The sequence below is a fragment of the Aotus nancymaae genome, unplaced genomic scaffold, assembly GCF_030222135.1.
Source record: "Aotus nancymaae isolate 86718 unplaced genomic scaffold, 86718_ANA_hifiasm-v0.15.2.pri h1tg000115l, whole genome shotgun sequence".
In the NCBI taxonomy this organism is placed as follows: Eukaryota; Metazoa; Chordata; class Mammalia; order Primates; family Aotidae; genus Aotus; species Aotus nancymaae.
Window position 1 is genome coordinate 13420664 of NW_026988530.1, and position 60948 is coordinate 13481611.

Here is a 60948-nt window from a genome sequence, read left to right on the forward strand (position 1 = left end):
TTTAAAAGGAAAGCAGAGCATAAAAGTTTGATAAAGAATTGCAGCCTGGCCATGTGGTATGCAAGAAAAACTCATTTTCTGGGTAGAAATCCAAGTTCACTGCAGAAATTTGCATAAGTAATGAGCCCAATGGGAAAAAAATGTCTCCAGGGCATTTCACAGATCTTTGTGGCAGCCCCTCCCATCACAGATCCTGAAGCCCAGGAGAGAAAAATGGTTTCATGGTCGAGGCCCAGAATGCCACTGTTCTGTGCAACCCTGGGACATGGCACCTTGCATCCTTGACTCTCCTGTTCCAGCCATGGCCAAAAGGGGTCAAGGTAAACTCTGGCCAGTGCTTCTGAGGCTGCAAGCCCTAAGCTTTGGTTGCCTCCATGTGGTGTTGAGCCTGCTGGTGCACATAAGGCAAGAGGTGAGGTTTAGGAACCTCTTCCTAGATTTCAGATGATGTATGAAAATGCCTGGATATTCAGGCAGAAGTCTGATGCAGGGGCTGAGCCCTAATGAAGTGCCTCTACTGGGCCAGTGTAGAAGGACATTGTGGTGTTAGGTCTATCACAGAGTTCCCACTGGGGCACTGCCTAGTGGATCTGTGTGAAGAGGGCCACAATCCTTCAGATCCTGAAATGGTAGATCCACCAACAGCTTGCACAGTGTGCCTGGAAAAGCCATAGAAACTCAATGCCAGCCTGTGAAAGCAGCCATGGGGACTGTACCCTGCAGAGCCACAAGGGTGGAGTCTCCCAGGCCTTGGGAGACCACCTCTCGCATCAGTGTGTCCTAGATGTGAGACAAGGAGCTTTACAATTTAACGACTGCCCTGCTGGGGTTTGGACTTGCATGGGGCCCGTACCCCTTTTGTTATGGCCAATATCTCCCATATGGATATTACATGTTTTTGATTTTACATGTTTATAGGCAGAAGAAACTTACCTTGTCTCAGAGGAGATGTTAGATTGTAGATTTTTGTGTTAATGATGAAATGAGTTAAGAATGGGTGACTGTTGAGAAGAGATAATTATATTTTACCATGTGAGAAGGACTTGAGATTTGTGAGGGGCCAGGGGTGGAATGATATGGTTTGACTCTGTATTTCCACCCAAATCTCATGTCAAATTTTAATCCCCAAGCGTTGTAGGAAACGTCTGATGGGGACCGACTGGATCATGGGGGCGACCCTCCCCTTTGATGTTGTTGCGATACAGTTCTTTGAAGAACTCATGGTTTAAAAGTGTGGCATACCTCCTCTTGCTCTTTCTCTCTGTCTCTCTTGCCAGCATGTGAAGAAGGTCCGTGCTTCCCCTTCACTTTCCACAAAAGTTTCCTGATGCCTCCCAGTAACGCTTCCTGTTAAGGCTGCAGAACTGTGAGTCACTAACCCATTTTCATTCAAAATTTCCCAGTCTCAGGTAGTTCTTTATAGTAGATTGAGAACAGACTGATACACAGGTTGAAGAAGTTCTGGAGATGAAATGCACACTAATGTGACAATGCTAATGAATATGACATTACAAATTTATCTTTTGCCAGAAGAGTAGATCTTAGGTGTTCCTATCACACACACACAATAAATTAAAGGCATAAAATAACTCTCTGAGATGATAAGCATACCAATTACCTTGATCATGATGAGCATTTTCCCAAATACATCAATACATCAAATGTTGTACATTAAATACATAAAATGTTATTACTCAGCTATAGCTCCATAAAGCTAAAAAGGTGATGCATACTTATATTTCTACATATTTTATCAATAAAATTGTGAGAATATAAGCAGAAGAACTTGTACAAAGATATTTATAACAGATTCGTTTAACATATTTATAATGGAAACATTTAAATTCCATCAATGGAAAAATAGATATACATATTGTCAGTTATTTTTTTACTTTTTATTTTTTTTGGAGATGGAGTTTCGCTCTTGTTACCCAGGCTGGAGTGCAATGGCGCGATCTCGGCTCACCGCAACCTCCGCCTCCTGGGTTCAGGCAATTCTCCTGCCTCAGTCTCCTGAGTAGCTGGGATTACAGGCACGCGCCACCATGCCCAGCTAATTTTTTGTATTTTTGTAGAGACAGGGTTTCACCATGTTGACTAGGCTGGTCTCGATCTCTTGACCTCGTGATCCACCCGCCTCGGCCTCCCAAAGTGCTGGGATTACAGGCGTGAGCCACCGCGCCCGGCTACTGTCAGTTATTAACTTAATGAACTGATTTATTTACTTAGTAAACTGTCATTTATTAATGTAATGGACTGATTCAGATATGAAATACCTATATGTGTATGAGTACATACATATGTACATATATGACAAAAACTTGATAGATGCAATTACATGAATGAAGCTCACAAATAGCAAAAGTAGTCCCTTACAAAAAACATGATCTGTGATATTTGATTCCATTTTTATGAAGTTCAAAACAAGAAAAATGGACATAGAGTGACAGAAATCAGAAACTTTATTTGCATTTCTCTGATGATTAGTGATGCTAAACATTTTAAAAATATATTTACTGGCCACTTGTGTGTATTCTTTTGAGAAGTGTCTGTTTGTGTCACTTGCCCATGTATTATTCCATTTTCAAACTGCTGATAAAGACATACCTGAAACTGAGACGAAAAAGAGTTTTAGTTGGACTCACAGTTCCACATGGCTGGGGAGGCCTCAGAATCATGATGGGAGGTGAAAGGCACTCCTTACATGTTGGTGGCAAGAGAAAATGAGGAGGAAGCAAAAGCGGGAACTATTGATAAATCCCTGAGATCTCAGGAGACTTAGTCACTATCACAAGAACGGCATGGGAAAGATGGGCCCCAGTGATTCAGTTGCCTCCCTGTGGGTTCCTCCTACAACACTTGGGAATTCTGAGAGATAAAATTCGAGTTTCAATTTCGGTGGGCACACAGATAAATTAGCCAGTTTTTAATGAGGTTATGTTTTTTGCTTCTTAATTTGTTAAATTTCCAATAGATTCTGAATGTGATGTTAGGACTTCGGTGGATGCAATGTTTGTGAATATCTTCTCATGGTCTGTAGGTTGTCTGATTGCTCTGCTGATAGTTTTGTTTGCTTGTTTGTTTGTTTTGCTCAGCAGAAACTCCTTAGTTAATTAGGTCCCAGTTGTCTATTTTGGTTTTTGTTGCAATTACTTTTGGATACTAAGCCAAAAATTCTTTGTCAAAACTAGTGTTGAGAAGAGTATTTCTAGGTTGTCTTCAAGGATTTTTACGGTTTGAGGTCTAACGTTTAAATCGTTAATCAATTTTGAGGTAATTTTATACATGTTGAAAGTAGACGTCCAGTTTAAATCTTCGTCATATAGCTAGCCCGTTGTGCCGGCAGTATTTATTGAACAGGGAGTCAGTCCTTTCCTCATTGCTTGTTTTTGTCAGCCTTATCAAAGATGAGATGACCGTAGGTGTGCAGCTTCACCCCATTCAGAATAGTTATCACTAAAAAGTCAGAAAACAACGGATGCTGGTGGGGCTGTGGAGAAAAGAGAACACTTATACACTGATGATAGGAATATAAATTAGTCCTGCCACTTTGGAAAGCAGACTGGAAAGTTCTCAAAGAACTTAAGACAGAGCTATTTTACACAGCAGTTTCACTACTGGGTACACACTAAAAAGTAAGTAATTCTTTATTTGTGCACACTGTAAGGCCGGTCGCCTCGCCGGGAGCTTGAACAAACCCCCTCTCTCTCCGGGAGCTCGGACACAACCCCCTCCCTTGCTGGGAGCTCAAACACACCCCCTCTCTCTCCGGGAGCTCGGGCACACACCCCTCCCTCTCCGGGAGCTCGGGCACACCCCCTCCCTCTCCGGGAGCTCGCGCACACACCCCTCCCTCTCCGGGAGCTCGCGCACAAGCCCCCTCCCTCGCGCCGGGAGCTCTGACACACACCCTCCCTCGCCAGGAGCTCGGACACACACCCTCTCTCTCAGGGAGCTCGGACAAACCCCCCTCTCTCGCTGGGAGCTCTGACACACACCCTCCCTCGCTCGCTGGGAGCTCGGACACCCCCCCCCCCTCTCTGGGAGCTCGGACAGACCCCCTCCCTCGCCGGGAGCCCGGAAAAGAAGCCCCGCCAGGACCTACCCGATAGCATTTTGTCCTATCCGGGCCCCACTCCCCGCCCAGCTCATTCAATCCCTCCCGGGCCCCACTCCCGCCCGGCGCATTCCGTCCCACCCGGGCCCCACTCCCCACCCGGCGCTTTCCGTCCCGCCCGGGCCCCGCTCCCCGCCCGGCGCATTCGGTCCTGCCCGGGCCCCACTCCCCGCCCGGGCCCCGCTCCCCGCCCGGCGCATTCCGTCCCGCCCGGGCCCCGCTCCCCGCCCGGGCCCCGCTCCCCGCCCGGCGCATTCCGTCCCGCCCGGCCCCGCTCCCCGCCCGGCGCTTTCCGTCCCGCCCGGGCCCCGCTCCCCGCCCGGCGCTTTCCGTCCCGCCCGGGCCCCGCTCCCCGCCCGGCGCTTTCGGTCCCGCCGGGCCCCACTCTGCGCCTAGCATTTTGTTCCATCCCGGCCCCACTCCCCTTGGGATCAAGCAATCAAACGTCTCCACTCCCTATAAAACCCCACATCTGAGAGGAGTCCGTGCGACTTCTCAGGCGCCTCCTGTCGGACCGTAGACTCTCTCCTGGGAGCGGAATAAATTCGTATTGGATCTTCTTGTGCTGGCCTCAGTTTCTTCATGTATATTACGTTTTCTGGGAGTCAGTGTTTCTCCATGTACAGATGTGGAAGTACACCACACATGGGAAAGGGGCTGTGTGTCTGTCTAAGAGCTCATGTCTGGATGAGTAAGCCCTGGTATCTGGGCCTGTGCTCCTCAGCACTGGCCCCAATTACTCCCTGAGCCAACTTCAGGACAGAGCGTGGTTTGGGGAACCCACTTTCTGTAGTGAAAACGTGTGCTCCATTCTAGAATTCACTAAAACTATGATGGGAACCATGGTTCAGGCAGATACATTCTTAAGAATTTCTGAATTCAATATATCCTTTTCCTATGTTTCTCTCATTCCTTCCTTGTCTAAGTTTCAATCTGTTTACTTGTAATAAATTGTGTAAGTTTTGGTTTACAGATAGTAAACTTCCACATATTTAAAGTGAACAGTTGTAAACATGATTTAACCATCATTGTCAAGGTGGACAAGAGAATTCTCAGCATTTCCTTTTGTTCTTCTGTGTTCTTTCTCCTTTTTCCTCGTTTCTTCTACCATTCCCCTGGTGACTACTGATTTTTACCTTGCTGCACAGTCATTTTAATTTATCAGAATTTATAAAAATCAAATAACATAGTATACATTCTTAATTGTCTGGCTTATTTTACTTAACATAAATAATTAGATATTTTACCTTGTAGTTGGGTATATCGGACATTTATTTATTATAAATGTTGGGTAGTATTGTAGCAAAAATTTACCATAAATTGTTTTTCTAGTAAGCACCTTAAAAATTTGACTTTTTAAAAATTATTTTGGGTCTTACTAAAAATCTGCTATTAAACTAGGAAACGTACATAGGAAAGGAATATTTTTCTTATTTTTTACAACTGCATCAACAACAGCAGATAAACATAGAATATGGAATTTTGCAAATTTTCTTAATATTTCCAATAATTAAAGTTTGAAAACAAACAAGAAATCTGACTTTTAGGGAGAAGCAAGTGCTTGTAGAGCGGAGGAAAGCCAGAGTTTGAAACTACGTAAGGCAGGTCTGGAATATGAAACATGGGCTATTCTAAGAAAAAATAGAAATATATTTTGGATTGCTTGAAATCGAGTATGGTAAATGTATTGTAGTGTGAAATTTTGAGGAACCATATACTGAAAAGCTTTCCTATCCTCTTGAATCCCTTTTCTCAAGAAACAGGACAGTCACAAAAATCTTCCTTTCCTGAACGTCTGTCTGGAAGAGAACAAGAACTCCCACTTCTAAAATGTATTCAGACCCAACTCCCTTATTGCCACTACAGAACTAGGAATCTACTCTGCAGGGGCAAGCCACTGAAACCAGAGTCCTAGGGGCACTGGTTCAACTCCTCAGGTTTTGTCATGGGAACCACGGTCCCCACCAAAGATCTGTTGAGAAGCAGCTCCCCTCTCTTTCTTATGAAATCAGACCCTTAGCCTACAGTGCAGGGCAGCAGATCTGGAGGGTGATGACACCAATGGAGGACACTGGAGCTGTGGGAGGAAACATCTGGGGAAAACAGGAGGACTCTACCCCAGGGGAAGGGGCAAGAGCACACAGACCAGCATCTCATCTGGGGAAGGGTCAGGAACACTTGCAAGGTCACGCCCAGACTCAGGGTCACAATGTCTTTTTAGGACTATGGACCTAGGAATATTAACTGTTTAGTCTAATGCCTTTTACCATTTAAAAAAGCATCAGTTAAATAAAACACTTGAATGCACCTGATGGAGCAGAAAGAGATTCTTGGGAAGACAGAACACAGTGAAGAGACAAGACAAAGAAAGTATCATTGGAAGATTTGTAATCTGTGGTGGGCATAGAAGAACAGACTTCAGTTAGTTTTTAAAACCTTTATATCTGTTGGTAGTAATTTATATGATGAAATTGCCAGCCTCAGCAACGGAATCTTATTATCCCCTTCAGGGATGAGTGTCCATTGGGCATGTGGTGAAGTTCTAGTCATGGGGGCAGGGGAGATGGTCTGTTGAGGTGTTCCTGGTCCTTCAGAGGAGAATTGCAAAAATGTCTCTTCCCCCACTTCCAGGTAATATTTAATACATGTGTTACTCTTGGGAATGTTGTCTCCATGTCATGGCATGATGGGAGTCACCTGATGGGTGAAGCTGAATTTCTGGATGCATCAGTGTGGAAAATTGAGAAAAGAAACTGCCTGGGCACATGAGCTGTCAAACTATTCAATCGTGGAGGCTCTCACATCCAGGCTTCTTGTTTCATTAGGTTGTGATTTTCCTCATTGCTTGGTCAGCCTAGGTTGTCTCTCTTCCCTCTCTGCTGAAATAGTCACACATAATAATCTAGAGGCATTAAGAGAAATAAGTAACTAATTTTAAAATTAGAACAAGTCCCAAGTGAAGTCAAAGTTACCATGTGGTTAATAACGTGATAGGCAGGAGACATGACTGGATAATAAGAGTGTGCTCATGTCAATTTCTTCTAGATTAGCAAAATATTTTCTATATCCCTTACATAATATTCCCATTTTGACCCTTGACTTAACATTAATTCTTGATGAGTAACATGTAAATAATAAAGTGGTAGTTATTAACTAATAATTTATGTTACTAGTACAAACTTTCATTTAAGATATATTCCTCTACCTGATGTAAAATCAGCCCAAAAGGCAGAAGTTATTGCACTTAATTAAATTAAATACAGATGTTCTACAGTGGTGCATAACTGTAAAATATGCTTCAGGCAAAGGAGGATTTTAAATCTTCAGGAAGCTCCATGAAAATGAACAACAAGAAAACACACTTGGAAGTAATTCCTGTATTCTAGAGACCTGACATAGAAATTTGAAACGAAATACAAACAAAGAAAAAAACAAAAATCCAGTATGGAAACTAGAATAATGCTATGTTGCATCACAGCCTGTAGGAAGCACTGGCTGTGATGGGGATGCAGAGACGGCACAGGTGAGGGGAGGGTCTGTGAGGGCTTCACCAGGCCAAGAGTGCACTGAGAAACATGGCTGTTGGCATGTAGCGGTTCTGAAAAACACGCCAAAACTCACAATATGCACGTTTTAATGCATAAATGAAAACAGGAGGGCATTGGCATTAACATATAGAGAGAGCTCAGAAATAAAAGGATATGTCAATGGCAAACTGATTTTCAGTGTGTGAGCCAACAATGTAAAATGTACAAATCAAGGTCTCTCCCTAAGAGGGTGTTAGAAAAACTGGATCTACACATGCAAAGAATTAAGAATTTTAGTTTAGAATGAACACAAAAATCACACCTAAATGGGATAAATAGTTGAACATATGGCTTGTAATTGTAAAATTTCCCCCACCCAGAAAATAATATTAAGAATGATTTCCTATATTTCAAATTGAAGGCACAGACAACAAAAGCAGAAGTGAATGGGTGGAATTGCATCACAACAGAAAGATTCCGCAAACCACGGAAACAATTCCAGCCTACAGAATGGGAGAATGTAATTGCATGCCATGAATCTGAAAATGTGTCAAAATCCAAAAACAACTCATTAGCAAAATCATAATTGCCTGATTGTGAAGTGGTCAGTTTTACACCTTAACAAACTTAAGAACATAGATCTCATGTTAAAGATTTTTCCCTCTGGGTAATGGTGTTATGGTACACTTGGTAATGGTAGACTTTGTAATTATTCAATCCAACACTAATATAGGTGGTGTTAGCCAGGCAAGGTGTCTCACGCCTGTAATTCCAGCACTTTGGGAGGCTGAGGCAGGTGGATCACACGAGGTCAGCAATTTGACATCAGCCTGACCAATATGGTGAAACCCTGTCTCTATTAAAAATATAAAAATTAGCTGAATGTGGTGGCATCCACCTGTAGTTCCAGCTACTCAGGAAGCTGAGACAGGAGAATTGATTTAACCTGGGAGGTAGAGGTTGCAGTGAGCCAAGATCAATCACACCATTGCACTCTAGCCTGGGTGACAGAGTGACACTCCGTCTCTCTCTCTCTCTCCATATATATATATATATATACTGCATATGTATTATATATACATGTTATATATGATGTTGTGAATTTATTTAATAGATGTTATTAAAACTGTCATCAGCTGACTCTAGGTTAGGTAGTTTGCCATTGATAAAATTTGTGGGCCTGATTCCATCAGAGCAGAACTGGAGAAAATGAAATTCCATGGTGATTCAGCAGCTTCACCTCCCTCTGGGACTCCCAGCATGTGCTTACTGATGGATGATCCTATGGACACTGGATGTTCCTAGCCACCTCCACAAACTGTCATCCTCTACGTATCTCAGAAATGTGGCCTGTCCATCTGTAGCTTGTCAACCCTGAATAATAAACAGAGAGTGACTCTAAAATACAATAAAATTTATTTAAGGATTGGTATTGAAATTGAAATATGTATGGGTGCATTCAGGTTGGTAAAAGAAAGATACATAATTAAGGAAAAATGAGGAGGGTTATATCCGCTGTTTTGAGGCAATTATCCTGGGCAGGAAGGATCAGTCACAGGGTTGACATTGGTGTGAGTTTGAACAGGCAGTTGCTGGGCAGATACACTTGGAGAAGTAATTATTTGAAGTCTGTGGTGGCCTCTGTGCAAGGTTGTGGCTGTGCAGAGTCTACTTATGACAGTTCTTGCTATCAGGAATATGTGTGTTAGACCCTCCTTCATGGCCTTCCCCAACTTCATTCATTAGAGTTTTAACACAAGTGGCTCCATTTTGATTCTAATACATTTCACAAGCTCTTTCTAACACTACTTTTGAAGCAGATGACTCTGACAGTTTGCGTAGAACAGGGTTAATTCCACATCCACACCCCATTTTGATCAAATAAGTTCATCCCCTTCACTATTAACAGCCAATTTCTTTCACAGATGAGTCTACACACAACACAGTGGAGTGTCCTGAGCAAATGGGGAGAGAAGGAAGCCCCATCAGCCTCTCCCACGTGGCTGCAGGAGCCACAGCCTGAGCCCCACCTGCGCTCCAAGAAAATGCCTTGAGGCCTGGAATGTAGACCATGGAGACCATCTGTTTCTTTTTCAGGAAGCAGGAAAAGCAAATAAAAAAGGGAGAACAAACACTGCAAAGGAAGGATATGGAGTGGGAGCAAAAGGAGCCCCAGGTCACTGCTGATGCGATTGGCTTTAGTGTCAGGAGAAGGGTCAGACGTGAAACCTGTGAGGTTCTACACGACACCGAACCTGGCCCAGCCTCTCTATTGTCTGAGGCCAAAATTCTGAGACTATTCTAGTCCGGGAATCTCCCTGAGGTTTCTGTCCTGGGTCTGATTGGAGAAGACTCACCAGGTGCTGCTGAGCTTCCTCAGGACTCTGATGCTGGTGACCACAGCTGAGGACTTTTCATCTCTGTAAGCGCCATCTGCATTTGCTGCATGTGAAAATAGGTCCACATGTTGAAATGATCTTTTTAAAAATATGTAGAGATGACTTTAGGAAACACAGAATTCTAAACTTAGAGAGGTTCAGTAGAGAAACTGTCAGAAGATGAAGTCCACATCGTGACAGGAAATCAGCCTCCATCTGCACCTGCCTCTGGGATTGACTCTGATCAGTGGGTCCTGAGCGCCCCCTGCAGCTGATTTCCCCACAGTGTTCCTGCAGGAGGTTTGTGCCTGGGCTCACACTGACTTCCCCTCACTGTGTCTCTCGCACAGTAATACACGGCCGTGTCCTCGGCTCTCAGGCTGTTCATTTGCAGATACAGTGTGTTCTTGGCGTTGTCTCTGGAGATGGTGAATTGGCCCTTGATAGAGTCTGCATAGTATGTGCTACCATCAGTACCAATAGTTGAGACCCACTCCAGTCCCTTCTCCGGAGCCTGGTGGACCCAGCCTATGGAATAGCTACTAAAGGTGAATCCAGAGGCTGCACAGGAGAGTTTTAGAGACCCCCCCACCAAGGCTGTACCAAACCGCCCCCAGACTCCACCAGCTGCACCTCACACTGGACACCTGCAAACAAAAAGAAACCTTTGTCAGAAACTGTTACACACATTTACTGTTTATCTCACTCATTCTTCATGAATTATCTTTTACAGTAGCAACAAGGGAAACCCAGCTCTGCCCAAACTCCATGGTGAATCTTCCGTGTTTAGTCCTGATCACCAAATGGAAACACTTGAAAATCCCAGGGCTGGGCTCCTCTCCCAGAGCTGCAGGGCCAGGGCTGGGCTGGTTTTCATCAGCAGAGGGAGGGCTCTATTTGCATGTCTCCTGCTATATAGCAAGCTGTGGGCTGAGAGGCCTGAGGACAGAGTGGGGCTCAGAGCACAGGACAGTATCCTGGGGGAGATCTGTGATACTGATTTGTGATATGCATTTGGAAATTGTGGTTTCTTATTGTAACTTTGCTCTGTGATAAAGCCTGAAAACCTATAAAAGTTATAATTTTGTAATTTTTATTTTAAAACAGTTTTGAGGTACCCCACATATATTTAAAGTTAGCACCAATCATCATTTATTTTTACATATGCAGAGAAATCATGACGTGTAGTGTCACTGTTATTTCCATGTTAAAGATGAAAAATTACCAGGAAAAGCACAGATGGGTTGTACAATGTCCCCAGAGCTCACATTTGTTCAGAGTGAGCCTGGGTGTCTGGGCCTGTGCTTCTCACCACTGGACCTGACTTCTCCCTGAACCAAGCCCAGCACACAGTGGGTGGCACCTAGTGAGGTTTGCAGAACCTTTTCTTTGTAATGAGAACATGGTGTGATGTGTATTCACTGTTGTGATTACCTAACAAATGTAAAGAAAAGCACGTTTCCTACAGTTTCATTTTCTTGAGTGTCATACATTTCTTATACTGGTGTCCATCTTTCTATCAATCTTTAACAAATTACCCATCCACTTATTGGTAATACCGTTATTGAGGCATTATTGCATTATGATAAATATTGCATAATTAATGTATGCAGTTGAATAAGCACTGAAGCTGAGCATGGTGGCACACACCTGTGGTCCCAGCTATGCAGGGAAGAGGGAGGAGGATTGCTGCAGACCCAGGGTCTGAGGGTGCAGAGAGCTATGATCTCACCACTGGGCTCCAGCTTGGATGACAGATCAAGACCATGTCTCCAAAGGAAACAGTCATTTCACATGTGCTCACCTGTGCATCCAATATAACAATCAAGATACCAATGAATTACACTTAAAAGCTTCCGTCTGTTCCTCTAATTCCTGCATCTCAGTGGTTTTCCTCTCACCATACTGAGTCAATCTTTCATCTTTGTTACTTTAGATCTATTTTTCAAGATTTTGTTAAGGTGAAATCTTGAAGCTTCAATTTCATTTGTGTGGCTTCTTCCTCAGTGTAATTACTCGTGAGTCTGTACTTTGGTTGTGTATAAAAAAATGTGTTGATTCTAATGAGGAACAGGATTCCAGTTAATGAGTATACTCCTACTATTGTAGAGCTCTCTAATATTTTTGTTATTTCTAGTTTCTGAATATTACATATAATTTTTTACCCATGGAGACATAGGTATCCAATAAAACTATGTTATTTTTACAACAACTGACATCATTGAGCTGCAAAGTAGCACCTTTTCTTTAATACATTAGATTGTTGGTGTTATAGGAGAAACAAATGACCTTACATCTTCCCAAAGTCAGTGACTTGCAGGAAGAAACAGGAGGAGAATATGACCTTATCTAGGGCAGAGGCCAGCAAATGTCATATAAGCTAATGCAAGATTAAATTAGACATATGTACTGGATTACTTAAAACTCAGTATAATAAAGAAAGCTTTTCTCCCAGGATTGAGGATACCTCACAAAAATCTCCACCCTCTACCTCCTGAGATGCTTCTGTGTGGGAAAATGGACAGCAGCTGTGGCTGAAATGCATCCAGACCCACCTCCCTTGCCACCACTACATTACCAAAGAATCCACATGCAGGGGCAAAGATGCTAACACCTCTGTGTTGCTGGCACTGGAGGAACTCATAGAAACTGGGATAGAAGAAAGAAAAACTCCAAAGCTCTGTCCATTCTCTTAGGAATGACAGCCTCCTCTCCCGCCTCCTCTCATTTCCTCAGGAATAGCAGCCTCATCTGCTGGCAAGGGCAGAAAGGAGGCAGCTGAAGACATCAGTGGTAAGACTTAGTGGCTGCTGGAAGAAAATCTGGGAAAAAACAAGGAGACCCTCTATCCAGGAAAGGGAGGAAGACGCATGGATCAGCATTGCTCCTGCAGGAGGGGCAGGGATACTTGGAAGGACACACCCTGAGCTGGGACTGTGATGTCTGCCTGGAGTATGGCCCCCTCCGAAGGACAGAGAGTGCCCATTCAGTGCAACGCTTCCCACCTCACTGACAACTGTCAGGTCCACGTGGCTCTGGCATGACCTGGGGGATCTGAAAGACAGAGTTTCTCTGGATAGCACAAGAGAAAGGCCCAAAGCCAAGCAGGAAACAAAACTAAGGTGTCACTGGAGGAATATGAATGTCTGGTGGCTCCAGAGGAAATGCAGTTCAATTCTGGCAGCCACCGCAGAAATGACTTTCAAATGTAGGGCTGACTAGTTTCACACAGCTTTCTACAATAAATGCCTAGAAGAAGTAGGGTATAATCATCTACAAAAATTATAAAACAATTAGCTGACATAAGGAATCTGAGAGAAACATCTGTGGAACGTAAATTTTAAAATAACTTGTGTAAATACTTTTGAAACATTTACACTTGATCCTGTAGTTAGTCTACGTGTAACTTCACAAGATAGTGCCAATATGTGTTTATTTTTAATAACTAATACTTTATTGATATCATGCTTGTGAATGTAACACAGACCACAGAGTAGGTTCTATGAGAACTATTGATAAAAATGCCACATTTGCAGAGTATTTAGAGAGATTTATTTTGAGTCAAATGTGAGGACCATGCCCTGGGACACAGCCCCAGAAGATCTTGAGAACACGTGCCCAAAGTGGTTTCATTGCAGCTTCAATTTAATGTCTTGGAGAGACTTTAAACATCAACCAATACATGTGAGTTATGTGTTGATTTGGTCCATAAAGAGGAAACAGCTACAAGTGAGGCAGTGTGGGGAGGGGATGACAGCTTCAGGTGAATTAAAATACTTTCTGATTGGCGATTGATTCAAAGAATTAAGTTTTTATCTAAAGACCTGAAATCAGTAGGAAAAAAAGGGTCTGGGTTAAGATAACAAGTTTTGGAGAACAAGATTCTTATTACGTAGATGAAATCTCTTATGTGGCCACCCTTAGAGGCAATAAACAGCAAATAATTTCTATTAAGACCTTTAAAAGATGCTAGACTCTCAGCTAATCTCAGTGTAACAAAAGGTCCTGCAAACGAAAGGAGATTCTCTACAGAATGTAAATTTCTCTCACAAAAAATAACTCTGCAGGGTGATTTTAAAATATGTCAGAGAAATACATTTTAGGTTAAAAGACATTTCAAGGCCTGTTGTCTGTCATGTGAGGCTAATCTTGAGTCAGGTTAGAATTTGGCCTGTTACTGCTACAAATAATCTGTTTTCTCAGCCTCGTGCTTCCATTTTAATGAAAATGCTGGTTAGTTGTGCTTGAATTCCAAAGGGAGGAGTGTATAATGAGGCATTTCTGATCCTCTGTTTTTAACATGGCCTGAGCTAGTTTTTCAAGTGTCTCTGGAACTCCTTGGTGAAGAGAAAGAGTCCATCCAGTCAGTGGGGGTGCTTAGAATTCTACTTGTAGTTTATAGGACATATATGAGACTTATCCTCGTCAGGGGTGTGGGAGAATATTTACTGAGGTAATCACATGGAGGTTGAGACTTGAAAGACGATATCAGATTCCTCCTTGGAAACCTTTTCTCTAGACACTAGAACAACAAATCTTACCAAAAACAAATGTTAATATTCTTCTGTGTTCAAAATCACCACCCATTGGGAAAATAATTAAACTTGAGGGACTCAATGATTCTGATTAGTTGTTTGCATCTTGTCATCTTCCAGAGGGCACCCCTCATGGGTTTGACACTGACAAGCAGGCAGATGGCCTTGCTCAGCTGGAGGATGACAGGCATTTTTGTAACCCGTGACCCCACTCAGGCTCTCCCACTGCAAGACCAATCGGGCTGAGGCTTCTGGCTGAAGTGCAACCAGCAAGGAAGGGGTCCAGTGCCCAAACCTGAAGGCTCCTTCCAGGTGTCAAAGCACTTTGTAAGGGAAGCTTTGTTCCTGCCTGGATCCCATGCATGTGTTTGCATTTTCTGCACAAAGGGCTTTATCCAGGAACACCCTCAGGAGCTTATAGTGTTTGGACTCCAACTGAAGGGAATTATTCACAAAGTCTCCACTGCTCATTAAATGACATTAATTATGGGATTCACTAGAAGCTGCTGGCCTTTCAGTCGCACAGACCTGCCTCTACACCATTGGTTCCTAACATTTGTGGCACCAGGGAACAGTTTCATCGAAGACAATTTTTCCATGGATGATGATGGTGGGTGGTTACGGGATGAACCTGTTCCACCTGCATTCATCAGGCATTAAATTCTGGTAGGGAGTGCTCAACCTAGATCCCTTGCATGCACAGTTCACAATAGAGTACGGCTCCTAGGAGAATCTAATTCAAAGCTGATCTGACAGCAGGCAGAGCTCAGTCAGTGATGCTCCCCCACCCCCACTTACCTCCTGCTGTGCGGCCCAGTCCCTAACACACTGCACACCTTAAAGCATCCACAGCTGGGGAGTTGGGAAACCCTACTGTAAATGCTTGGAGACTTTACCCTCCAGAAAGGGACATAGAAAACCAGGAGAAAGAGGATCCCCAAGTCGATGTGCATTTTTTGGACCCTTGAGGAAAGAGTGTGAAGGGGATTGGCCCACCCACCGTCCCTCTGCCTAGCATCATTCCCAGTAACCCAGATGAAGAATCTGGGGTACTTCAAGATAACTGGGGCTTGCTGTACCAGGGAGCACCAGAAAAGGACACAACCAATGTGTCTGTGTAGATTCATCCGCTGTAACTGCTTTATGACTCTGGCACAGGGTGTTGATAGCAGGGAAGGCTGAGCATGTGTGGGGCAGGAGTGCACGGGAAATTTGCTGCTTCTCAGATCTGCTGTGATCCTAAAACTGCTATAAAATGAATTCAATGTAAAAGGAGGGGCTAAGTCATGTCACTCTGGGAAAATTTGGCCACTTCTTATAAATTATATTTAGTCTTACCGTGTGATGCAGCAATCCTGTTCCTAATGATTTATACGTTTGATTTTAAAACCTATGCCCCACGAAGCCTCCAGGGGGATGTTTGCATCACCTTGATTGATTGCTGCCTTTCCCCACTCTGTGAGTGTTACTTATAGGGTGACAGTTGAAATACTGTTTGCTATATAATTAGAACATATGCATCTTTCTATTGTTTCTTTCCCTCGATTACTTAACCCATTTTCTAAACACATTTAAACCTCACACGTCCTGTCAACTCTTCAGCCCCAGCATAGCTGCCTCCTCCCTCAGGGTTTCTGACACTCTCAGGATGTGGTTTTCACACTATGTATCTTGCACAGTAATACACGGCCGTGTCCTCAGATCACAGGCTGCTCAGCTCCATGTAGGCTGTGTTCGTGGACGTGTCTGCAGTCATGGTGACTCTGCCCTGGAACTTCTGTGTGTACATTGTATCACCATTTTCAGGATCAATATGTCCCATCCACTCAAGCCCTTTTCCAGGAGCCTGTTGCACCCAGCTCATGTAGTAGTTAGTGAAGTTGTATCCAGAAGCCTTGCAGGAGACTCTCACTGATGACCCAGGCTTCTTCACCTCAGCCCCAGACTGCACCAGCTGCACTTCAGAGTGGACTCCTGTGGAGAGGACACAGGAGTGGATGAGATCTCTCTGGACTGGACCCAGTTCCCATGTCAGCCCTGGAACTGAGGATTCTCTTACCTGTAGCTGCTGCCACCAAGAGGAGGATCCTCCAGCCCAGTCCATGGTGAGGTGCTGTGCTGTGGAGTTTCTGTAGGGGAGGGATGTGGTTGGTGTGTGATTCTCTCCGGGCAAGGACAGATCTGTATTTACCTCGGTAGACACCAGTGAATTTGCATATTCATGAGGCAGGTATTTCATAGCTCAAGCCACCCCAACCTGAGGAAGAGAGGTGGCACCTGGACCATGCCACAGTGGGATGCTGAGCTCCCTGCCCTGAACTTTGTTTCGTGATATTTGTCCTCTGGCATGCTCAGAAGTCCAGGAAGACAGAATCCCTCTCACAGAAACCCAGGGTCTCACAGGGCATGGTCCTCAGTGTGATTCCTTGTTCCTATGGACAACCTGAGCAATCAGGTTGGACAATCACCTCAGTGTGATTCCTTGTTCCACACTGACAACCTGAGCATTTCCTGGGCCTTGCCCTCTGCACATCTGACTTCTGGGATGAGTGTGTCTCCCGATAGTACCACCCATTGAATAAAACCATCCTCAATTTCTAACTATAATTACCTTTGAGAGGCTTACACATTTCTCCTTTTAAGTGTGGTTTGCACTAAATTATTAGGTTAGGTATAGGCTGCATATACAAGGTAATACCTAAAGACAGATCAGTACTTGCTAAATTCTTATTGAAATTTTATATCATTATTGCTTTGAAAGAAGGAATATTCAATCCCAGAGGGAAAAAACCCTCCTCTCCTACTGTGCACCTGCCCCAGGGCTGGGTGTGTGCTGAGCGCCCCCTGCAGCTCAGCTCCTGCCCTGCAGGGAAGTTCCTGTCTGGGTTCCCCTAGAATTCTCCTCCCAGCATCTCAAGCCCAGTATGAAGCGGCTGTGCCCTGGCTCAGAATGCTCTTTCTGTAACAACAATTGCTTCTCACACCCATCTTAAAATAGGACACCCACTTTAGAAAACCCAACATAATCTACAGGGTCACCTTAGCACAGCAAGCAAGGAATTCAATTTCCAGAAAATACACTGCTCCCCTGCCCAACACATCACCTCCTCACCAGTACGATTAATCTGGATTAAAGAGAAAAGTGTGGCAATGCACAGACTCTGCCTGAGGACTAGAATTAGGGAAACAGCTTTGCTGGAGCTGCAGATGCACCGATACGGTCCAGACATATGGCGAGTCCAGGAACTGTTGGGGATTTTGGAGGAAGCCACTTTTTTTTTAGGATTCTTTGATAGAAAATCACATCAGATTTTAACTTTAATCGGGGACCCTATGTTTCAAAGCTCACCTCACACACACTCACAGTGGCATATTTGCACAGTAATGAGCCTCAAATTTTCCATCCTTTCTAGTGTGCTGCCAATGAAATGTGCTTCTGGCCAGGTGTGGTGGCTCACACCTGTAATTCTGGTACTTTGGGAGGCTGAAGCAGGTGGATCGTGAGGTCAGGAGGTCACGACCATCCTGGCTAACATGGTGAAATCCCGTTTCTACTAAAAACACAAAAATTAGCTAGGGGTGGTGGCACATGCTTGTAGTCCCAGGTACTCAGGAGGCTGAGGCACAAGAATTGCTTTAACATGGGATGCGGAGGTTGCAGTGAGCTGAGATCGCACCACTGCACTCAAGCCTGGGTGACAGAGCAAGACCCTGTCTCAAAAAAAAAAAAAAAAAAAAAAAAAAAAAAAAAAAAAAAAAAAAAAAAGTGCTTCCAAAACTGAGCTTAGTCCTGGTTATATTTGTGGTTGTCGTTGTCTTGTTTTTCCAAACAGAGCTAAGGCAAGCTCAGTACTACTGGAGATTTGGAAAGTGTCTTCACCTTGTTTTTGCCCCTTCTCACTCGGGAACCCTGCAGATGCCCCATGAGAGGTAGATTTAAGGCCATTGAGGGAGGGGCCGTGACCTTGGTCCTGAAGCTGTTGGTCTCAGAGGCTTTAGATCCCTTCACTGTCCTTGACTCGTTGTCTCCCACTGCCTTGGGTTTCCCTAAGTTCTAGTACTCAGGCAGAGTCTTCATTGCCACACTTTTCTCTTTAATCCAGATTAATTGTATTGGTGAGGAGGTGATATGACGGGCAGGGGAGCAGGATATGTTCTTGAAATTGAATTCCATGCTGTTTCTTCTCTGTGCTGCGCCCTTTATGAGGGGTCTCCAGTGGTTCAGCTGATTCTCCTCCGTCCTCTACTCCCCCTCCTGGCTGCAGCATCCACAGATTATTCTGTTGAATCTCACCCCAGTTGTTTTATTAATTGTACCCCTTCTCATGACACAGGAAGGCTAAGATGAAACTGTCTGTGATGGAGGAGAATCCCTTCCGCTCACATAGAAGAGAGATCTTGAAAAGTATTTTTTCTCTGTAGGATCTGTCTGGATAAAGTTCTGGGCTTTTCAGAGAAAAGTTCTGGTGACAGAGCCATGAGGGAATCTGTTTGGAGTCTTGTGAACCCGAAAGTATCCAGAGGGAAATTCCATGGAAGTGTGGGGTGTGCACCCCACCTCAGGATTTCTTACCCTATCCCTGTCCACCCCTGTCTTCCAGACATTTACAGAATTAATATGTAATATTGCCACCAACTTGTGCTTTCAACTGAAGAATCACCCAATTCATAAACTTAGAAAGGAAACTTTATTTCTGATAAAGGGTTGAAGCTGCAGGAGGGCCATCTTAACAGGCTGGGGAGCAAAGCCTCCCACAGAGCCTGTGAGCAGGCACTTCAAGAGAGGGGAAGAGGAGAAATGAACTCATGTGAATGGATTGACCAGTGTACACACTCAGCAGCCTATAGAAGGAGCTATGGATATTCAAGTGGTGGGCAGGCTCTCATGTGTAATAGGCAAACACACCTGTCACATGCATTTCATGTTTGTTTTAGGACGAGGACTTAAGAACTAAGCGAATTACAATTGGGCCCTGTACATTGAAAGGGCTTTCTGCAGGGGCAGAAAGACACAGTGCACAGCCTCCGTAAATTGGCAGGACAAGGTCATGGTCAGTGGTCTCTTCTCAGGAGAAATGTACTGAAATCAGTCTCTTGTCCAGTCGAAGCTCTATTTATGGCTGTGGAACAGGGGCAGAGTTACCCTGTGTCTCGAGTTCCATGAGCTGCAAATGTTTTAATATTGCTTATCTCAAGACCAGTGCTTATACGGCTACTAGAGAAAAAAAAGCCCTGTGACAGTTACAACATAGAAAGAAATTTCTTTCTTTCTTTTTTTTTGAGACAGAGTATCCCTCTGTCACCCAGGCTGGAGTGCAGTGGTGTGATCTAGGCTTACTGCAACCTCCACCTCCCAGGTTCAAGCAATTCTGCCTCAGCCTCCCAAGTAGCTGGGATTACAGGCACCCGCCACCATGTCTGGCTAATTTTTGTATTTTTAGAGACAGGGTTTCACCGTATTGACCAGTCTGGTCTTGAACTCCGCCCGCCTCAGCCTCCCAAAGTGCTGGGATTACAGGTGTGAGCCTCCATGTCCGGCTCTGCTATGCAGATTTCTAAACCCATCACAGGAAGCAGTTCCAACTAGGAGCCACCCCCAGCTCTAGGTCGGCCTGCAGGAGAGCCGGGAGCTGCTGTTGTTCAAAACTCCACCTGCTGCAGGGATCACGGCAGCAGCCACACCTGGGGGTACCAGGTAAGCAAATGCAGGGTGAGGATGAGGATCCCCCAGCCCTGGGAGAGACCTGTGGCCATCCTTCTCCCTCGTCACTCACCCCGCGGGGACACAGCATCTCCCCAAAGATGGTCTTGATGCAGGAGATCAGGTACTCGTGCAGGTCCTCACTCAGCCCCTCGAAGTTCCTGCAGGCCAGGATGACCACCTCACGAGGGTGCCGCTCCAGCCACTCTGAGATCTCCGGGAGCGTGTCCTGGGGAGAGGGAGGGGGCGGGGCAGAGTCCTTCACGAGTCCCACAGCTCGGGGAAGGCTGGGCTCCATGGGTCACACCTGTCATTCCAGCGCTTTGGGAGGCCAAGGCGGGCGGATCACCTGAGGTCAGGAGTTCAAGACCAGCCTGGCCAACATGGCGAAACCCCGTCTATACTAAAAACATTCAAAAAAATTAGCTGGGTGTGGTGGGTGGGCGCCTGTAATCCCAGCTACTTGGGAGGCTGAGTCAAGAGAATTGCTTGAACCTGGGAGGTGGAGGCTGCAGCCAGCCATGTCGGCCAGGCACGTTGGCTCACAGCTGTAATCCCAGCACTTCAGAAGGCCGAGGGGGAACAGATCACCTAAGGTCAGGAGTTCAAGACCATCCTGGCCAACATGGCAAAACCTCTGTCTCTACTAAAAATACAAAAATTAGCCAGGCGTGGTGGTATGCACCTGTAATTCCAGCTACTCAGCAGGCCGAGGCAGGAGAATCGCTTGAACCCAGGAGGCGGAGGTTGCAGTGAGCTGAGATCAAGCCACTGCACTCCAGCCTGGGCAAAAGAGCAAAACTCTGTCTCAAAAAAAGAGAAAAGATGAGGCCAGAACAGTGGCAATCCCAGTGCTTTGCGAGGAGGCTGAGGCCGATCCCAGAGAATTGGCTTCAGTCCAAGAGTTTGAAATTAGCCTGGGCAACAGGGCTACAAAAAATAAGAATTAAAGAATTAGGTGTGGTGGTTCACACCTCTAGTCCAAGCTAGAGGTAGCTGGTAAGCTTAGACAGGTGGATCCTCCTGCAAACAGGAGGCTGCAGTGAGCCAACTCAGCCCGGCTCGGTGGCTCATGCCTGTCATCCCAGCACTTTGGGAGGCCGAGGCAGGCGAATCACCTGAGGTCAGGAGTTCGAGACCAGCCTGGCCAACATGGTGAAACCTTCTCTAATAAAAATACAAAAATTACCTGGGCGTGGTGGCTGGTGCCTGTAATCCCAGCTATTTGGGGGACTGAGGCAGGAGAATCTCTTGAAATGGGAGGCAGAGGCTGCAGTGAGCCGAGATGGCGCCATTGCACCCCAGCCTGGCAAAAGAGAAAGACTGTCTCAAAAAAACAAAAAGTCCAGGAACCCTACCAAGCTCTGGCGGGGAAAGGAAGAGGTGGGCAGGGCAGGAAGGGGCCAGCGTAGGGGGCAGAGCAAGTGGAGAAAGGGGGAGCTGGTCTGGGTGCTGGGGGTCACACCTACAATCCCAGCACTGTGGGAGGCCAAGGCGGGAGGACTGTGGGAGGCCAGAGGTGGGAGGACTGCATGAGCCCGGGAGCTCAAGACCCACCTGGGTAACACGGCAAGAGCCCATCTCTACAAAAACCTGGAAAACGAGCCCAGTGTGGTGGTGTGTGCCTGCAGTCCCAGCTACTCAGGAGGCTGAGGCAGGCAGATTGCTTCAGCCCAGGAGGCTGAGGCTGCAGTGAGCTACCATTACACCACCCTATGCCAGCCTGGGTGACAGAGCAAGACCCTGTCTCAAAAAAAGCAAGCATGTGGATGTGTGTACATGTGTGCATGCATGTGTGTGTACATGAATATGTGTGTGTCTGTGTGGGTGTCTTTGCATTTTTTTTTTTGAGATGGAGTCTTGCTCTGTTGCCAAGGCTGGAGGGCAATGGCGCCATCTCCACTCACTGCAACCTCCCCCAGCCAGGTTCAAATTATTCTCTTGCCTCAGCCTCCCAAGTAGCTGGGACTACAGGTGCGTGCCACACCGCCCGGCTAATTTTTGTATTTTCAGTAGAGACGGGGTTTCGCCATGTTGGCCAGGCTGGTCTTCAACTCCCACCCCGGGGTGATCCACCTGCCTCAGCCTCCCAAAGTGCTGGGATCACAGGTGTGAGCCTCAGCTCCTGGTCTCTCTGCCTGATTCTGTGTGCACATGTGTGTCTGTCTTCAAGCGTGTCTCTGCACAGACACCTGTCTATATGCACGTGTGTGTGTGTATGCAGGCATGTCTGTGTTTCTGCACACATGTCCATTTGTCTGTGCACACCTCAACTGGAAGCCACTTCATATGCAGACTTGTGACGTCTGGAAACTCCAGGGAATGAGTCAGATACCGCAGGTGCAGAGTAAGTGAGGGGGATGGTGTGGGACAATGCCTTTGCACCCCGAGGCCTCTGGGTGCCTGCCATGGTGTCACAGGGAGCCACAGGCAGGCCTTAGGACAGTGACTTCTCATGTTCAGATTTTAGAAGTCCCTCTGGCAGCCAGGAACAGAACACACTGAAAAAAGCCTGGACGGGGGTCAGGGAGATAACTGACTCCATTCTGCAAAAGACCAAGAGGGCTGGACATGGAGGCTCACACCTGTCATCCTGGCACTTTGGGAGGCCGAGGCGGGCAGATCCTCTGAGTTCAGCAGTTCGAGACCAGCTGGGCCAAGCTGGTGAAACCCCATCTCTATTAAAAATACAAAAATTAGCTGGGCATGATGGCGGGCACCTGTAATCCCAGCTACTCGGGAGGCTGAGGCAGAAGAATTGCTTGAACCCGGGAGGCGGAGGTTGCAGTGAGCCGAGATGGCGCCATTGCTCTCCAGCCTGGGCGACAGAGCAAGACTCCGTCTCAAAAAAAAAAAAAAAAAAAAGTGCAGACAGCCTGACAAAGCCTGGGGGACCAGTGCTAGCCAAAGTAACTGGTGAAAAATGCAGGAGGAACCCATGCAAGCTCAGAAACGCACATTGGTGCAGAAGTCCCCGTAAGCCAGGTACGGTGGCTCACGCCTATAATCCTAGGACTTTGGGAGGCCGAGGTGGATGGATCACGAGATCAGGAGATCAAGACCATCCTGGCTAACACTGTAAAAACCCATCTCTACTAAAAATACAAAAAATTAGCCCGGTGCATGCTTATAATCCCAGCTACTCCAGAGGCTGAGGCAGGAGAATTGCTTGAACAGGAAGGAAGACGTTGCAGTGAGCTGAGATTGCGCCACTGCTCTCCAGCCTGGGTGACAGAGCAAGACTCTGTCTCAACAAAATAGAAAGAAAACAAAAAGAAAAAAAGAAATGAAGAAATTCACACTGGTCGAGAACCCCCCGTACCCCAGGTGTGGTGGCTCACGCCTGTAATCCCAGCATTTTGAGAGGCTGAGGCGGGTGGATCACCTGAGGTCAAGAGTTCAAGACCAGCCTGGCCAATCTGGTGAAACCCCGTCTCCACTGAAAATATGAAAATTAGCCGGGTGTGGTGGTGGGCGCCTGTAATCCCGGGTACTTGGTAGGCTGAGGCAGGAGAATCCCTTGAACCTGGTGGGCGGAGGTTGTCGTGAGCCGAGATTGAGCCACTGCACTCCACCCTGGGTGACAGAGTCAGACTCCATCTCCAAAAGAAAAAAAAATAAGTGCTCCTAACAGATCAGCAGGCGTCAGCATCTCCTGGTCTCTTGTCTGGCCCTGAAGCTGACATCGTCATCCCACTAAGGGTCAGGAACCTCCCGTCCCTATGGCAGTCTGGTTCCCCGTGGGAGGCCGGCCGCCTCCTGAGCGCTCCCCGTGCATCCCCCCAGCCTGGTCGTACCTCCACCGGTGCCATGGTGTATACCATGTGAACAAAGTGCAGGTTCTTCTCAGAGCCGTCCAGCATGAGGGCAATCTGCAGGTCTAAGTACCGCACGCCGGCATCCAGCTGCTCCGTGATGTCCAGCACCTGTGGGCAGAGGGGCTGTCACGTCTCCCTGCTGGTTGCCGTGGCTTCAAAGCTCATATTGCACAGGCTGGTTTCTTTTATTTTCTTCAGACGGAGTCTCGCTCTCTCATCCAGGCTGGATTGCAGTGGCATGATCTCGGCTCCCTGCAACCTCCACCCTCCAGGTTCAAGCGATTCTCCTGCCTCACCCTCCCGAGTAGCTGGGATTACAGGCACCTGCCACCACGCCTGGCTAATTTTTCTATTTTTAATAGAGACGGGGTTTCGCCGTGTTGGTCAGGCTGGTCTTGAACTTCTGACCTCAGGTGATCCACCTGCCTCAGCCTCCCAAAGTGCTGGGATTACAGACATGAACCTCCATGCATGGCTACGAGTGGCAAAATTATTAACATATAAAGGTGAAAGAGGGGCTGGATGCGATGGCTCAGGCCTGTAATCCCAGCACTTTGGGAGGCTGAGGTGGGTGGATCACGAGGTCAGAAGTTCAAGACCAGCCTGGCCAACATGAAGAAACCCCGTCTCTACAAAAATACAAAAAACAATCACGTGTGGTGGTGGATGCCTGTAATTCCAGATACTCGGGAGGCTGAGGCAGGAGAATCACTTGAACCCAGGAGGCGGAGGTTGTAGTGAGCAATTGCACTCCAGCCTGCTGACAGAGAGAGACTCCGTCTCCAAAAGAGACAAAAAAGTTGAAAGAGTGTGGTGCTATGTCCTATACACAAAATATTAATTTAAAAAGCCAAAACTGGCTGGGTACCATGACTCACGCCTGTAAATCCTAGCACTTTGGGAGGCCGAGGTTGGAGGATCACCTGAGGTCAGGAGTTCGAGACCAGCCTGGGCAACATAGCTAAACTCTGTCTGTATAAAAAAAAATTTAAAAATTAAAGAAAGGTAGCCAGGCATGATGGCACACGCCCATAATCCCAGCTACTCAGGAGGCTGAGGCAGGAGGATCGTGTAAACTGGGAAGGTGGAGGCTGCAGTGAGCTCTGATTGCACCAAGTACTCCAGCCTGGACAACAGAACAAGGCCCTATTCCCAAGAATATAAACGCAGGCTGGGTGCAGTGGCTCACATCTGTAATCCTGGCACTTTGGGAGGACGAGGCGGGTGGATCACCTGAGGTCAGGAGTTCAAAATCAGCCTTGCCAACATGCTAAAACCCAATCTCTACTAAAAATACCAAAAGAATGCTAGGTGGGCATGGTGGTGGGCACCTGTGGTCCCAGCTACTCAGGAGGCTGACGTAGGAGAGAACCACTTGAACCTGGGAGGCGGAGGTTACAGTGAGCTGAGATCGGGCCATTGCACTCCCGCCTGGGGAACGGAGCAATACTCCATCTCAGAAGAAAAATAAATAAACAAATATAAATGAAAGAAAGAAAAGAGGCCAGGTGCCGTGGCTCATGTCTGTAATCCAAGGACCTTTGGGAGGCTGAGGTTGGTGGATCATGAGGTCAGGATGTCAAGACCAGCCTGGGCAAGATGGTGAAACTCTGTCTCTACTAAAAAATACAAAAATCAGCCGGGCGTGGTGGCACACGCCTGCAATCCCAGCTACTTGGGAGGCTGAGGCACAGAATTGCTTGAACCCAGGAGGCAGAGGTTGCAGTGAGCTGAGATCGAGCCACTACACTCCAGCCTGGGCCACACAGCGAAACTCCATCTCAAAAACAACTTAACGTAATACAACGTAGCAACATGATGACCCACTCTTCTTCCTTCGGGGAGGGGGCTCTGGGTAGGCAGAGGTTCTGTGTTTAATCCTGTCTCCCTGCAAATGTGCGGCCACACTCTGCCTCTTGAGCTCCTGGGGACTCACTCAGACCTTACCTGAGTGACGGAGCATTTCAGCATCACGGGGTGCAGACCCTACCTGGGTAATGACAATATCGGCAACACTCACACCCTACCTGGGAGAGGGACCATGTCAGCATCACTGACACCCTCCCTGGAAGAGAGACCATGTCAGCATGACTCACATCCTACCTGGGAGAGGGACCATGTCAGAATCACTCACACCCTACCTGGGAGAGGGACCATGTCAGCATCACTCAGTCTTGACCTGGGACAGGGAGCATCACAGCATCACTAACACCCTACCTGGGACAGGGAGCATCTCAGCATCACTGACACCCTACCTGGGAGAGGGACCATGTCAGCATGACTCACACCCTACCTGGAAGAGGGACCATGTCAGCATCACTCAGTCCCTACCTGTGACAGGGAGCATCTCAGAATCGCTGACAACCTACCCGGGACAGGGAGCATCTCAGCATCACTCACACCCTACCCATGTCAGCGTCACTAACACCCTTCCTGGGAGAGTGAGCATCTCAGCATCACTCAGTCCATACCTGGGACAGAAATCATGTCAGCATCACTCACACCCTACCTGGGAGAAGGACCATGTCAGCATCACTGACACCCTACCTGGGTCAGGGAGCATCTCAGCATCACTCACACCCTACCTGTGAGAGGGAGCATCTCAGCATCACTGACACCCTACCTGGGAGAGTGAGCACCTCAGCATCACTCAGTCCCTACCTGGGACAGGGACAATGTCAGCACCACTCACACCCTACCTGGCAGAGGGACTATGTCAGCATCACTAACAACCTACCTGGGACAGGGAGCATCGCTAACACTCTACCTGGGATGGAGAGCATCTCAGCATCACTGACACCCTACCTGTGACAGGGAGCATCTCAGCATCACTGGCACCCTACCTGGGAGAGGAACCATGTCAGCATCACTCAGTCCCTACCTGGGACAGGGAGCACCTCAGTATCATTGACACCCTACATGGGAGAGGGACCATGTCAGCATCACTGACACCCTACATGGGAGAGGGAGCATCTCAGCATCACTGACACCCTACGTGAAACAGGGAGCATCTGAGCATCATTGACACCCTACATGGGCCAGGGAGCATCTGAGCATCATTGACACCCTACGTGGGCCAGGGAGCATCTAAGCATCACTGACACTACCTGGGACAGGGAGCATCTCAGCATCACTGACACCCTACCTGGAACAGGGAGCATCTCAATATCACTCACACCCTACCTGGGACAGGGACCATGTCAGCATCACTCACACCCTACTTGGGACAGGGAGCATCTCAGCATCAGTGACACCCTATCTGGGGGAGGGAGCATCTCAGCATCACTCACACCCTACCTGGAACAGGGAGCATCTCAATATCACTCACACCCTACCTGGGACAGGGACTGTGTCAGCCATCATTCACACCCTACCTGGGAGAGGGACCGTGTCAGAATCACTCAGTCCCTACCTGGGACAGGGAGCATCTCAGCATCACTGACACCCTACCTGGGACAGGGAGTATCTCAGCATCAGTGACACCCTACCTGGGAGAGGGAGCATCTCAGCATCACTCACATCCTAACTGGGAGAGGGACTGTGTCAGCATCACTCATACCCTATCTGGGAGAGTGAGCACCTCAGCATCACTCAGTCCCTACCTGGGACAGGGAGCACGTCAGCATCATGCGGTGCAGAGCCTACCTGGGTGACGGACCATTTCAGCACCACGGTGCGCGTGATGCAGCGGAACGCCTTGTTGAGCAGCTGCAGCAGCCGGGACTCCTCCTGGGAAATGGGTGACTTCTTGTTGAGTCAGTACATCACGGTGTCGTAGCTCCCTGCGGGCAGAGCACACGCAGGCACGTCACCCATCAGCCCCGTCCCCGCCACCCGCTGTGCATCCCTCAGCATCATGTTTACAGCGCAGGCACAGGCATGGCGGGGCTGGGCGGATGCTGTCCCCAGAAACTCACGTCCACCGGAACCTCAGGACAAGACCTGTGTGGAAACAGGGTCTCCTGGGATGTCATTCAGTTGAAGTGAGGTCATGCTTGAGTAGAGCACGTCGCAAATCCAGTCACAGGTCTCTATCTGAGAGACAGATAGCCTGGGCGCAGTGGCTCACACCTGTAATCCCAGCACTCTGGGAGACCGAGGCAGGCGGATCACAAGGTCGAGAGATTGAGACCATCCTGACAAATATGGTGAAACTCCGTCTCTACTAAAAGTACAAAAATTCGCTGGACGTGGTGGCGGGTGCCTGCAGTCCCAGCTACTCAGGGGACTGAGGCAGGAGAATCACTTGAACCCTGGAAGGGGTGGTTGCGGGGGGCTGAGATCACACCATTGCACTGCAACCTGGGTGACAGAGCAAGACTCTGTCTCAAAACAAAAAAAAAAACAGGAGGAAACAGAGACACAGAGAAGACCTCATGAAGATAGACGCAGAGCTGGAGTGATGGGGCCACGAGCCCAGGACACCTGGAGCCCCTAGGAGCTGGGAGACGGAGGGAGCAGCCTCCCACCAGAGCCTCAGGAGGGTGTGTGGCCCTGCCCACAACTTGATGTCAGACTCCTGTATCCAGAGGTGGGAGAGAGTAAATTTCGGTCGCTTGTGGCCTCATAACGTGTGGTCACTTATTACGGTGGCCACAGGAAACACAGACCTTTATGGGGACCTTTGTGCAGTCTGATCAAGGGCTGGGCACCAGCATTTCCTGCCTGTGAAACATAGCTGTTCCTAAATATATGTATATATTTAAATATATATAAATATAATATATTAAATATATGTATATAAATATATTTGAATATATGTACTCATAACATATAAATACATGCATATAAATATATATGAATTTATATACACATATAAATATATGTATGTAAATATGGCAATATATATACACATAATATGTAAGTATGTGTATATAAATATGCATGATATATGCATATAATATGCAAATATACATATATAAATAAGAAGATACATATGTAACTACATGTAAATAACATGTAAATATATATACACAAACACACATATAAATATATATATAAATACATACAAGTATATTCGCAGAGATAGGGTCTCACTATGTTGCCCAGGCTGGTCTCAAACTCCTGGGCTCAAGTGATCCTCCCACCTCGGCCTCCCAAAGTGCTGGGATCAGAGGTGTCAGCCACCGCGCCTGGCCTGAATGTATTTCTAATTTCTGACCCTCAATGCCTATGGTTAAAGCCCCCAGCTTAAACATTGCACAGATGGACCACACCTTCAGCTGTAGCCAAAACGTGGAAACAGTCCAGGTGTCTGTTGACGGATGAGTAGATAAACAGAGTGTTGTCCCCTCGTGCTGTGAAATATTACTCAGCCATGAAAAAGGAACGAGGCTCTGACATAGGCTGCAACGTGGATGAACCTTGAGGATGTTAAGAAGCCAGATATGAAAGACCACATATCCTAAGATTACATTAACATAAAATGTGGAGAACAGAGAAAAACACAGTGACACAATGTGGATTTGTGGTTGACTGAGACTGGGGTGGCAATGCGAGAATAAGGAATTATTATTTGGAGATGGAGTTTTGCTCTTGTTGACCAGGCTGGAGTGCAATGGGGCAATCTTGGCTCATCACAACCTCCGCGTCCTGGGTTCAAGTGATTCTCCTGCCTCAGTCTCCCGAGTAGCTGGGATTACAGGCATGGGCCACCACGCCTAGCTAAGTTTGTGTTTTTAGTAGAAACAGGGTTTCTCCATGTTGATCAGGCTGGTCTCGAACTCCCGACCTCAGGTGATCCACCCGCCTCAGCCTCCCAAAGTGCTGGGATGACAGGCTGGGATCCACCATGCCTGGCTGCAGGTATGCCTTTATTAGCAGCATGAGAACAGACCCACACAGTACACACATGTGTATGTGTGTATATGCATGGGCATGTGTGTATGTGTGTGTGTGGGTGTGTGCCTATGTGCACATATGCATGTTTGTGCATACCTATGTGTGTGCATGCTATGTATGTGTGCACATGTACGTGTATACCTGTTTACATGTGCCTGTGTGTATACATGTGTGCATGTGTACCTGTGCATATGAGTACATACATGCATGTGTGTGCTTGTGTGCACATCCATGCCTCTGCATGTGTGTATATATACATGTGCATACATGTGCTCATTGTATGCACATGTACGTGTGTGCTTGTGTACTTATGTGCATGTGCATGTACCTGTGTATATGTACATATGTATGCATGTGTGCATGTTTCATGCCTATGTGCATGTGTATACGTATGTCCATGTGTGCCTATGTGCACGTGTGCATACTTATGTGTGCATATGTACATGAGCACATGCATGCATATGTGTGCTTGCATGCATGTGTGGATACTCATGCCTATGTGCATATGTGTACGTGTATATATGTGTGCATATGTGCACAACTGTGTATATACATGTGTGCTCATATGTGTGCATTCTTCTATGCACATGTACCTGTGTGTGTGCATGTGTACCTATGTGCATGTGTGCACATACCTGTGTGCGTTTATACGTGTGTGCATGTACATGTGTGCACCTGTGCATGTGTGTGCATGCCTGTGTGTACACGAGTACCGGTGTGCACGTGTGCACACCCATGCCTTTGTATGTATACACACACGTGTGCACTGTGCACATTATGTGTCCGCATCAGCAGGCTTTGTGGGATTTCCCTACACCCAGGATTGCTCCTACAGCGGGCACCTCCACTGGGGAACACAGGGGCAATAGCCCCTGCCCCTCCCACCCTCACCTGGGGTGGAGAGGTGGTGGAGGGGCACATCCCAGAGCTGGGGACACAGCGCCGACATCCAGTCCTCATTCTCATTTCTGAAGCGAAGGCCTCAGAAGCTGCTGGGAGCACTCGCCTGCCCGACCATCAGAGGTGAACCCCGGGAAGCAACCTGAGGAAGAAGAAGAGGAAAAGAGGTTTTCCGTGGTGAAATTTGTGCTGTTGGCAGGCACAGTGGCTCATGTCTGTTATCCTAGCACTTTGGGAGGCCGAGGTGGGCAGATCATGAAGTTAGGAGTTCAAGACCAGCCTGGCCAAGATGTTGAAACCCCATCTCTACTAAAAATGCAAAAATCAGCTAAGTTCCTGCAGAAAGGGTACTCCCACTAGCCATCGTGGCACGAAGAGTACAACGAACAAAGGAAAACATACACATTTATCCCTGACACATTTGGGGTCGTCCTTACTGCTGTGTCTCATCTCCGTTGGCTGGAGCCAGACCTCAACATCTAAACTAAAACCCGACTGGCTGATAACTTAAAACTTTTCTAAACAGGTGAAAGCCATGCAGAGCTGGGGCATGCCGGTGAGCACGTCCAGCACAGATATCTCTGTTAAAATACAAGGACATAGAATGTACTACGTGCCTGTGAGCACGGCATCTCTTAACAGCTGCTTAGGATAGGGCTTCTAGCAAAAAGTCAAGAAGGCTTTTGAAGGAAGTGTTTAAAACGATTATTCCTAACATTTATGAATCTTTCTTAAACAAGAAACAAAACTTTGAGGAGGAATTTTTTTTCCTTCCCACAGTTTAATTTGCAGGGCCCCGGTTGCAGAACCCAACAGTGTAGCAGAAGAGTTCTCTTTCTTTCCCATGCATATGGAACTGAAAGAGAGAGAGAGAGAGAGAAACAGAGAGAGGTCCAGAGCCACCCAGGGCAAACCCCACCCCAACAAGGAGTTCACAAAGCCTCTTTCCTGGGGTGACTGCAGCATGTCTCTTGCCTTCTGGGGAGCCCCCACCCTGAGATCATACGTTAAACCCTCCAGCCTAGGACAGTGAAAAGGTCCCCACAGGTGATTCCGTGGGGTCTCCCAGCTGTGGGGTCTACCAGGCATGGGGGCCTAAATTCTGGGTGTGTCAGAGCCACGTAATGCACTGCCTGGGAGGGGCCCAGGTCCTGCACCTCCCAGCCTGGCCCCCACAGGGGCTCCGCCTCCATCTGTTGGGGTATTGAGCCCTGGTGTGGGAAATCTGATGAAGTTTCCCAGGCTTATATAACAAGGAAAACAAGGCCAGGCACGGTGCCTCACGCCTGTCATCCCAGCACTCTGGGAGGCCGAGGCGGGCAGATCACGAGGTCAAGAGATCGAGACCAGCCTGGCCAAGATGGTGAAACCCCATCTCTACTAAAAATACAAAAAACTTAGCTGGGCCTGGTGGTGGGCACCTGTTATCCCAGCTACTCGGGAGGCTGAGGCAGAACTGCTTGAACCCGGGAGGCGGAAATTTCAGTGAGCCAAGGTCGCAACACTGTACTCCAGTCTGGCGCCTGGTGATGGAGTGAGACTCTGTCTCAAGAAAAAAAACAACAACATGGAAAACACGTTTTTGTGTTTTGTTCTGTTTTGAGATGACATCTCGCTGTGCTGCCCAGGCTGGAGTGCAGTGGCGCGATCTTGGGTTCGAGCGATCCTCCTGCCTCACCCTCCCAAGTAGCTGGGATTACAGGCGCACACCACCACACCAGGCTACATTTTTTTGTATTTTTAGTAGAAATGAGGTTTTGCACCATGTTGTCCAGGCTGGTCTTGAACTCGTGACCTCAGGTGATCTACCCACCTCAGCCTCCCAAAGTGCTGGGATGACAGGCATGAGGCACCGCACCTGGCCAGGGTTTCTCGTTATCAGCATCCCCCTATGTCTCTGTAGCCAGGAGCTCTTTTCTTCTCCCCTCCTTCTTTCTGGCCTAATAAACTCTGCTCCTTAAAACCACTCCACCTGCGTCCCGGTCATTTCACCTAAACTTGTTCATGCTCTGACCAGCGCGTGGTATTTCTAAGCCAACAGCGCCACCTAGTGGAAACAGAAATCCTCTTCATAACACACATCGCCAGTCCTCTGCCATCCTCTTCATTCCCCTCTCATACCGTTAAACGGGAGGGTCTGGCCACGCCATGGCTCACGCCTGTCATCCCAGCACCTTGGGAGGCCGTGGTGGGTGGATCACGAGGTCAAGAGTTCGAGACCAGCCTGGCCAACATGGTGAAACCCCGTCTCTACTAAAAGTAGGAAAATTAGCCGGGTGTGGTGGTGGGCGCCTGTAGACCCTGCTACTCGGGAAGCTGAGGCAGGAGAATGCCTTGAACCTGGGAGGCGGAGGTTGCAGTGAGCCGAGATTGCACCACTGCACTCCAGCCTGGGGGACAGAGTGAGATTCTGTCTCAAAATAAAACAAAAAGTGTTACAGCTCTTTTAGAATTTGTCTAGCAGCCTTTCCGTGTTTTGCCGGAAAGCCCCTAAAAAATTTATTTAAAAAAATAATAATAAAATAAGGCCAGGCGTGGTAGCGCACACCTGTAATCCCAGCATTTTGTGATGCCGAGGTAGGCAGATCACCTGAGGTCGGGAGTTCAAGACCAACCTAACCAACATGGAGAAACCCGTCTCTATAAAATTAAATTAAATTAAATTAAATTAAAATAAATCAGGCTCTAAGCTACTTCTCTGATGGGAGAGCTCTGCTTTCAACAGTTAGGAGGAAGATGGCTTCTGTAGCCACATTTGAGTCTGGATATTGTCCCATCAGCAGGAGAATGGCCATTCTGTTCCTACTTTTTTTTTTTTCCTCTTTCTTTCTTTCTTTCTTTTTGAGACACAGTCTTGTTCTGTTGCCCAGGCTGGAGTGCAGTGGTGCAATCTCAGCTCACTGCAACCTCTGCCTTCAGGTTCAGGCGATTCTCCTGCCTCAGCTTCCCAAGTAGCTAAGATTACAGGCACACGCAACCACGCCCAGCTAATTTTTGTATGTTTGGTAGACAGAGGTTTCACCATGTTCGTCAGGCTGGTCTTCCACTTCCGACATCAGGTGATCCACCCATCTTGGCCTCCCATAGTGCTGGGATTACAGGCGTGAGCCACTGTGCTTGGCTTTCTGTAAGATTTTTAAGGACTAAATTAGCCTGTTGACAGTTTCAGATCTGAGGAATGTTCCAGATGGACCTGGGGTCTCCTCTCAGAAATGGGACCCAGAGGGGCAGGGCATAGTGGCTCATGCCTGTAATCCCAGCACTTTCAGAGGCCGAGGCCTGAGGTCAGGAGTTCAAGACAAGCCTGGCCAACATGGTGAAACTCCGTCTCTACTAAAAATACAAAATGTAGCCGGGCATCATGGCACATGCCTGTGATCCCAGCTACTTGGGAGGCTGAGGCAGGAGAATCATTTGAAGCCCGAAGGCAGAGGTTGCAGTGAGCTGAGATCACATCACCGCATTCCAGCCTGGGTGACAGAGGGAGACTCTGTCTCAAAAAAAAAAAAAAAAAAAAAAAAAGGGACGTGGAGGAAGGGAAGGAGCCCCCATCTCCTAGAGAAGAGGCTCACCTCAGCAGACTCCAAACTGCAAACCCACCTTGGGCCCCAAACACAGGGGGAGTTAGGAATTAGTTGCTCTTAGCTGGGTGCAGGTGCTCACGCCTGTAATCCGAGCACTTTGGGAGGCTGAGGCGGGTGGATCACCTGAGGTCAGGAGTTTGAGACCAGCCTGGCCAACACAGTGAAACCCCCATTTCTAATAAAAATCCAAAAAATTAGTCTGGGTGGCAGAGCGGGACCCAGTGTCTCTAACAACAAAAAAAAGAGTTGTTATTAGTACAAAGGAATATCTGCATTAAGATAACGGCTATAGAGACCAAGGGTTTTTGTTTGTTTGTTTGTTTTTAGATGGGAGTTTTGGTCTTGTTCCCCAGGCTGGAGTGCAATGGTGCTATCTCGGCTCACTGCAACCTCTGCCTCCCGGGTTCAAGTGATTCTCCTGCCTCAGACTCCCGAGTAGCTGGGATTACAGGCGCCTGCCACCACGCCTGGCTAATTTTTGTATTTTTAGTATAGACAGGGTTTCCCCATGTTGGCCAGGCTGGTCTCAAACTCCTGACCTCAAGTGATCCACGCACCTCAGCCTCCCAAAGTGTTGGGATTAAGGGCGTGAGACCCCCGCACCCAGCCAGACCTGCGTTTTAATCTCCACCTCCTGGGTTCAAGTGATTCTCCTGCCTCAGCCTCCAGAGTAGCTGGGATTACAGATGCATACCACCATGCCCAGCTAATTTTGTATTTTTAGTTGCGATGGGGTTTCACTGTGTTGGCCAGGCTGGTCTTGAACTCCTGACCTCAGGTGATCCACCCGCCTCGGCCTCCCAAAGTGCTGGGATTACAGGCGTGAGCAGCTGCACCTGGCTAAGAGCAACTAATTCCTAACTCCCCCTGTGTTTGGGGCCCAAGGTGGGTTTGCAGTCTGGAGTCTGCTGAGGTGAGTAACCTCTTCTCCAGGAGGTGAGAGCTCCTTCCCTTCCTCGACGTCCCATTTCTTTCTTTTCTGAGACAGAGTCTCCCTCTGTCACCCAGGCTGAATGCGCTGATGTGATCTCAGCTCACTGCAACCTCTGCCTCCTGCCTTCAGATGATTCTCCTGCTCAGCCTCCTGAGTAGCTGGGATTACAGGCACATGCCACTGTTTCCAGCTAATTCTTTGTATTTTTAGGAGTGCTGGTGTCTCACCATGTTGGCCAGGCTGGCCTCGAACTCCTCCACTTTGGCAAAACACACTTTCCAGGCTGGGTGTAGTGGCTCATGCCTGTAATCCCAGCACTTTGGGAGGCCAAGGCGGGCACATCACCTGAGGTCAGTAGTTCAACAGCAGCCTGGCCAACATGGCGAAACCCCATCTCTACTAAAAGAAAAAATACAAAAAAAAGCCAGGTGTGGTGGCAGACTCCTGTAACACCAGCTACTGAGGAGCCTGAGGCAGGAGGATCGATTGAACCTGGGAGGCGGAGGTTGCGGTGAGTGGAGATGGCACCACTGCACTCCAGCCTGGGCAACAAGAGCAAAACTCCCTCTCAAAACAAACAAACACTTTCCAAACTGTCTGAGACCTGCCTCAGAAACTTTACGGCCACAAGCCACCGCACCCAGTCTAATAATAACCAATTGCCAGTTAGAAAATGTTAAAATCTACCTACGAGCTGGAATTAGCTGGGAACGGTGGCAAGTGCCCATCAGCCCAGCTCCTCTGGAGCCTGAGGCAGGAGAAACATGGGAACCCAGGAGGCGGAGGTTGCAGTGAGCTGAGATCACGCCACTGCACTCTCATATAGTTTTTGGGTCAGAAGACTCGAGGAAATCGGTGTCTCCAAGGAGAGGCCAGGCCCAGAGCGGCAGAGGCTCATCCTCTGGAGCATTCCATCAGCTACGGCTGCTGCCATACTCCCTCCCTCCCATCTCTGTCCATCCCCTCTGGCTGGAGATGCCTCCAACACACCCCAGCTCCCCTGAGCATGAGGGGCATCCCCTCCTGTGCCCACAGCTGTCCCCATGTCCCCCCAAACCCCTCCATCACACCCCAGGTCCCCTGAGCACTGAGGGGCATTCCCACCTGTCCCCACACCTGTCCCCATGTCCCCCTGACCCCTGCATCACACCCCAGCTCCCCTGAGCATGAGGGGCATCACCTCCTGTGCCCACACCTGTCCACACATCCTCCCAACCCCTCCATCACACCCAGCTCTCCTGACCGTAAGGGGCATCCCCTCCTGTCCCCACACCTGTCCCCACTTCCCTCCGACCCCTCCATCACACCCCAGCTCCCTTGAGCAAAGAACGGCATCCGCTCCTGTCCCGACACCTGTTCCCACATTCCCCCCCAACCCCTCCATCACACCCCAGGTCCCCTTAGCACTTAGGGGCATTCCCACCTGTCCCCACACCTGTCCCCATGTCCCCCCGACCCCTGCATCACACCCCAGCTCCCCTGACCATGAGGGTCATCCCCTCCTGTCCCCACATCTGTCCCCATGTCCCCCCAATTCCTCCATCACACCCCAGCTCCCCTAACCATGAGGGGCATCCCCACCTGTCCCCACACCTGTCCCTATGTCCTCCACAACCCCTCCATCACACCCCAGCTTCCCTGACCATGGAAGGGCATCCTGTCCTGTCCCCACACCTGTCTCCACATTCCCCCAATCCCTCCATCACACCCCAGGTCCCCTGAGCACTGAGGAGCATCACCTCCCGTCCCCACACCTGTCCCCACATCCCCCCACATCCCCCCCCTTCCTCCATCACACCCCAGGCCCCCTGACCATGGAGGGGCATCCCCTCCTGTCCCCACAACTGTCCCCATGTACCCCTGACCTCTCCAACACACCACAGCTCCCCTGAGCACTGAGGGGCATCCCCACCTGTCCCTAAGTACCCCCGACCACTCCCCACATGTGAAACTAAAATTTAGAAACTAGGCCTTTAATTTCAAATAAGGTTGATTTCAGGAATTTTTGATGCTGTGGCTATCTGGTGAAACAATTTATATTTGTGACTTCAAGGTTTGTAAGTTTTCTATTTTAACATTTTGAGTTGATTAGTAATTAGAAATAACTTCAGTTCTAGCTGCTAATGTCTTATGTTTTTATTATATCTAAATATTTGAGGAATCTTAGGGACATTTCCCCCAATTTCCTTAGCCACTCATCTGATTTATGAATCCTTAAATCTCTCTTCTAATGATATCTTGCAGCTTATGATTTTCAACTTCAGAGGAAGTCCTAATAATAAACAGCTTGTGCCCCAGACAGCCACAGGATGTCAGACAGCCACACTCAAACCACCTATGATTCTAATCATAGCAGAGCTGCAAATTTTTGGGCACCCTGAAATGCTCTGTAGAGGGGTGGCGAGATGGTGCTAACTTCACTTTCCTAATCCCATCATTTGGTTAGGTACCCCGATACATGTTTTATACTACCCTATATTTTCCCTTTATAGCATTTATCAAAACCATAATTATTTTCCCAAATCTTTAATGTCAGCGAGCACCATGAGAGTAAGGACAAAAATTATCCTAGGATGCAGGGATCCTCCCACCTCAGCCTCTCAGAGTAACTGGGATAGCAGGTGCATATGACCACACCCGACTAACTGTCGTAATATGCGCTTGTAGTGATCTCAAGTGATCTGCCCACCTGGGCCTCCCAAAGTGCTGGGATTACAGGTGTGAGCCACTGTACCCAGCTATTTTCTTTCTAAATTGTAAAAATTATTTATGGCCAGGTGCAGTGGCTCACACCTGTAATCCCAGCACTTTGGAAGGCTGAGGCAGGCAGATCACAAGATCAGGAGTTCAAGACCAGCCTGGCCAACACAGTGAAACCCTGCCTCTACTAAAAAAATAGAAAAAAAAAAAAAAAAAAAAAAAAAAGAATAGCTGGGCAAGGTGGCAGGTGCCTGTAATCCCAGCTACTTGGGAGGCTGAGGCAAGGAGATTTGCTTGAACCTGGGAGGTAGAGGTTGCAGTAAGCAGAGATCATGACACTGTCACACCTGGCAACAGTGTGAGACTCCATCTCAAGGAAAAAATAAAAATAAAAAAATAATAATAAATATTTTTATGCACATGAAAAAAAGTTTTATTTAACAAAAGGATGGCTCGGTGCGGTGGTTCACACCTGTAATCCCAGCACTTTGGGAGGCTGAGGCAGGCGGATCACCTAAGACCAGGAGTTCAAGACCAGCCTAGTCAACATGGCAAAATCCTATCTCTACTAAAAATATAAAAATTAGCTAGGTGTGGTGGCCCATGCCTGTAATTCCAGCTACTCGGGAGGCTGAGGCAGGAAAATCACTTGAACCTGGGAGGCAGAGGTTGCAGTGAGCTAAGATTGTGCCACTGTACTCCAGGCTGGGTGACAGAGTGAGATTCCATCTCAAAAAAAAGAAAATATAAGCAAAGGATGTAATTTTAAAGTCAAACAATAACGTAAATACAAAATATCCCTCAGCCTGAGGACATGAACGGTGTGCCCTTGTCTGTGTAGACACCTACCAGTCTTTTGGAACTGCTCCAGCTCCTCATTGCTCAGCTGCTTGATGGACGTCATCACTGCCTTAAAGGCTCCCTTCAGATGCTTCCCCAGGACCATGTGATCTGGTTCTGCCCTTAGCCGAATGCCATACTTCTTTTTATCTGCAGACAGTGTAACTTTTCGAACATTCAATTCCTATAGTTAGTGCACAAGAGGAAACAAAAATGAGAAATGAAAACATATGTTCACACAAAAACCTATGTCCACAGCAACATTATTCCCATCAGCCAGAAAGTAAGAACAGTTCAAGTGTCCATCAACCATGAATGGATAAAATAATACTGTAGACACACGCAATGAAATATTTAGCAATATGAAGGACTGAAGCACTCATACACACTACAACATAAATTAATGTAAAACATTATGCTAGCCAAAATATGCCAGACATAAAAATTACAAATTGTACGATTCCACTAATATGAAATGTCCAGAGAAGGCAAACCCAGAGACAGCAAATAGGTACGTGGATGCCGGGAAGTGGTCAGGTATCGAGGGGAAAACGGTGTGTGAATGCTAATGAGTACTGGGTTTCTTTCCGGGATGAATGAAAATGTTCTAAAACTGTGGTGATGGTTGCACAATTCTATAAATATGCTTAAAAGCCAGTGACTTGTACGGTAAGAAAAAAATGTTTCTTATGAAGATCGACCAAGACAGTTGAGCATAAAAGAAAAAGGACTCCAGAACCAGAAATATAAACTTCATCCCTCAGAGGTAACCTTTGTGCAAGCAATTTCAGAGTACTGCAAGGTTAACTATCAACCAAGCAGATGAATCAGTTAAACAGAACACTTCATGCTTCAGTCATGCTACTGAGGATTACTGATGCAGCAGGGATGGTGATGGCACAGTAGATGGGAAAATGAGATCTCATGAGAACAATAGTTTGAAGCAAATACTATGGAATGTTTAGTTTTGCCATTATATGTAGCTACATTAATGTCATTTTAAGTGACTGAAGTAATTTATTTAAAATGTTTCCAGTGGCGCACACCTGTAATCCCAGCACCTCAGGAGGCCGAGGTGGGAGGACTGCTTGAGCTCAGGAGTTGGAGACTGGCCCGGGTAACATGGTAAAACCCCATCTGTACAAAAGCCTATACTACTATGCCTAATCTCAGCTCTCTGGGAGACTGAGGTGGGAGGAGTGCCCGAGCCCAGGAGATGGAGGTTGTAGTGAGCCAAGATCACATCACTGCACTCCAGCCTGGGTGACAGAATGAGACCCTGCCTCAAAAAAAAAAAAAAAAAAAAAATCCTATTTTATGCATAACCACAGGCACTAATTTCAGAATTTACAATCTAACTTTTAGTTTCTAGTATTTCTCTGGGATTCTCAAGCAACTGAAAACCAAATACAGAAATTGATATTTTCTACAATAATGATTTTAAATATTACCTGTGAAAAGAATAAACAATGAAATTTAAAAAAAAACATGTTTTCTATCATCATAAAGAAGATGAGGTAAAATGTTATTCATTTTGTAAAAACCATGGAATAAAGATGTTTAGGAAGACAACTGACACTGTAATTTAAACTTTGACCCCAAAACTCCACTTCTGGTATCTACCCAATATCCATACAGTGATATATGCATATATGTACACATATAGCTTTTGTTTGTTACCAGAAACCTAAATTTCAAACAGAAGAGTAATTATATAAATTATGAAGCAGTCAGGAAGTGAGACTCCAGGAGAGATGGAGTGGAAAGAAGCTCACTACGCTAGTGCCTTGACTATTTATAACCAAAGCGAGGGCACCTGTCACTTGTATAATTTGGAGGAACAAAGTTTCTTTGGTAGTTATCAAAAAGTACTTCAGAAGGCCTGGCAAAGTGGGGCTCATGCCTGTAATCCCAGCACTTTGGGAGGTCAAGGCGAGCAAATCACTTGAGATCAGGAGTTTTAAGACTGGCCAACATGATTACACTCCACCTCTACTAAAAATACAAACGTCAGCCGGGTACGGTAGCAGTGCCTGTAGTCCCAGATACTCAGGAGGCTGAGGTAGGAGAATCGCTTGGACTTGGGAGGTGGAGGTTGTGGTAATGCACCACTGCACTCCAGCCTGGGTGACAGTGAGACTCTGTCATAAAAAAAAGAAAGGAAAAAAAAAAGTACTTCAACACAGAAGAGATGCAAATAAAGATGATAGCTGATAGGTAAAAAAAAAATTCATTGATCTTGAAATATTTTTAAAAGAATTATATAAAATTTGTGCTGATTCCAAGCACAGTGTAAAATATGATGGATTGTTAAATTTTTTATGAATATACTAATGAAAATAAATTATACAGTCAATATGTACTTTATTGAAGATTATTCATCAAAATAATGTTCTCAAGGGAGGTCTATTTGTACCCAAAACAGACAAATCATCCATCTCACCTCAATGACATACTTCTCCAAAGACTTGATATCTTTAAGAGCTTCTGGATCTTGATGGATAACCACAATTTCTTTCAAAGGATACTAGGAGGAAAAGGGAGGGGGAAGGTCACTCAGCAGCCAGTCCTCTAGACTGCAGAAAAATATTAAATGTTTATTTGAACCTCAAGCTCTAGACTAGTCAGGCTGGACTAGTACTAAGTCATTCACACCCTCACTGTAGAAAAGAAAAAAGGCCATTGCTGTAAGCTCTCTATATTAAGAAAACACCCCGAAGACTTAAATATTTAGATCGGTGCCATGTAAAATAGAAGTAAAATTTCAAACCTTTATGGGAATAGTTTTGCGGTCTCTGATCACTGGCTCAAGTTCAATCACAGACTGTATCTGAGATATTGCACTCTCTGTTTTCTTATCAATCAATTCTTCTCTGAGTGGTAGAGGTAGGAATATGAAAGCGATTAGATTTAAAAGGAAAATTCAAGACATCAGGCATGCTTACGTGAGGAAGAGGGTCAGGCTACAGAAGTGTGGCCAGGCCCTCCTGATGAGGCACTGGGGGAAGGGCAGCGCAGTGCCCACCTGGGGGACAGAGAAGGAGGCAGCAGCCTGAGCCTGCCTCAGCACACGGCACCTCCCCAAAGGGCCCCCATCACCCCACATGCTGCAGCTCTACAACGGGGTTCCATACCAAGCATCCCTGCTACCATGTACCAACGTGGGCCCCATCATGCAGCCTGAGGAGGGGTTCATGTCAGCTGGGGGCCAGGGTGGGAGGCAGGGCACAGAGGGAGCTGGAACAGGGAAATGCCTCCTCTCCCCCAAATGCTTGAGCAACTCTCCCTCCTTGGCACAGGTGAGACTTATTTCTATTTGATTCCTACCGAACACGGGGCAGCATGAGGTAGTAGATGCTGAGTGTGTCCTTGTCTTGAACAGAAACAGGGTCAATCAGCACCTTCAGATTCTGGTACATCAATTCAGTGAGAAAAGGCGTGTAGGGAGCCTGTATGAAGACACAGGACGTCATGTCAGTCATATGCAGTCATCAACAACTGACCTCATTTATACTGAGAAACAGCTAAACATGTTAGCGACACAGTAATATGCACTGAAATGGGCATGAGGTTACAAAACATGCCCTATGAATGAGAAATGGCCTCACAGCCCTGAAGCATAGTTGTAGGACTGGAGCCAGAAAAACCCAAAGCATCTCAAGAATTCTGAAGGATGTCTAAAATAGAAACAGGAGCACCTAATGATATATCAGCCAAGTCAATATGCACAGAGGACTGACTGTCCCAAACCTCAGAAACCTCATCTGCAAACTGAGGAACACACCCCCTGCTTCACGGGATGAAGGTGATGAGATGAGGTATGGAGAGGATCAGGCACAGGACCTTGTACAAAGCAGATTTTCCTTCAGTTAAGGAATAAATAGGAGCCTTATAACATATAGAGTAGCAGAAACAGGATAAAAAGAAAGTTGAAGGCTTTCCACTTTTACATTATTTAACTAATATTTGAACTGATAGGAACATATATCAAACAATTACTTGCACATTTTCCTCCCAATGCTAAGTCAAAGTATTTTTTGTGATATATCTGCTAGGACAGGTATTAGCTAAAGAACTTCCCCATTATTTGCAATTATGCCAATCCACATTAAGATGAGGTATGTCTTACTTCGCACTGTAGATCCTCCTTCCCGAGCCAAGGGCCCTGACTACACTATACTACCAGAGATTGGAAGGAAAAAATCCAGTATTTCTTAGTCCTTACTTAACATGTATAAGCTAGTTAAGATTTCTGAAAAGAAACTACAGCTATAAGCTGTTATAAAACATCTATTTCTGCTTTTGGTGGAATAATAGAGAATAGATATAAAAGGAGGACGCTGCAGCAAGTGGGTACCGAAGGCGGCACACAGGCCAAAGGGTACTAGAGAGAAGTCAACCATCTTACTACAAGTCTGCAAAGAGAAAGCAGAACACTAAACAAGGTTTCTAGGACAATGACACAATCTTCCATCCCAGTTTCACCCTAATGAATAAAAAGGAAACATAAACTTTGAACTGCTAAAATAAGTGTTTATCATTAAAAAAATAAGTTGATTAAAAAGAGGCAACCCTCAAAGAGCATGCAGTACACAGCCAGAACACGAGGCAGAGCAGGAAGAAAGGGCCACGACCACAGGCTGTCTAGGGTGGCCCTGCAGAGCAGTGCAGAAAGCCTGGCCAGGATGTGCAGCTGCTGTCCTACTATCCCCACCTGAGGCAAGCCGATAGGAAAGTAAAGCCTGACTGTAGGACCAAAAGGCTGAGGGCAGAATGGATCTACCCACAACAGACAGAAACAGCTGCTAACTGAAAACTTTAAAGTGCCTTTAAATAAGATATTTTATGTTAAAAAAGTATATACTGTGTATTTAAAAAAACTAATTCATTGTAGCAAAAACGAAGATAATGAAAAAATTTCTACCATGAATAAGTTATCCAGAGATAACTACTATACACATCTTAGCATATGTCCTAGATATGTGTGTGTGAGAGACACCTGCACAAAAACGAAATTATAGTTGTGTTGCAGGGTTTGAATATTAATGCATTTTAAGCCACGACTGGCTGCGTGCGGTGGCTCATGCCTGTAATACCAGTGCTTTGAGAGGCTGAGGTAGGTGGATCACCTAAAGTCAGGAGTTCAAGGCCAGCCTAGCCAACATGGTGAAACCTGTCTCTACTAAAAATACAAAAATTAGCTGAGTGTGGTGGCATACACTTGTAATCTCAGCTCCTCAGGGGACTGAGGCAGGACAATCACTTGAACCCGGGAGGTAGAAGTTGCAGTGAGTTGAGATCCTGCCACTGTACTCCAGCCTGGGAGACAAGAGTGAAACTCTGTTTCAAAAAAAAAAAAAAAAAAAGACATGACTAATGGGGGGTGGGAGCCTTTACTGGGCCTACGGTAGAGACTTCGCTCTCCCTGTTACACATCACTGTTATTTATGTACCCTGCTTAAGTCCTGAGACCAGGACCTATGCTCTGCTCATCCCAAACCCCCAACAGCTACACAGGAGCTCTGTCCACAGCCAAATAACCGACTCCCTTGTGGTAAATGGAAGGCGGTATCCCTCTCAATATTAAAGCCATACCTGCCAATATTTTAATAAAATATTTGCATGATTTTATTTCAAATGTTAAGAGGTCTGCTCGGTTTAGCCCTGTTTGTGCCCTGACATTCCCCTTCCAATATATATACATAATTGTATTGTGAAAAAAAAATCCAAAAATTTTTTAGAACTTATAGATCCCTATGCCTCAAATGACAAATATAGTTAAAATGCAATGTAAAAAGAGAAGAAAAACATAGCTTCAAAAACTGAGAGCATCTGAAAATGTTCCTTTCCCTTTGGGCTATTCTCGTATTTCTTCTACTCTCAAACTTCATGTGCTTTTTGCTTTTCTCAACAGCAGACTGCGCTTACCTTTAATCTTCTGTGGTTCATTCTAACATACCAATTGGTAAGAGTATCTACAAACTTGACAAGGCGAGGCACCACAGTGTAAAGCCTATAAGCAAAAAGTAAGACAAGTCAATGAGGCAGCGAGTGAGTACCAGGCACCTGGGGTGGGGAGAGGGCTGGATACAACAAAGAATGGGCTGCCTCTTCTATCCAAGGGCCTCCACTTACCAAGGAGAAAAGAACCAAAATGAAGCAATCACATAACGGCCATCTGTTGAGGATGTGCTACATGGCAGTCAAGGTGTTTTGTGATGCACACATAAAAACCACACTATGAGCCACATGTGAATTTCCACTGGTCAGTGAAAAAAGCCAAAAACTCCAGTATGTGTGGATCAAAGTCCAAGGCTGCCCACAACACAAGTGTAGCAAATACCGTTTACAGGGAGTTGTGCAATTTGGCAGCATCAACAATGCCCAACTCCTTTCTATTGTAGTACATTGTACGGCAACTAAAAGACATACAAAAAGCTCAAATCAGATGCTAAAAGGCATAGCATAGGCCAGTGATTCTCAAACAAAAGCAATTTTGCCCTGCGGGGAACATGTGTCAGTGTTTTAAGAAACATTTTGCTTGCTACAACTTGGCAGGTAGTGTGGTGCTATTGAAATCTAATGGGTAGACCCCACAGATGGTGCTCAACATCTTATAACGCACAGCACAGCCCCACCACAGAGGATGATCTGGCCCAAACTGTCCATAGTGCTGCAGCTGAGAAACTGGCATAGGATAGGAATAAAATATAACTTGCTTTCTAAGTATTAAAATAGTCAAGTAAAAACAGCAAGAGGTAGTGAAGGTCTTGAGGAATTAGGAGGATTTGAAGGGTTCCCTGAGAAACTCAGAGGTCAAGCAGGAAAGAAAGGATGTTTAGCCAGTCGTGTCTGAGGCAAGGCTTATTTTAAGGATTCTCATTCACCTCCCCTTTAAATTAATATTCTGTTGCATAAAAACAAACACCAAACGAGCAACACTTAGAAACAAACACAGTTTATGATAATGAAAAGAATCCAGGGAGTTTTAATGAGGCTTCTGGTCTAAGCTAAAGAGATGAGAAGTTGCAAGGGGCAGAGCTGCTCTCTGCTGCTGTTCACGAAGACCAGAACTCGGGTGCCAGTGGGCTGAGCCCCAGGCCAGAGTCGTTAGCTGATCACACTTTCCTCAACAGGTGATTTCAGTGACTGAGGTCTGTCTAAATGATTTCTAGGGTTCACACCACTTTTTACCTTCTAGGGAGCTCAGGTTTTCTATATTCTTGTTTCAACTCTGAGGGAATAATGAACCCCACATGCAATGGATGAACATACAACATACGGGGGCAGCAGCAGCAGCCACTACCCAGGCCACCGCCACCCTGTGAGCCAAGTCCTCTCAAACCCACAGTGCTGCTGAGGGAGTGGAGGGCACGAAGCTGACAGGCTGGCAGAGCTGGGACTTAAATATGACCCACACAACGTGGCTGCTGATCTCTAGTTTCCAGGCAGATGAGGCCCCAGTCAGGGTGCAAACTCTCCAGACCCAGCTGCACCAGGTTACGGCAGCTGCTCCGGGCAACAATCCCATTTCCCACCCACTCATATCACTCAGGAGGGAAAAGTAGACACAGTTGTGAGCAGTCTGCACAGAGTGTACTGGACTCCCAGTGCTGCCCTCCTCAGGGCAGGAATCAGCCTCACACTCACTTCCATCTTCATCCATGTCCATCTGGGCAACAGCTGGACTGTCACGATCCTTCTACATGTTTAACAAGGTGGACAAATCCTTTAGGGTGACTGATTAACAGTCTTTAGTGCTATGTGGGGCAGTACTGCCTTTTCCAGGGAGTGGCATGTGCCAATATATAGGTTAACGGTGAATCCCAGGTCTGTGGTGGCCGCTGCTCTGCCCAACAGAAGCAGGATCTACAGGGTCCTGTGAGGATGGATTTGCCTTACCCTCTTTCATCCTCACTGTGACCCAGGGCCTCTGCCTGCCCACTTTAACTGATTGTCTGAGGTGTCCCAGATGTCTCACCTGGACCTATGGTTGTAACTATCTGAAACCCTGAGGAACTCAACATAATGTAGTTTTGAATCTCTATAAAATTACCTAACAAACTTACTGTTGTTAGTTAATAGAAATATAGCAATACGTCCATTTCATTACTGCTCTTCTGACTTTTCTAATTTTTCTAGAAAACATGGGAAGTATTCAGTAATAGACCTAAAAATAAGTTATAAATGTAATAATAACAAGTATTATTTATCGAGTACCTATTATCTGCCAGCTACTTTATGTAAATCATCTCTACTTAAGCCTTACAAACAGTACTGGGCATTTTGCAGGTAAAGACACTGAAGGTCAAGATAGAATGAATGAGTAGCATCTGATGGCACAATGGGGTGATTACAGTCAACAATAATTTCTTGCACATTTATAAACAACTAAAAGGGTATAACTGGGATGTTTAAAGATACAATAAATGCTTGAGGTGACAGATACCACATTTACCCTGATGTGATTATTACACATTGTATGCCTGTCTAAAAATATCTCATATACCCCATAAATATATAAATCTATGTACCCATAAAAATTAAAAAAAAAAAAAAGAAAGAAAGAAAAAAAAAGAAACTGATGGTCAGACTTTAGGCAACTCTCTGGACTGGGAACAAGTGGTAGAGCTGGGCTTTGAACTCACAGCTATCGAACTCCAAAGCTCTTCTGTGGAGGGTTGAGCTCGCCAGGACACCCCCTAAAGACAGAATTGCTCAGTGCTTTTTTTTTTTTTTTTTTTTTTTTTGAGATGGAGTTTTGCTCTTGTTACCCAGGCAGTGGTGCAATCTCGATTCACTGCAGCCTCCGCCTCCCAGGTTCAAGCGATTCTCCTGCCTCAGCCTCCTGAGTAGCTGGGGATTACACGTGCCCGCCTATATGGCAAGCTAACTTTTTCTTTAATATATTTTTAGTAGAGACGGGGTTTCACCAATGTTGGCCAGGCTGGTCTGGAACACCTGACCTCAGGTGATCTGCCTGCCTCAGCCTCCCAAAATGCTGGGGATTACAAGTGTGAGCCACCAAGCCAGGTCAGAATTCCCCAGGGCCTTGAAACAAGGACATCCCAACAATTAACAAGCCTTAACAGAACTACATTTGAGAGGTGAAAGGAAGCAATTATTTAATCTTCTGTATCTCTCAATATTTCCACTATGTTTATAGACAGATACATACCAAAAGGGCAGTTACAAAGAGAGTAGATCTGGGAGGACAGACCAAGAGAGACTCACCTGCCATTTTAGTCTCAAAGAAGCCAATGAGAGACTGCATGAAGGACAGGATCCACTGGTCTGTAATGTTGGGGCTTTTTCTAACTGTTCTCATTGTAGAGAAATACTATCTCTTCTTCCTAGGAATGAACAATCAGTAAAACACTTGCACATTGGGGTAAGGTACGATAAGGAGATAAACTTTTAAAATCACTTAAACAAACAAAAAGAATCCCAAACACTGCTGGCAATGTGAATTTCTGATTTTCAGCAATATTTTCAAGACAAGCACCAACGTAGGACATTAAGTCCTCAATTATGTTTTTGAGAGAACCGAAGAGAGTTTAGGAAAACATTACTTCTCTGCACCAAACAGTAATTAAGAATTGAGAGATATTCTAAAACCTCGTCAGAAAGTGCAGGGTTTAGTTACTTTAAACCTCAGGAAGGAAGGACAGTAAAATTGTCTAGACTGGTCACTGCCTATTCCACTGTGCACAATTTGAATTTGGAACCATGCAAAAGTATTGCTTGGTTAAATTAAAATCATTTAAAAGATAAAAAATAAACGCTTAATACCAGCGCAATATGCTGGGAAACAAAATGAAAGGCTTTCTGGCCGCATAGCCACTCTTTCCCAGACTGAGGCTTTCCACCTGAATCAGGCAGAGGATCCAGACGTGGATCGTCTGACAAACACAAGGGTTCTTAGGAAGTGTTCTAAATTGTGTTTAGGAAGTGCAGCCCCTGTTCAGATTCATCAAGAGTGGGAAAGAACCCAAGTGGGAAGGAGCATGGGTTGAGGGGGACAAAAGTAGGTCTGTTGACAAAGAATGGAAGTAAAGGGGACATCAGGTTGAAGCTTTGTGCTGTGAGCCAGAAAGACAGTCAAAAAGTAATCCCAGCACTTTGGGAGGCCGAGTAGGGTGGATCACGAGATCAAGAGATCGAGACCATCCTGGTCAACATGGTGAAACCCCGTCTCTACTAAAAATACAAAAAGAAAATTAGCTGGGCATAGTGGCGCGTGCCTGTAATCCCAGCTACTCAGGAGGCTGAGGCAGGATAATTGCCTGAACCTAGGAGGAGGAGGTTGCGGTGAGCCGAGATTGCGTCATTGCACTCCAGCCTGGGTAACAAGAGAGAAACTCCGTCTCAAAAAAAAGTTGCCTAAAGAGGTGCACACAGTCTGCGCTGCTGCCCTCCAGCTGGAAGGGAACCTCAGTTCTTTCCTATTGGCTGGAGCCCTTCACAGAATGTCCCCCACCCCTTCCAGTACCTGCTGCACTGCCCCTCCCCCTCTGCAGAATGTCTGGGGTCCTATGTTCTAAACTGTTTGACTTTCAAATTTTACCGGACCTACCTGAACTCAGGAGAATCTGTTGAGGCAGGTCACTCTCTGGGTCCTGCTCTTGACTTTTCTCATTGTGGAAACTGTCAGACAGCGGTGATCAGCACCCAGCCTGAGGGGATGGCTTCAAATGGAGGTGAGTCTGTAGGGACAGGGGTATTATCCAAGTCTCTGTCACATTTCAAATCCTTGGGAATTCAAATTTGACACTGCCCCAGGGACAGTTGATAGGGCTAGTGTCGAGGAGGGAGGGAGCACTGGATGTCCCCAAAGACATCACACCTGGAGAGGGCCATGGCACGCTGAGTCTGTGGTTAGGGAGGACGGCTCCTTGGAGGTGGACCAAGATGCCTGGGAGAATACCCCGTGTAGGGGAAAGGATGGAGTGGATGTACTGATTCTTTCTAGAAGGGGACAGGTCACGTCACCGTGTGTTTGTAGGGAGTGGTGGGATCGTGTTGTGCTGGTGGCCCAATGAAGATGGCGGGCAAGCCTGAGCCCTGTGTTATGTCTTCGGGCACCTGGAAGGTGCCCTTCCATAGTGTTCAGAGGGATTTGGACTGGACTTTTCTAGATCTTAGGGAGGAGTGAGGAGGAGAAGTCTCAGCCAGAGACGACTGTTGGGTGTGATGGCTGTGACAGAGCATGCAGTGACAGCCTCTGGGTGGGCGAGCCTGGGGCTACTGTAACTGCCGCAGCCTCTCAGCTCGCTCCCCAGAGGTGGCTTCTCAGTCAGTTCAGGTAGCTGTTGGCTTTAACAGCGGTGGGGTCAGTGGGGAAGTTCAGGCAACACGGCCCGGGCTTCCCAGGTTGTTCTGAATTGTTCATCCTTTTGTGGAAGCGCAGGTCTTCAGACCCACTTCCTCTTGTCTGCTAGCTCATGGCCTGTCCTCTGCACTTTGCGTTTCAGTGGAGATGAACAATTTGCCTCTATTCCATGTCTACTACCTCATGAACAGGGGACAGGTGTGGACTCTTGCTGGTTCTCAGTGGAAAGGTCTGGAAAGACTGGTTTCCTTTTCAGTAGAGGAAGGAGAGTAGCACACAAATAGGAAGATGGTCCTCTTATTATTATTATTCAAGTTAGGATGTGTGTCCTGACTGATGAGGTGCATGTGCTGTATCCCTGTTCCCCTTGACTGGAGACTGCATGAAGTCCTAGCGAACAGGGATGAGCTCCAGACAACTTTGCCACAACTGGCCTGTGGCCCAAGAACCTCTGGTTCTTGGTTGGTCACTATATTCAGTTATTGGGAGCTCAAAGGAAAAGGACCAGAGATGGGCTCGTTGTCCCACGACCTACTGTAACATGACCAGCAGCTGTGAAAATCCCCAGACACCTCCCCCGACAGCCCCACTGCTCACCGCTTGCTGGCTGTGTTCTGATCGTGTGCCGCTCTTGCTGGCTGCGCAGTGACAGTATCTCAGGGAACTCCACCACTGCTTCTCAGACCTGCTCCCTGGGAACAGAGCTTCCTGAGTGGCAGCCAGGACCACCGAGCACTGAGGAAAGTGTCGCCTGACTCTGACCCATGTTTAGCACTTGCGGGGCATGGTGCCAGAACAATCACTTGCACACTGGGTGTGATGCGTATGGGTTATCTTCAGGGTTCACGGGGTGCTGGCTTGGGAGAGATTTCCATCCAGTGGTTTTCTTTCATTGTTTCTTTTTCAACATGGAGTCTTGCTCTGTCACCCAGGCTAGAATGCAGTAGTGCAATCTTGGTTAACTGCCAGGCTCTCTAGTGAAGGGACCCTCCTATGGAGGAACAGAGCATGCGATGCACAATCAGGGACACTTGCAAGCTGCAGTTTCCCTGTCACATGCCCTCAGCTGTAGGACACCCCTCTGATTCCCCAGTGACTAGGGCGGACCTGGAGACCCCAGCTCATTCACCTCTTTCCTTCGTCTCCACAGCATGCCCAGAGCTGGAACCGGGTGTCACCAAGAACCCTGGCACCTCCATGCCAGTGTTCACGGCTCTGTCCTTCGCCACACCTGCTCCTGGCCCAGCAGATGGGCCGCCCCTCGTGACTGCAGTGGTTCCTCCAGGCGGCCCTCCGGTGCTGTCTGCCTTCCCCAGGACCCCTCTGGTGGCAGGACAGGATGGCCAAGGCCTGAATTGGGCCGGGGCTTCCAACGTCCTTGTCCAGATGAAGACAGAAGTGGGGCCTGTGAAGGCCCCTCAGGCACAGACCTTGGTCCTACCTCAGACCCCCCTCGTCTGGCAGGCTCCAGGTGCCATCTGTGAGGGAGTGGCATGTCCACTTCCCCGAACCCTGGCAGCTGCCCACGTCGTTGGGGGCACCCAGGCCTGTGACAGAGGCTGGTCCCAGGGCCTTCCTCCTCCAGCACCACCACCTGCTCCCCAGCCGGGCCCCATCATGGCTCCAGGGAATGCTTGTCCATGGTCACAAGGGGCTCATGGAGAGGGCAGCCTGGCTCCCTCCCAGGTGAAGGCCCCGCCGGACAACTCCTGCAATCCCCAGAGCGTGTATGAGAACTTCCGACTCTGGCAGCACTACAAGCACCTGGCCCAGAGGCACCTTCCCCAGAGTCCGGACATGGAAGCGCTTTCCTGTTTCTTCATGTGAGTGTCCTCGGGGCACCAGAGCTCACCCTGCAGCTCACCCTTTTATAAAGAGACTGCTGGATGGACGGGAGGTCACGCTGTTCAGGGGAGCTTGCAGGGTAGTCTTGAAGGCGACAGGTTGAGCTATGGAAGGGCACATTTTCAGGAACATTCATCTGGCTGCCGCTCAGGACAGACTCTCAGGGGCCTCATCTCACCTGCCCCTCACTGTCCCATGAGTCCAGCCAATCCTTACTGGGCAGGTATTTGCAGCTTTGTGCTCGATCCCTTCTAGAAAAAGGGACGACGATGCTTCATTCAGAGGATGGTGAAGAGGTGACTTGAGGTCACACATGAGGCACACAGCACAGTGCCCAGCACATGCTGGGACACGTTACATGATAACTGTTAATGATTACTGTCCCTACTGCTATCATTATCAGGACTAGGCTATCTAGGACAGTGTTCCCCAAAGCCACGGGCTCCAGTGATGGCTCTGAGTGCACCATGAGCCCAGCAGCCCAGGGCCATGGACTGTGGTGACTGAGGCAGCAATGCCAGCATCTGAGAGTTTGTCGATTCAGTCCCAGTCCTGCCTCTCTCCATCCTGCGGTGCCTCTGTGACCCTGTGTCCCCCGCTGATGAGCAAACCCGTACTCCACGGGAGCTTGAGCACATCCACTGGGCAACACACTGGCCACTCCCCTAGGCAAGTCCCCTGCCCAGGGTGTAGGTGTAAGGAGGCCCCATCTTTGTCCCAAAAAATCTTGCTGCCCCTGCATCCTGGAACTGGTTGCATTCTCCCTTGGAGCTGAGTCCCGGTGCACTGGGGACCCGGATTCACGAAGTAGAGTTGCCCCAGGCTCACAGGCTTGGCGTGGAGTGGGCTTCGATGCCGTTCTGCTTTGGTTCTGGTTTCTACTCGTCTCCAGGACTCTGAGGCTGCATCCCCAGGGGCTGCCTTGCTCCAGAGTCCCCAGGAAGCTGGCTAAATGCTCAGTCCTGGGGCCTTGGAACCTGCATGTCAACCCTCGCTCCCCGGTCATTCTGTGTGTGCGCTGTCTCAGTCAGCTCGGGCTCCGCCATAACTAATCCTATAGACTGGGTGCTTTATCAGGACACATTCACGTCTCCCACTTCCAGAGATCGGAAGTCCCAGATCAAGGCAACAGCAGATTGGTGTCCTGGGTGGAGAGGGCTGCCTCTGGCTGTGTCCTCTTGCGGGTGAGAGGGAGAGCCCTGGTGTCTCCTCCTGCCCTTATCGGGGCTCAGATGCCATGATGGGAACCCACCCTCATGACCTGCTCTAATCCTGATTAACTCCAAGAACTGACACACCAGGGATTAGGGCTTCAGCACGGGAATGCTGGGGACACTCATGTTCCACCCATAGTACTGAGTTCATCTGTCAACACTGTAACACTGAGGACTCGAGGGGCAGTTGGAGAGACCAGCCGGTGGCTTGTGTTGATGACTGATCTTGGGGGCATATCCTGCCCACGTGGGGGAGAACAGGACAGGGACAGATGGCAGGACATGTGTGGGGGGGGGGACAGGGGCCGGGTGTTGGGACCAGTGGGCTTGGGATGGAGGGTGGGCTTATGGACTGGGACTGACTGCACTGCCTTACAGCCCAGTTCTCAGATCCCTGGCCCGGCGGAAGCCCACCATGATCCTGGAGAAGGGACTGTGGCGGGCCGTGCAGGAATGGCAGCACACGAGCAACTTTGACCGGATGATCTACTACGAGATGGCGGGAAAGTGAGTCTGGGGTGCAGGGGCAGAGCCCACATGGCAGGGTGAGAGAGGATGACAGAAGCCGGATGGCCATGGTGGCTTCTCAGTGTGGAGCATGAGGAGGGTGTGGACAAACGCAGGCCCTCCTGGGCCCCTGGCTCCCTCAGGAAGCTGCTCCTCCCTCCTGGAGTGCTCTGGGGTCTCTATCCTGCCCTGGTGGGAAGCCACGCCCTGCTTGGCCTCGGGCCAACCCCTGCCTGACACTAAGGGTCAGGGAGGGAGGAGCCAGCATCACAGCCCAAAGGAGATCACCGCCAGCTGTGAGGATGGGGAGAAGGGGCGCTGGGGACTATAGACAGAGCAGGGTGCACTCTCCTAACAGCAGTGGCCAGAAGTCTGTTTTCACCCATCCCAGCCTGGCCAGGATTGGAGAAACCTGCGCTGGGTCAGGGGAGACCTGCGTCCAGGACACCATGAGACCCATCTCTGGCCTGCCTGCCTTTGCTCCTCGTAGTCCCCTCCTTTAAGACAGAAAGACAGCAGCCTCAGGGGAAAGGGGCCCTGTCTTTTGTGCCCAGCTTTTGCTTCCTCCCGACCGGGGTCTCCCATGCTTCATCTTCCTGGGTTATCCTTCAGGGACCCACAGTCCCAACCTCAGGACTCATGCAACTGGGCAACATCATGGACGCCTTCTGCCATAAACCCCACTCCTGGTGCCCTCCTGGGCCTCGTGGCCCCGACTTAAGTCAGAAAGCCCTGTTGATGCCATGGGCTCTGCAGGGGCCGGGTGAGGGAGGGAGAGCCCAGAACTCTGGGAGTAAGTTCCCTCTGGGACTGGGCGACGGGCCCCAGGGAGGGCCCGGACAGCCTGCCTGAGGCATGCCTTCTCATCCCTGCCATCGGCTGCTGCCTGGTCCTGGGGGCAGAGGACCTGGACCCTCTCAGGACGGCCTACACCTTCTTCACCCCAGGTTCCTGGAGTTTGAGGCTGAGGAGGAGATGCAGATTCAGAAGTCGCAGTGGATGAAGGGGCCCCAGTGCCTGCCTCCTCCAGCCCTGCCGAGGCTTGAACCTCAGGGACCATCGGCCCCTGAGGTGGTCAAGCAGCCAGGTATGGCTTCCCACATTCCCACAGGAGCCACGGCAAAGCCCAGAGGGGCCAAGGGAGGCCACTGGCCCCACACCCCATGCCTCCCTTCAAGAGAGGGATTTGTTCCTTCCAACAAGACAGCTCAGGGGAGCTGGGGGGCTGGGCGGCCCGTGCTCATGCAGTGGGTATTCACCTGGTCAGGTTTCCTAGCTACTCTCTCCCCTCGCCATTCCAAAACTCAACAATCTGCCCAGGAAGCAGGGATGAGCGGGTGGAGTACTCAGCATATCAGTGACTCCAAGCTTCCTCCAAAAGGATGCTGTCTCACATGTGCCCCTCCTGTGGCGTCTCTTCCAGGGGCGCTGTGGTTCAGGTGGTCCTGACCCAGCTGGGACCCACTTCAGGTCCCTGAGCCCTGCCCTCCCCTGTGTGATGCAAGCAGGAGGAGCAGCCCTCACCACGCCCATCCTCCTCCCTCCCTGCCTCAGTGTACCTTCCCAGCAAGGCCGGCCCCAAGGCCCCACCTGCCTGCCTGCCACCACCCAGGCCCCAGAGGCCAGCGGAGACCAAGGCCCACCTGACATCACCCAGGCCGCAGCAGCCAGCGGAGACCAAGGCCCCCGAGGAGATCCCCCCGAAGTGGTGCAGGAGTATGTGGACATCGTGCAGGAGCTGCTGGGGCCTCCCGTTGGGGCCATGGGGGAGCTCAACGGAGAATGGGAAGAGGGCGAAGTGAAGCAGGAAGGGGACAGGATGCTTCTAGACCCAGGTGTCCTGAGCTACATTGACAATCTGTGTTCCCAGAGAGACTTCATCACCAAGGTGGGCTAGCCTGAAGTGCTGGAGTCTGCAGAATTCGAGGGGGTGGCACTCACAGGTCCTTGGAATTAAGCTCTGTTCCTTAGCTCCTCCGCAGTAGATGGGTGTGTGTGTTGCCGTCGATTTGACTGTCTGTGTATGTGATTCTGTCTGTGTCTTTGTATCTGTGATTGGTTACTCTGTGTCGGTGTGGGTGTGAGTGTGGAGTGTGTGTGTTACTTGTGTCTATGTTCCTGTATCGTATGTGGGTCTCTTTGTGTGTCTGTGTGTGGTTTGTGTGTCTCTGTCTGCATGTGTGTATGCTCCCAGGTCTGTGGTCTGTGTGTGGAGCTGGTGGTCGCCATGATATGAAACAGTTCCAGAAGGGTGGGGATGGGGCGCTCACTGCTTTCTCCATCTCCTCCAGGTGTCCTTGGCTCCAGGTTACTCCCTGCCCAGGAAGCTCACACTGTCTTCCTTCTGTTTCCAGGTGGAGGCCGTCATTCACCCCCGATTCCTGGAAGAACTGCTTTCCCCAGATACACACATGGATTTCTTGGCCCTAAGCCAGGAGGTGGAGCAGGAGGAAGGACTCACCCTTGCCCAGGTAGAGCAGGGAGGGAGGGGAACCCAGGTACCCTGGGGGCAGGAGGGACCCGGCACAGAAGTCCCACCTGATTGTCCACCCCACCCTGCGGAGGATGCTCGGCTTCTTGGGGAGCCACTCCGAGGTGGGGAGGTGCAGGTTCCGATGGAGCAGGATGGAGAGGAGCCAGGGAGGGGAGTCAGGATGCAAACTGCAGTGAGGCCCAGCGGGATGCCCAGCAGAGCCACACCCTCTGTCTTTCACAGGAAGCCCAGCTGCCTCAGGCTTCCCTGCCTGCTGCCCAACTGCCTTGGTCTCCACCACCCTGGGCCCTGTTCACACTTGAGGCAGCGCCAGTAAGTTCCCCCTTTCCTCCCGCAGGTAGCAGAGAAGCGCCTCCTATCCTTGAAGGAGGAACGGTGTGAGAGGGCAGTCCCTAGTCATGGCACCACCCAGCTGGGCTCAATCTCTTCTAAGTCTGCAGTGGGCCAAGGAGCAGAGAGAGATGTGCCTGGCCCCCAACAAGGGGTCAGCATGGAAACCTGCCCACCCCAGACGGCTGCCAGGACCCTCAGGGACAAGGCAGAGTGTGCACTGGGATGGCCAGGTCCAAAAACCCTGTTGTGCTTCTGGAGAGGCTGGATTCTCGCAGGCTGAGGGCTGCCTGGACAAACTCTCCTTCCCAGGATCACAGACCCATCCCCCAGACGGCTTCCCGGGACCCTCAGGGACAAGGCAGGGTGTGCACTGGGACGGCCAGGTCCAAAAATCCCATTGTGGTTTTGGAGAGACTGGATTCCCGCTGGCTGAGGGCTGCCCGGCCAGACTCTCCTCCCCAGGACCATAGACCCACCTGCCCAGGCGTGGGGACCATGGATACCTGGGGTCTCCCTGGTGCCTCTCCTGTCAAGGAGTCATGCAGGCTAAGAGGTCAAGTGAGAAGGAGAGGGAAATCTCCGGTATGGTTTCTGCCATGGGTACCAACTACAGGCTGCGGCCCTGGAAGCTGTCCCAGAGCCCTGTCCCTGCCTCGGGCCTTCTCAGCCCAGAAGCGCCCTATCCTCCCCAGGACCACAGACCAACCTGCCCAGGCGTGGGGACCAAGGACACCTGGGGTCTCCCTGGAGCCTCTCCTGTCAAGGAGTCATGCAGGCTGTCTAAGGGGTCAATTGAGGAGGAGAGGGAAATCCCCGGTATGGTTTCTGCCGTGGGTACCAACTACACGCTGCGGCCCTGGAAGCTGTCCCAGAGCCCTGTCCCTGCCTTGGGCCTTCTCAGCCTAGAAGGGCGGGAACCCCAGGGAGCTCTTCAGTCCCAATCTGCAAAGAGAAGAGACCTCAGCCCAGCACCGGCTCCTGCCACCAAGTCCAAGAAGCGAGCTCTCTTCAGAGGCCTATCCCCTGCTGTTCAGACGCCCGACCTAGGGCCTGGGCTCAGAGTCTCTGGGACGCAATCCCTGGCTTGGGGGCTGGGTGGCCCCTCACAGTCTAAAAAGAGAAAGGGTGACGCCTTGCTTTCTAAGAGGAAGAAAATGCAGCATTATAGCCAGTAGAGGGACAGGGCAGGCTCTCTGGTGCCAATCCCCAAGGGTGGGGCTCTCAACTCTCGGACCCTCAGGGCATCAGGTGCCTCACAGCAAAGACTTCTCCCCTAGGGCTGATCTTGCTGGGCCTTAGCATGATGGGGGAGGGTGGGGGAGGGAAGGGGCGGGAGGGAGGGGAGGGAGACGGTGGCTGAACTGGAAGGGAGGGCCTAGGGGTGGGGGTGGGGAGCAATACCTTGGAGGTCTCATGTGTAAATCTGAATAAACACAGTTGTGTTGGAAATGCTCTCCGGGCTCCTGCCTCTGTCCTCTGGGCTGTGCTGCTCAGTGGAGGGGGTCTGTGAAGGAGTACAGAGGGACTGGGAGATGCCAGGCACTGGGTACCCACGGGGGCCAGCCCCACTCGTTCCTCCAGGTGTAGGCTGCCCCCTTCAGATGCTCCAGGAACTGACGGATGCTGAGGAGACCCTGATCCCTCCCACCAACCACTCACAAGGCCCCGACTGCTTTAGTTATCAGCATCCCTGGAAAATCCTGGGATGTTGAGAGCTGGCTGGCTCTTGTTCTGCCCCGTGGGAGCTGAGGAGAAGGCAGCTGCCTGCAACATGGACACGGGGAGAGGCGGTCACTCCTGCTTAACCTTCATCAGGAAGAGCTCGGACCCTGGGCTGAGGAGAGATGTCGAGGCATTCATCCACATGGGTGTGTTTGGGATATGACGGTGGGAGGGGAGCAGGGGAACTCCTTCTGCCGGTTCCCGGGCAGGAAAGAATCTTGTCCAACTAGCAGAAGCAGACGCTCCTTGCTGTGGCCACAGGGATTGGCCTCAGGGGCACTCGGGGTCCTGCATGGAGCCCCCCACAGCTATGATTCCCTTCCCATATGATGACGGAACTCTTGTGTGGAATTGATGCAGACACAGATTTGAACCCAAGAGGTGGATGTTGCAGTGAGCCGGGATAGCACCATTGTACTCAAGCCTGGGCAACAATAGCAAAACTCCACCTCAAAAATAAAAATAAAAATAAATTAGCTGGGCTAATCCCAGCTGCTCGAGAGGCTGAGGCAGGATAATCACTTGAACCTGGGAGGCAGAGGTTGCAGCGAGCCAAGATGGCGCCATTGCACTCCAGCCTGGGCGGCAAGAGCAAAACCCCTACCAAGAAAAAAAAAAAAAGAAAAAAAGAATTATCCAGGCATAGTGGCATGCTCCTGTAGTCCCAGCTACTTGGGAGGCTGAGGCAGGAGAATTGCTTGAACCCGGGAGACGCCCACCATCCCACCCAGCTAATTTTTCTCTATTATTTGTAAACATGGGGTTTCACTACGTTGGCCGGGCTGGTCTCAAACTCCCGATCTCGGGCAATCCACCCGCTTCAGCCTCCCAAAGTGCTGGGATTACAGGCGTGAGCCACCATGCTCAATCCATCTCTTTCAATAATCTTCTGCACAGCAAAGGAAGCAAACGACAGAGCAAAGAGACAACCTGCTGAATGGGAAACGACGTGTGCAAACTGTTCACGACAAAGGACTAAAATCCAGAATATGTAACGAGCTCAAATAATCAACGATGAAAAACAACAAATAATCCCACTAAAAAATGGGCAAAGGACATCAAAAAACATACAAATGGCCAACTGATACATGAAAAAATGATGACATCAGTAATCACCAGGTAAGTGCCAATCAAAACTACAATGAGATACCTACCACCTTACCACAGCTAGGATAACTATTCTTAAAAATACAAACAGCAGATGCTGACATGATGCAGAGGAAAGGGAACTCTTACACACTGAGGCGGGACTGGAAATCAGTAACGTCGTTATGAAAACCAGTATGGAGATTTCTCAAAATACTAAAAACAAAACTACTACTTCATCCAGCCATCCCACTACTGGCTATTTAACCAACAAAAAAGAAATCAGTATATCAAATCAGTATACACTCACATGTTTATCACAGCGCTATTGACAACAGCAAAGATATGGAATCAACCCAAGTATCCACCAATGAGCAGACAAGGAAAGCGTGGCATATATACACAATGGAATGCTATTCGGCCAGAAAAAACCATGAAATCACGTTGTTTGCAGCAACATGGATGAAGCTGCAGGTCATTATGTTAAGTGAAATAAGCCAGGCCAGCCACAGGAAGAAAAACATCACACATTCTCACAAACATGTGGGAGCTAAAAACAACAACGACAACAACAACAAAAAAGTTGACCTCATGGAAACAAAGAATACAATGACAGGTATCAGAGGCTGGGAAGGGATGGGGGTGAGGAAGAGAGCTTGGTTAACGGGTACAAACATACAGTTAGAAACAGTAAGTTCTAACGTTCTACAGCAGAGTACGGTCACCATAGTTAGCTCAGGCTTGGAGTGCAGTGGTGCGATGTATTTGCAATATGTTAGCAAATACATATTGTCTATTTCAAAGTAGCTAAAAGAGAAGGCTACAAATGTTACCAGCACACAGAGATGATAAATTTCGGCCAGGCACGGTAGCTCACGCCTGTAATCCCAGCACTTTGGGAAACTGAGGCAGGTGGATCACGAGGTCAGGAGTTCAAGATCAGCCTGGCCAAGATGGTGAAACCCTGTCTCCACTAAAAATACAAAAATTAGCTGGGCATGTTGGCAGGCGACTATGGCTGTTTGAGGAAACATCCATTTACTCTGTTTCCTGGATTGCAGGCATAAAAACATGACTGAAGACATATACCGGCCCTACTGCCTGGACAATTCATAACCATTGTAACAGTTACCATTTCACTACTCAGAAGATTATAAAGAAATTGTATTTTTCATGAGACTCTACGACCTACTACCCGTAACTCTGACATACACATATTGTACAACCTTAACATATAATTATCAAATCTGATAACCAACGTTCCCTAAATTACCAGCTATTACAATATTTTGGTGTTTGCCTGTTAACCAAGCTGAGGGGTGAAGGGGGAGGTTGGAAGAACCTGCCCTTTCCAAAATTTCACCTCGAGAGTGTTCAAAAACTCAGTGTGTCCAGGTATAAATCTCCAAGTGGGTCTAATTTTCACTGCTTAACAAAAGCGATGTAGAAAGCAATTACTGTACCCTCCATCAATCTTTTCAGATTGCACAGAATTCCCTCCTGAAAATTCCAATAGAAAAAAACACAGGTATTCCCGTTT

At 48.2% G+C, this 60948-nt stretch overlaps 1 protein-coding gene, 1 non-coding gene, 1 pseudogene and 1 gene segment (V, D, J or C); 2 read left to right on the plus strand and 2 right to left on the minus strand.

Moving 5' to 3' along the window:
• Positions 1-15498: 15498 nt before the first annotated feature.
• LOC135272576 (immunoglobulin heavy variable 1-69-2-like) lies at positions 15499-20419 on the minus strand. The segment is given in 3 exon segments: positions 15499-16531; positions 16617-16686; positions 20332-20419. Coding segments are annotated over 3 exon segments (360 nt in total).
• A 6-nt stretch (positions 20420-20425) lies between these two features.
• On the minus strand, positions 20426-58476 carry LOC135272575 (isoleucine--tRNA ligase, cytoplasmic-like). Its single transcript, XM_064370997.1, has 13 exons — positions 58002-58476; positions 50805-51198; positions 49452-49581; positions 48110-48228; positions 44804-44888; positions 42203-42324; positions 41646-41748; positions 41319-41402; positions 38885-39059; positions 30809-30959; positions 27722-27858; positions 24056-24184; positions 20426-20487 (listed from the first exon to the last, which is right to left on the minus strand). The coding sequence occupies exons 5-10, from the start codon at positions 44822-44824 to the stop codon at positions 30880-30882; spliced, it is 585 nt and encodes a 194-aa protein (XP_064227067.1). The 5' UTR covers positions 44825-44888; positions 48110-48228; positions 49452-49581; positions 50805-51198; positions 58002-58476; the 3' UTR covers positions 20426-20487; positions 24056-24184; positions 27722-27858; positions 30809-30879.
• LOC135272593 (U7 small nuclear RNA) lies at positions 33248-33309 on the plus strand. The gene has a single exon (XR_010340614.1). It is a non-coding gene; the product is annotated as a U7 small nuclear RNA (small nuclear RNA).
• Positions 49545-57775, plus strand: LOC135268124 (NUT family member 2G-like; annotated as a pseudogene).
• Positions 58477-60948: the final 2472 nt, after the last annotated feature.

Bases quoted from the DNA above. Each gene is read 5' to 3' on its own strand.
- LOC135272575 (XM_064370997.1), bottom strand. From the start codon at position 44,824: ATGAACCACAGAAGATTAAAG. The intron at 41,749-42,202 runs GTAGGAATCAAA...TCTACCACTCAG, and splicing joins CTCATGCTGCCCCGTGTTCG to AGAAGAATTGATTGATAAGA. The intron at 30,960-38,884 runs GTAGGTGTCTAC...CTTCTTCCTCAG, and splicing joins GGAGCAGTTCCAAAAGACTG to GTTGCTTCCCGGGGTTCACC.